Genomic DNA, 72,089 nt, shown 5'->3' on the forward strand with positions numbered 1-72,089 from the left:
TAAAACTCTAATAACGGTAGAAGTACCAGAACTTATATGCTGTAATGTTTTCGATATACTAACATATCAATTTCCAAGGCAGAAGAAACATCACTGTTGATTGCCCCCCTTGTCTCCCAAGATCAGTAAATACACTGTCACCACAACACCTCGTGCTTTCCACTTTCCATTACTTAGTCACTTAAATGATAATCTATTGCAATTTGAACAAACATAGTGCACATGTCCCCCAATAACATTTTTGTGCTAGCCTAGATTCCAGGCCCATGAAGGAAACTTTTGGCTACAACTCACAACATGGTTTGCGCTAGCCCGGATTATTTAAATCCATCCCTCTCTTATATATACTTTGAAGAAAGACATAAACTGCAAAATTAATTCAAATAGAAAACAACTTCAATTATACACATTGACTTATGGAAAAAGTGTGTATTATTTTGAATGACACAAAATTGTGTCATTTTAAATAACAGAAAGAGATAAATGATGTGAGAGAGAATGGGTGAGAAAATTTTTAAATGTGTGAGCCTCACCTACCTTTTTGTGAAAGTAAAAGGATATAAAGTATGTCATTTAAAATGACACATCTTTTTCCCTTGAATTAAATATGATTGAGAATATGGCATTGTTGATTCATTAAAAGGGTAAGGAGGGGAGCATATACCAGCAATGTCCTGTGTCCTATGTTTGTGTACTACCACGAATTTCTAAAACATCAACGTAGCCCATCTTACCGCCAAGGGATTAATTAAATCACTATAGTTACACAATTGTTGGCCTAAAATGTTAGACAGCAATCGGAAAGATAGGGAGACCCACATTGTCATCACATGCAAATATAATACCCAAATATTTGGGTTGCACACTTATAATTCCAAGTTTAGGTTCTCCTTTACCATGTTCCCCATAAATAGATTGAAGGCAAACTAATTGCTGATCAAGCATCTTTGTGTTTGGTGCACCTTTCTAGGTTAACAAAAAAGAAAAGATGGAAGCCATTTCTCTCTTTCCAAGCACTCATCAACCAATAAGGTCCATTAGCTTGCCCACTAGAGTGCACCCCTCTTCTCTAAGAATTGAAGCACTGTTGAACCATCTTAAACTTCATTACCCCCGGTCTGTTTCCAGCACCGTTTGTTTAGAAGCAGAGAATATTCAAAGTGATTCGGTTGTGCTTGCAGAGTTGTACAATTGCATGGAGGAACTCTTCCATTCTCCACAGACCCAACAAGCTCTTTTGCACTACCAGAATGGGAATCTAGTGGAAGAGGCACTATGTGGCTCAGTCACATTGCTAGATGCATGTGGGACCGCAAGGGATTTATTGTTTGCTTTCAAGGAACATGTGCAAACATTTAAGTCAGCCATACGTAGAAGAAGAGGAGATTCAAGCATTGAAAGTAGCATTTCTGAATATGATAGCTTTAGGAAGAAGGCCAAGAAGGAAATCTGCAAGCTACTTGTGGCATTGAAGCGAATGGAGAACAAAGTTAATGGTTTTTCTGTCATGGGTCAAGATCAGTATATAATATTCTTGGCTAGAGTTCTAAGAGAAGCAAGCACCATCACCATCTCTATATTTCGTTCTGTTTTGCTATTCCTGTCCATATCACGACTCAGAACAAAAGGGTCCTCCTTGATCTCAAAGCTAAAGCACACGAGATTATTTTCTTCAGAGAAAGAACAAAAGAACAATAATGTTGTAGACCTCCATGTTGTGTACTCCCTCCTTGGAAGAGGAAAATACGATGATGTCAAGCCTGAAGTTCAAGATGCACTAAGAGTGTTAGAGACACTAAATACTAGTATTGATGGTCTAGAGGGTAGCTTGGATTGCATTTCCAGACGTTTAGTCCAAAATAGAGTGTCACTTCTTAATATTCTTGCTCATTACCAAAATTATGAGTGAAGCATCAATCATTCCCTTGTAAATGTGAATGAGAGTGATCATGTAGTCCGCATTTTAAAGGATTTGCTCTCCACAAATCAATACATGTTTGAATGAGAGTATCGACATGATTCAGAATTACATTATGTCTTCTCAAATTTTCTAGACTCTAGTTCATTTTTATTTCTTTCTTTTTACATTCTCAATTTCTTTTGGACTTGAAAAGTAAAAGCCCTTCCCTCAACTTATTAACGCACATTTGACGGATACTTAAAGTCTATGTAACTTTAACTCAATATTACTACATTTTAATTTGTTAAAAATAATAAAAAAAACATTTAATTAATAAACTGCTAACAAATAATTTCACTAATTATATAAGTATTTATTAGTTGACTTAATTATTTCTGCTCTTTATTAACAACTTATTTTATTTTTTTTATAAATTTATCTAAAATATTTCGTTTGTTAGAAGGTACAAGTGCCATTAAATGCTTCCATATTAATATCATAGGGAAGTACAAATACTTCTGTAATCATATCAGGTGGGAAGTACAAATGTTCCGTAATAATATCATATGAGAAGTACAAATGCCCCTGCAGTTGGGTTGCTCTCAGTTTACAATTTAATTAGCTCGTTGCCTTTCTTACTGTAGTGAGCTGCTTCAGCGAGAGAGGAGTAGCTCGCTGACTCTCACTCGTTTTATCGAACTGTTCAGCGAGCTGCTGTAGGTTTTTAGTTTTAAATTAAATACCATGTACGCTTAGGGAGCTACTTGGTACATGATATTAAGCATTTATAAATTAATTCCAGAATAATTACATGTTACAATTACATATATGGAATATGTATGTCAAGATCAAAGAAAGCTTTAAAAAAGGAATTTTAAACGAAAATTTTTACTCAGTGATTTTATTGAATTATGTGATTGTAATTGCGCTTATTATTTTAATTGGTGATAATAAATCGATTTTAGAGCGGGGTGTTATAAATTATCTCTATGTAGAAATGCATCTCCATCCTTAATCCTAATTCACTCACATTTAAATCAGTCATAGTAGTTATTAAAGGCAAGTGAAATCATTTTTCAACTTTTCACACTTATCATTTCAGATAATAAGAAGAGTAAAATAAATAGATAATTTTATGATTCTTTTATGTTTTGTTTTTCCAATTTTGAAATTTAACTTCTCTAAGTTTTAAACTTTATTTATTTATAACAAAAGTTTATCATATTAATATATATTTGGTACATTGTTATTTGTAGCAAATAATTATTTTTCTAAATAATTATTTTTATTAATTTATTTTATTATACATATATGTGTGTGTGCGAATAAAACAGTAACATATTTTGTGAATTTTATTTTTTTTACAGTATTTGAGGTTTCATTCATTTTATCTTATTGCTTTTAGTTTTTATTTTTATTTTATTTTTTTTAGCCTACCAAATTGACTCATATTGTTCGAGAAATACTATGTATTTTTTTTATAGAGTTGAGCAGATTCAAAAAACCAACCTGTGTAACTTGCTCGTTTTATGTGAGGAACATCTACAGGGTTCAAATTAAATGGGTAACTGCTTTATCTATTTCAGATTTTTTAATTCTATGCATTTTTTCTTTTTATGCAATGAAAAGTGTGGCCATTATATTCAAAGCCTGAAGTTTACGAAAGCAGCACTTTGGTCGGTAAACATTTCCAACGAAATTAGAAATTGGAAAACAAAAAGAATAACAACAATTTTCCTTAACAAAAGATTTTGAGTTCGAGTAATAAGAATGAAGAAAAGAGTCTTAATATAGACATCCATTTAGGGAAGTATAACTTTTAGGGAAGGCTCTATTTGTACTATGTATCCTCAATTCTCTACGTTGTTTTAATTTGGCTAGCAACCATTTTTTATAGGACTCACGCTTAATGAGGGGAAGGATGATATAATTAATTCATTTTTAATTTTTTCTTTTATTTTAATTAGTTTAAAATATTTAAATAAATTAATGCATTTAAAATTGACTTAAATCATGCTTGAATGTTTTGTGTTGCGTACTCTAAGGCTGGCTTAGAATAATCCGTTAATAACTTAATACATGCGTGCACATGTGTTCCATGTATAAAAACTGTATAAAACTTTATTTATCGTTTGTTAATTTTTTTTTTATAATTTTAATAATTGAAATTGAAACAAATATTTTTCTTTATCAATTTCACTTCTTCTGATTAATCAATTCTCCGTGCATTCAATGTTATAAATATCAACTCACATTTTTAAAATTTTAGTTTTTACAAATCTTTTTTTAAATATTTATTTATCTCAAAATTAAAAGAACAAAATTTGCCAAAATTGAGTGCTATATTTTTGGCAAGCACCAATGGTTATTTTTTTCCTATATAAGATCGATTATCCTTTTAAATTTATTATATTTAGTTTTATATCATTCATTTCATAACATTATTTTAACTTTATTTCTTTATTCCATTCTCTTCCGGATAATGAATCATGTGATTATATATATCTTGAATTCTTGATAAAGCAATAAACTTCTTATTTGTTGTTTGTGAAAATCAACTATTTTATAATTAAGAGTAAACTCCGGATTACCAAAAAAAGAGAGACTAAACTCCTTCTTTTACAAAAAAAAAAAACCGGGCGCGGTAAACTCCTTCAATTCAATATTGATAAGATTTTAAAACATTAGTTTGATTCTTATAAGATTAATGACATTAAATTGATCTTCAAAAGATAATTTTGCAAGAAAAAAATTAAGGGTGCATATTTTCTTATGTTGTAGGATAGTAGGAAAGAAAAAAAGTAGAGATAAGTTAAATGTGGGTCCCACATTTTAAATTAAAAAAGAGAAGAAAAATTAATTGGCACGGAAAACGAATTTGTGTAGGAAAAAGTTCTTATCTCATGTAGATGGAGATAATGATTTCCCAAAAATTAATCACTGCAAACATAATCTTTAAGAACCGTATTGAGATTTCTAAAAATTTACTCAAAACAAAATGAGCTTCACTAGACTTCCAATATTTTTTCAAAAAAAATTAAGTTTAATTTATAACTTATACTACGCTGATATACTGGCTTTATTTATATTTAATAGTTGATTTATTTTTTTACAAATTTTATTTATTGATTTTATACTAGCCATGTAAAAAATATAAGACAACATAGCAGATTAGCAGCTGTGAACTTCCAAATCTTTCTACACCATCCATTAATGGATTATTATTATTATTTCATCATTTATAATTTTTTGCTTCAAAGGTTAATTTTTTTATTGACATATTGCAGATCCTTTTGTCCCAACCTAATTTATTAATGAGTCAAGTGATGACAATTGACAATTTATGATTGTTCTATAATAAAGAAAGATGTCGAATTAACATCAACTCATTTTTTTATTTAAACTTTATAAAAAAAATAATCATCAAATTAATTAAAGAATAAATTTTATAATATTAAAATTCCATATGACCCGTGAAAATTTGTTATCTTTCTCTCTCCGTAAATTTTGATTGAACTTCATTTATTTAATTCAAATGAAAAAAAAATACAAAATTTCCACATCACCAAGTGTTGTGATATTTTATCATAATACATTAATACTATAGTAAAAGTGTTTATCCTTTTAAATAAAGTGTTTATCCTTTTAAATGACACAAGTTATATCATTTCACTCTCACAAAGAGGTGCGATCCACACCTTTATTTTTTTGTCAACTCTCTCTTCTTCTTTATCTATCTCTTTCTCTCTCTTAAAATGACACAACTCTACATCATTCAAAACGACACACATTTTTCCCTAAAACTATTTATTCCTAATTAATTACTATTGACTCAATAATTTAATATTGATTTATAATATAATTAATATGAACATCGAATCACGCTCGTCTTTAGAGGTGGCAAAACGGGTCGGCTCACCCCGTCCCACCGCCAAAAACGGGTTGTCCTGCCCCGCCAAAAACGGGTTGGCCCGCCCCGCCCCGTATTTTGATATGGGTTGAAAATTCCAACCCATCCCGTTTTAAGGTGCGTTAGCGGGTCAACCCGCTTAAAAAATAAAAAATAATTAAAAATTTAAAATATATTATATTTTATTAATTTTATATTATTTATTATTTTCATTTCACAGTCCTTTTGGTTTTTTTTCAATCTCAATCCTAAATGTATAATAATATTCAGTCAAATATTTTGTAGGAACTTATTTTTGCCTCAATATATGGATAATCTTTGTAATAAAAAAAATCTTTATATTTTCTAAGGGAGTACTAAAATAAAAAAAATTTCATATCACAAAAGCTTAGTGACAAATAAAATATTACCAATTAGTAAAAAAAAAAATTTGACCCGCGGCCAACCCTCCCCGACCCACCGCCAACTCGTTTTAACCCACAACTAAGCTGGACGTGTTGAGGTGGGTTGGTGGATTGAAAAGTATAACCCTACCCGCACCGTTTTAACGGATTGACGGATCGAGTTCAATTCAAATTGCCACCTCTACTCGTCCTGAGCATATACTTCATTATTTTCCTAAATAATATATGATTACATATATCACTACTGCAAGAAATAATTTGTATAGCATCATTAAACCGCGGTTTTAGGAAGTTAAACCGCGGTTTTAGGAAGTTGGCCAAAATTTTGAAATTGCTAATTTTGGTACACGGTCGGGCGATAGTAACCCCTATCCCTTAAGGAGGGGGACTCCTTCAATTCAATATTGATAAAATTTTAAAACATTAGTTTGATTCTTATAAGATTAATGACATTAAATTGATCTTCAAAAGATGATTTTGCAAGAAAAAAATTAATCACTGCAAACATAATCTTTAAGAACCGTATTGAGATTTCTAAAAATTTACTCAAAACAAAATGAGCTTCACTAGACTTCCGATATTTTTTCAAAAAAAAAATAAGTTTAATAAAAAATGCTACTCATGTAAATCCGCAGCACTCGTGCCCAACAAAGCAACATAGTCTCTATCAAACAGAATGAAAGATGCAAAATCAGTGTGATCCACAACTCTCAACTGCACACAAAATCTGCAACACATGACCACCGATTGTGTTATTTATAAATAAAATGAACGATTTAATAATAACAACAACAAAAATAGATATAAAATCTTACTTTGGATAATAATCATCAAAATGTTTTTGGCAGTTTTTACAATACCATTTCTCGAAATCTTCATAAACAGAATATGGACATTTATTACAGGACTTGTACCACCATTTATATTTGCTCTCAATCGATTTTATGGTTCCATAAGTAATGCAAGTAGTAACCCCACTGCAATTCTTAACATCACTGATACACTTCCTTTCCGTCTCTTTCAGGAAATCATTCTCAAAAGAATATGAGGACTGACTTGATAACTGAGACAACGTGTAACCGCTATCAATGACATCAGACGAAAGCCTAAAAAACAAAAACATTATATATAATCAGCGATAAATAATAAAGAAAAGAGCAGAATAATGGAATAACAACAGCTCGCACCTTTTTTTGAAGTCGACAATCTCTGGTACACTGGGACCGATAATTATCCTCGTCTCGTCGCATACTTGAAATACATAACCAAACATATATCAGGTAATATTGGCTCAAAGCCTTTGAGGACAAAGAAAAGAACGAAATAGAGACGCTTCCAAATACCTATTTATACACGAATATGCACTATTCGATTTAAAAAATTAAAATTAGATTTTTAAAAGAAATTTTTTTCCCACCATCCATATTTATATTCAAAAATTTTAACCATTTCAAACTTCGAATTTTAGATCAGATGACGCATTTCAACATAAAAAGCAATTAAATCAGCTGATTTCTTTTTGGATACCAATGTGATGGGCAGTGGGACATTCAATGTCTTGTCTGCCACCACAAATGGTCATTTAATTATTCGATTTAAAGATTAAAATTCGATTTTTAAAAGAATTTCTTTTCCCACCATCCATATTTAAATTCAAAATTTTAAACCATTTCAAATTTCGAATTTCAGATCAGACGACCAATTCCAACATAAAAAGCAATTAAAACACTTGATTATCCAATTAAAATTTCAAATTTCGAAACCATATTTATTAATTAATTATTCTTTTGAGGTTAAAAAATTAAAAATTATAATGATAAAGACTATAATAACCTTGAAATAAATTAAATTTACAAAAACACCATGATTTTCGTCCCAAAACGACATCGTTTTGATGAACATTAGATGAAGTTATCTAAAGTAACTTTAGAAAAAACAAACCCATATATATATTAGAAACACGGTCACTGTTAGGACCTGTTTGGAAATTTTTCGGTAATATAAACATAGAGAAAAAAATCAATTTTTTTATCGTCCGTGGTGGTTGGTTAATCGCACTGCAAACCTTATACTTACAAAAAATTGTGTTGTTATTTTGATATATATTTTAGGTGAAAAAATTACAGCATTGACACAGAGCTTTGCAAATATCAACCACAAACAAAAATATGCTATTCAGAGAGATAATTAATTTTGCATACAACTACATCATAATACACCATAATACGTTATAATACATTATAATACACCATAATACACTAATCTTTGAGATAGATTTTCATTTATTGCAATCACATTTAAAAAATAATAATAAATAATTATTATTTGCAAGGATTTGTGTCGTTAGTATTTAGAATTTTACAAATTTGTATTTACAAAAATTAAAATTAGATTTAGGAATTTAAATATAAAAGAAGAATGATGAAATTTTAATTTAATTATAAAATTGTGTTTGTGGGTCGGCCCTCCGTGCCGAGTCCAGTTTGCCACCTCTAACTATCAGCATGTAAAAGGTTTTTATATTTTTCCACAAAAAAAGATTTTTATTGTTGTGTCTAGGTTTTTATATTTTATCTCAAAGATGAAGTTTCATTTACTACAATCAGATTTATAAAATAATATTAAATAATTATTTTTTTGGCAAGGATTTGTGTCGTTAATGTTTGGAATTTCACAAATTTATATTTACAAAATTTAAAATCAGATTTGGTAATTTAATTATAAAAGAAGAAGGATAAAATTTCAGTTGAATTATAAAAATATATTAGCGGGCGGGCCGAGCCCGGTTTTTCACCTCTAACTGTCAGCATTTTATATAAATAAGTTTTTTTTTTTTGCAAGGATTAGTGTCGTTAGTCTTTGGAATTTTACAAATTTGTATTTACAAAAATTGAAATCAGATTTAGTAATTTAATTATAGAAGAAAAAAGATAAAATTTCAATTGAATTATAAAAATATATTCGCGGGCCAGCCCTCCGGGCCGAGCCCAGTTTTCCACCTCACAGTGACGAAAACATGCTACGACAACAGAGACGAAGTGACAATAGATTATAAAGAACAAAGGAAGAACAACCAGCACTACCCGTTCATCCAACAGAACCATCTCAACATTGTCGTCAAAATCCTTACGTTGAAAATTAGGAATCTTCCAAGATCGAACCACCTTAACCTTAATCCTCCAGTCCTCCTTGGTAGGATTAAGATCCTTTATAAAATCATAGGTTGAAAACATATCGTAGGGGAGAATGAAAAAGGAAGAAAAGAAAGAACTGATTCCTCTAAAAGAAACAATCAGCAAAAATGAAATATCGGAGGGAAGAACAAAATTTCTATTCTCACGTTCCTTCTTATAGACCCAAGCAACAAAAGAAAAGCAGTCAGAGATTAAATGAGAGCTGTCTGCCACCTAAACACCTTAAAAATTTTTCCCACCATTACAATTTGAATTTCAAAAAGGAAATCGAAATCATATTTTGAAATTTAAAAGAGCTGATCATTCCAATGTAGAAATCATGATCAGTTAATTACAAAAAAGAAAAAAAAAAGAAATCATGATCAGTTTGAATTTCAAATTTTAAAAGAGCCTCTCAATTCCAATGTAGAAATCATCATTAAATGAAACAGCTGAGTGAGATATTGAATGAGGACTGAGACAATTGGAAATTGAATGAGGTGTCTGTCACCATAACTCAATTGAATCAAAACTCAATTTAACTTTTTTTTCGTATTTAAAATGTTTAAAATATTTAATAATTCGAATTTTCCAAAGGAGGAAAGTTTTTAAGTGGGTATGGTGTGAACAGAAATCTGAGATACAAAGAGGGAGTGACACATGGCAAAACTTTCTAACGTTGAACTCTCCTTTATATATATATATATATAGATACTACGCTGATATACTGGCTTTATTTATATTTAATAGTTGATTTATTTTATTACAAATTTTATTTATTGATTTTATGCTAGCCATGTGAAAAATATAAGACAACATAGCAGATTAGCAGCTGTGAACTTCCAAATCTTTCTACACCATCCATTAATGTATTATTATTATTTCATCATTTATAATTTTTTGCTTCAAAGGTTAATTTTTTTATTGACATATTGCAGATCCTTTTGTCCCAACCTAATTTATTAATGAGTCAAGTGATGACAATTGACAATTTATGATTGTTCTATAATAATGAAAGATGTCGAATTAACATCAACTCATTTTTTTTATTTAAATTTTATAAAAAAAATAATCATCAAATTAATTAAAGAATAAATTTTCTAATATTAAAATTCCATATGACCCGTGAAAATTTCTTATCTATCTCTCTCCATAAATTTTGATTGAACTTCATTTATTTAATTCAATTCAAAAAAAAAATACAAAATTTCCACCTCACCAAGTATTGTGATATTTTATCATAAAAGTATTTATTCTTAATTAATTATTATTGACTCAATAATTTAATATTGATTTATAATATAATTAATGTGAACATCGAATCACGCTCGTCTTGACCATATGCTTCATTATTTTTTTAAATAATATATGATTACATATAGAAATGTAAATGGTCCTGGACTAGATTTTGGCCTTGTCCCATTGACCGTGATTTAAATTTTAAAATTAGATTTAAATTTTAAAATTAGATTTAAATTTTAAAATTTCTAATTTTGGTACTCGGTCGGTGCATAGTAACCCCTATTCCTTAGGGATAATAACACCTATTACTTAGGCATAATCATACTTTGTTTTAGCAAACCCTTTGAATTTCTTTTCTCTCTCTCTTTCCTTTATTGTAACACCCGTTAGTAATTAAAAAAAATAATGAAAATCAAGAGTCTGTTCCATAATTTTAATAAGCTAGGGGGCGAAAAAAAAATTCTGGAAAGGCCACGAGTCAAGATAAAAATTAAAAAAAAAAAAAAAAGAAGTACGTTAACCACAATTTGATAGGGTAAAGTACACCTTAGCTCTGTGGGCGAAACTTTCTGAGCCATGATTTTTAAACTCCGGAGTTGCATGTAGAGGTTGCAAAACCTCTTACCTACATAGTCTTGGTCATACCATAACAGGGTACATCGTCACCAACTCCCCAGACACCAACGTAGGTGTCATTTTTTCCCTTATCATCAGAATGAAGATGTATTTCTAAACTAAACCATTTTCCATCAGCCTTAAAATAAACCCATTAGAACTCCTTACCCTATTTTCTTCAGTTTTGTTAAATAACGAGAAAAAAAAAAAAAAAAAAAGTAACATTTGAAATATTTCTGTGTGTATTGACTGATGAAGGCTGTACAATATATAAACAGACTAATGGGCTAAGCCCAAACGTAATGTAATCTGACCTAATACAAAATAAGAAAACCCTAATTACAAAATAAGGAAACCCTAATTAAAACCCTAATTACAATATATTTCTAACAAGTTTCATATCCGAAATAGGATTACAGTATATTTCTAAGAAGTTTCGTATCCGAAATAGGACTCTTTCTATTTCCAGAAAATATCTACAAATTCTGATAAGTAAGAGACAACTAGCTTCTCATCTAAGGGTGTTGTTCCTTCTATAAAAATGAGGGGAAATACCCAGACAAAAGGCAGTAACCGGTGTCTCGGGTTGAGCTCCTTGAAGGCTAGAGGAATTAATTTGTACTCTTACTTTGGTTGTGGAATTTTCTCTCGAAGGCAGAGAACAAAGGGAAGAGGAGTTGAGACTCTAACCTATTGGAACTCAAGTTGGAGACTCCAAGCCTGAGCTGTCAAGAAGGGTAAGTTATTAAGACTTGTTCCTTGCTTCTACTGTAAATTCGAGAAACATGTTTGATTCCTTGCATGTTTTGTTTTCTGATAATGTTAAACCGAAGCCGAGTAATCTGGTTCATGAGATTGAGAGCTATGTGGGTGGAGCTCCTTGTGGATGAATAATTACATGTAGGTATTAATTATATTGAGCCCCTTGGATCAAATGTGTCAGATTCTGTCTTGTGTGTTCGGTGTTTTTACTTTGAGCTTCTGAAATGCCTCTAAACATTGTAAAATACATATGAAACAAGAATTTTATGGGGTGGTAATTTTGAAAATCCTGATAATCCTCAAGATATATCCTATGGTGATCATTCTAACCCTCTGTCAATTGTCATATATATGATGTATGTATTCTATAACATGTAATTGAAATGCGTTGAGAAAAGGGCTAGAAGTTCTGATTGACTTTTTGAGATGAATCTCACCCCTTTATGGGGACTTGTTTATTTTAGGTACTAGGATCCCAAGGACGTACGGAATTTTTCAAAGGTAAGTAATCATGGCAAACTGGTCAGAGCTCCCAAAAGAACTGATCTATTCGATATCAGAATTCCTTGAAAGCCCACTTTACCTTGTTCGTTTCCGATCAGTGTGTTCATCTTGGCGAACGAATTCAACCCGAATGCTCAAGCATCACCATTTTCCGGACAAGTTCCCAATTGCCTCCACCAATGATATTATTAATGGCTATAACACCACTACGACCTATTTCCTCTCGAAGCACACCCTGTTGCTCATGACCCCACCCCCAGGATATAACACGTCATGGTTAATCAGAACCAGCCAAGACCCACTTGGCCGAACCCAGGTCTGGCACGGATTTAGCAAAGCCCAGCTGAAGCCCTCTGTATTGAAACCAAATCAACATGGTTATATTCCCAAAGGGTTGAACCCCTACAAGTTACCCATCTTGGATTTGGGACACCATTTCGTCCTCAGCAGTGTAGGTCCTAATCCCATCGTACTTGGCGTGGGAAATGTGGCTTTCATGTGGCTGGATTCTGAAAAACATGATTTTGTTTTGCTCACAGTTCATATGGGTACGGATCTCGCTCTGCTCAGGTCTGGTGATGAGGATTGGCGCATGGATTTTCAAGGGGACAAGGAGTACTATTTCAAACACGTCTGTGTTTTCAAGGGGAGACTTTACGCAGTTGACATGTTTGGTGAGCTCGTGGTGGTAGGGCTGGACTTGAGTTTGGATACGGTGGTTGGACGAGTACGGCGGCGTTGCTGCGGTGACGTGAAGTACTTGGTGGAGTGTGACGGTGAGTTGTTATTGGTGGACATGTACTTCGATCGTCCTCGCGATTGCCCCTATGAGTACGATCCATGTGTATAGACTTGAGGAGAACAAGTGGGTGAAGGTGAGGAGTTTGGGAAATTGGGTTTTGATCTTGGGGATTGATTTTACTTTTTCTATTTCTAATTCAGACTTGGGTCTTCCCAGGGGGAATTGTGTGATTTTCAGAGACGGTGGGACTGATATTGATGACTTGAGTGGGATGAAGGTTTTTTCCTTGGATGAAGGTAAAATTGATGATGTAAACTATTCCAATTTGCTCTGGCCCTGTCCAAGTTGGGTTGCTCGTTATATTGACTACAAGTGTGTTATATAGGCAATATGGTGGTTGTTGCTTGTTAGTAGACGACAACGCCATAATGCTCCTGGTAGAATAAAAAAAAAAAAAAAGTGTTATATAAGTGCTTATTTTATTTTATGGTGCTCACTTTTGATAGCACACTGCTATTTGACACTTTTTTTTTTTTTTATATAAGTTTAATATTTCGAAATGGAGCACCTTAATATATGTTTTTCAATCAAGTTTTATTATATATCTTTTTTTTTGTATTAATGTTGTTTCTTTAATTCAAATATTTAAGTGAAGTTTATTATTTTCTTTTTTTTCTTTTTTATATACAGAATTAAGCAGATTTGAAAAACCAACCTCTCGTGTAAAGAATTGGAAATAATCTGTGAGTAGTGGTGAAATAAATTTTATATTAATTAAAAATAGACCAAGTGAGAATCATGTATATAAGTGCAAAAGACTACCTACAGTATTAAGATTTTGAAACGTGTTGTTGATGCACTTATTATAAATTGTTTTTTGGCTCATTAATGAAAGAATCTTTATAAAGGGTTTTTAGCTCCCATATACCACTATACCATTCTTAACAGAAACATTTACAGGGTTCAAATTAAATGAGTAACTGCTGTATCTATTTCAGTTTTTTTATCCAATGCATTTTTTCTCTGTATGCAGTGAAAAGTGTGGCATTATATTCAAAGCCTGAAGTTTACGAAAGCAGCACTTTGGTCGGTAAACATTTCAAACGATATTAGAAATTAGAAAACAAAAAGAATAACAACAATTTTCCTTAACTAAAGATTTTGAGTTGTGAGTACTAAAAATGAAGAATGTCTTTAATAGAGACATCCTTTATAATGAGTTCGCTCAAATCAAATAAATCTTATAATCGATAAATTTACGAATATAAAAAAAAAAAGATAGGAAAATAATTGTGAAACCAAAAAATTCATTAAACAAAGGCCACGGAAGGGTAAACCCTAAAGTAGTGTTGAGATATATAAAATCATTAATATAGCCTTACCCAACAGCTTAAACTTTTGGATTGAATTGATTCTTTACCAGTAGAACCATGTTGATGATTTATGCAAGGCTGACCTAGGAACTACAATAACTGATGAGAGTCAATACAAGTTTAAAGGAAGGCTTTATTTGTACTATGTATCCTCAATTCTCTGCATTGTTTTTTTTTTATATATATATACCGATATTAATTACATCTTTAAGACGAGTCGGCCTCCGGATATCCCAGAGCTTCAACACTTTAAGTTAGTATAAGACTAATTTTGAATCGGGATTTAGTCACGGTTAAAACTCTTCGCCTCTCCCCAAAAATTTATTTGGTAGGAATCAAAACGAGTTCTCTCCCCACCTATTTAGCTTGTGTAATTCTCTAATAAGTTGTTTCAATTTGGCTAGCAACCACTGATTTGTTTTTAATTTTTTTTCTTTTATTTTAATTAGTTTAAAAATATTTAAATTAATTAATGCATTTAAAATTGACATAAATCATGCTTGAATGTATTGTGTTGCGAACTCTTGGATGGTCTTAGAATCAACCGTTAATATGTGGGGACAACGACCAAATTGTCACTCTTACCACAAATATTACCTGAATGCCACGGTTCCAAATTTTTTTTTTCAAAATGCTACGTCACCTAACTCGCTATAACACCTGGCGAGTTAGGTGTGCAAACGTAGCAACAAGTTCTTGACCACGTAAGTCTCTGCGTAGTACAACAAGATTACGTGGCAGACAGCTTCTGCCACGTGACCTAAAACTCTACGCAGCGTGGCGTTTTAGCTGGCCAAAATCACTGGACAGGGTAGCATGTTACATGGCAACCATACAGCCACGCAACGCATGTGTGACATATGTCACACCATGGCAAACCCGCTGCATTGCCTAGTATGTTACATGGTGATATGCGTCTAACATATGGTGATTTCTAAGTAAAAGAAGCAAGGAATTAATCATAAATGTGTGAAAATAAGCACATAAATGCAAGAAATATTGATTATTCCTTCTCAATCATTCTCTCACTCAATTTATGCATTTTGATAGCAGGAAACACCAAAAAGAAGTGAAAGAGAGAAGTTGAAATTGCATAGTCTCGCGCAAAACGCGTGAAAATAGTGCGATCCGCGTGATTTTGGCAAATTACTTTCTGTTTGTTCGCGCGGATTTAGCGCTGATCGCGCAGGCGTCATGAATGCAGTCCTTGATTTGTGGAGTCGCGAATTTGGCACTGATCGCGCGGTCGTCATGAATGCATTCCTTGATTTGTGGGGTTTGATGAAAATGGAAATTTAATTAAATTAATGAGAGGATTATGACCTGATTAATTGGTGGAATTATGAGAAAAATGGAAATTTAATCAAATTAATGAGAGGATTATGATCTGATTGATTGGTTGAATTATGAAGAAAATAGAAATTTAATCACAATTAATTCAAGGATTGACCTGATTGAGTTGCTGGCTATAATAAGGAAGCAGAAACTCTAAAAGAAAATGATCTTTTGGCAAGGAGAAATTGGAGAGGAAGCTCTCGGTGACTGAAGATTCAAGACTTCTTCTTCTTCTTCCGGTCTTACATTTTCATGAACTCTTTCTCATTATTTAAATTTTCAGACATGAATATGTCTGGCTAGTCTTTTATTATTGTGGTAAGGGTCACAACCCTTGATGTGAACCCCTTGTAGTTTGGTTAATTTTTATATTTAATTATTTCAATTGCATTTATTTTACCTTGTTCTTCATCTTCTAATTCTTCTAGAACTGATCACTCTATTAGGATTGCGAGGGTTAGGGTTTTCAATAGGAATATTGGGATTCTAATTCCTGACAAAGTGTAAAATAACAGTTCATGTATGCACTAGGGATAGGCTACATGAACTGCAAACGTGGAAAATTCACTAGGTTAAAGGATTAACTTGAAAAAAGATTTCTAAGGGATTAGGATTCTAATAAGGTTAATAAAGTTAAGATCACTAAGGGATTAGGGCTTAACTAATTAATTATTAGATGGTGAATTGTTTGATCAATTGGGTAATTAAATATAAACATTAATCAATATTACAAGGTGGAGATCGGAAAGGTGTTGGAGTCCTTTACTGCAATAGCTTTTAACAATATTTTTCTCAAAAACCTTTTATTTTAAATTCGTCAAATTTCTCTCTGATATTCGACCATTACTTTCAAACCAACTCTTGTTCATCCATTCTTAAAAGGAACAATTAATTGATATTCGACCCAATCCCTGTGGAGGCGTTACTTTACTTACTATTATATTACTTGTGCTATCGGTACACTTGCCGATTTTTTGCAACACATGGCAACCGTACATCCACGCAATACATGTGTGCCACGTGTCGCCACCGTGGCAAACCCGATGCACTGTTCAGCGATTTTAGTGATCCCCACGTCTATAAAACCAGTCCCCCCTCCCTTTCTCCTATTCTCTCTGGTCCCCCCTTGTGAAAATCGTTTCGTTCCCTCTTCCTTTTTTTTGTCTCCTTGTCCTCCCTCCCCCTTCCCCTTTGTCGTCCAGTTTAGGTTCACACAGGTAAGTTTAAAATTTTTTTTACTACAATTTTATTTATGGTTTTTATTTTAATTTGTGTTATTTTGTTTGATAGATCCCTTGTATTCCAATTGGTTCCCATTGTCTCTCACAGGTTAATTAAAAAAAATTTAGCATAATCTTATTTATTGTTTTAAATTTAAATAATGTTATTTCATATAATAGATGAGATGATATTTGTTACTAGTATAGGAGTTAAATCCTAGGGTAGATGATGTATTTAGATATTTATTAATTTGTTAGTGTAGAAATTAAACCTAGGATTGATAACATTATTTATATATTTGTTAAATGAGTTAATATAAATAAATTATAGGATAAATGTAATTATTGAATTTTGTATTGCGAAATAAAGTGATTTAAAGAAAAATAATATTGGTTTGAATATTTTAGGTTAAAATAAATTATGTTAAAATAATTTAATTTTGGATTGTTAATTTAATTTAATTTATGTGTGTTAATTAATTTAAATCAATATAGGAGTGTTAATTAGTTTAATTTAATTAGTTTATGTAAGTTAAATTATTTATAAATTTTAAGGTATTTAATATAAGGGAAATATTACTCTCCTTTTATACGAGGTAACTTATCTCATTTTCTCTCACTTCGATTTTCGCACCCCGCTTTTTTTTTTTTCTTGTAATGGTGGGACCCACCTATTTTCTCTCTACCACATAAGATAACTATCTTATGTGGAAGGAGATTAATAAAACCCTTAATATAATTTAGGAGTGTTAATGAATCAAATTAAAATTATGTTTGTTAATTAATTTAATTTAATATAGTCTAAATTAATTTAAATTATTTTAGAAATGTTAATTACTCATTTTTAGGAGTGTTAATTAATTTAACTTAATTGAATTTATGCTAAGTTAAATTATTTGTAACCGTTAAGAAATTTAATATAATTTAGTAGTGTTAATGAATTAAACTAAATTTAGGTTTGTTAATTATTTTAGTTTAGTTCAGCGTATATTAATTTAAAATAATTTAGAATCATTAATTAATTATTTTTAGGAGTGTTAACTAAATTCATTTAATTTAGTTTATGTTATGTTAAAAATATTTGAAATTTTAAGTTAGTTAATTTAATTTAGGAGTGTCAATGAATCAAATGTAATTTATGTTTGTTAATTCATTCAGTTTAATTTAGTCTATATTGATTTAAATTATTTTATAACTATTAATTACTTATTTTATAACTGTTTATTACAAATTGAGATTTCACAATTTTTACTGAAAACAAAATGAGCTTTACTCAACTTCCAATATTTGCATAAATTTTATTTTAATTTATAGCTTATACTATGTTGATATACTAGCTTTATTTTATTTAACGCTTGATTTGTTTTGTTATAAATTTTAATTAATGATTTTATATTAGCCATTTAAAAATATACAAGACATCATAGTAGCTGTGAACATCCAATTCTTTTTCGCCATTAATTAATGGACTAATATTTTTTTAAAGCTATAAATAAAGCATTACTATATCAAATAACTCATCATTTATAATATTCGCTTCAAATTTTTTTTTGATTGACATATGTCATATGAAGAAGCTTCACGATTGGCCTATAATAATGAATCATATCGAATAAATATCAAATATTTTTATTTGAATTTTAAAAAAAAGAAAAAGAAATAGAAAAATTAATCATCAAAATAATTAGAGAACTATTTCTCTAAATATAACTTGTGAAAATTTATGTGTATTTTTCTTTGTAAATTTTAATTAGACTCTATCTATTTAATGTAATTAAAAAATAAATATAAAATTTTCACATGACTTAACTAATTGTGATATTTTAACATGAGAAGATCTACTCTTAATTAATTATTATTTGACTCATTAAATTTAATATTAATTTTTAAAATGATAATATTGTTTTATGATTTTAATTATGAAATATTGATTGTTATTTATGATATAATTAATATAAACATCCACTCCAGCTAGCCTTGAGCATGTTAAAAAATATATGATCACACATGACACAATCACACCAAAACACCTAGGACTCACGAGATTTCGTTGCACAAGAGTGATTCCCGAGCAGGGAAGGAAGGTTTGGTTTTTTTCTCAGTTGATTCTCTGCGCCCAGTTTATTTATTTTATATTGATTCGGGTTTTTTTCTAAAATAATGGAAAATCCTTAGGGGGCGTTTGGTTGAGGAGAAATTTTTTGAATACTAGGGAAATGGTTGGAAAGTGAGTTTGGTAGGAAAATGTAAAAAAAGTTGTTTAATTGACCGAAATATTATCAGAGAAATTTATTTAAATTTGCAAAATCTATGTTCGGGAGAAACTTCGCACCTGTTTTTTCACTTCCCCAATTATCTCAAAATACCACATCTCAAGTGGTATTCTGTAACAGTGAATTTTATCCAAAAATCAACACAAGTAATTTCTCCATCTATCCTATTTGCCTAGTATTTTTTTTAAAAACCTAAACTAAACGTGGTATTTTCCAATATCTACTTATACTTTCTCATCAATCCCAAAATAAATCTTCTACCAAACACTACCTAAAATGAATCCAGACAAGAATACCAGCAAAGCTCTGCCATCTCGCCATTTATGTCCCTTATTCTTTCATTGTAAACATCCATTGTTCTTTTCTCTCTTCTTTCTTACGGAAAAATTTAAAGTGGACCGGGAGCATTTATTTTGGATGGTCCTTTTTCTAAAATTAGAAAATTTTTGGAGATATAGATGGAATATAAATGAAAATAAAGAAGTAAAGTGAATTTTTTTCTTCTAAATTTGGGCAAGGAACATGTGATCCGGACCTCCCAAATTTTTCTCCTTACTTACTGCGTTGTTTATATTTCCCTAGAACGTTTTTTTTTTGTTTTGAGAATGGGTTTAGAAGTTGGTAGAGGGATGAGATTTTTGAGCCATTTATCTTCTTAGCTATTGAAAAATCATGTGCCATGGTTTGGTTAGAGGTTTTCTACTTTTATGCTTAGTGTATGTTTGGATTTTTTTAAGCTAGAAGTACTTATAAGTATAAGCTAGGCCAAATAGGTTTTGGAAAAAGCTCTTATAATGAAAAGCTCTTTTTTTATAATGAAGAAAAAAGTTAAAAATTAAAAGTTCGTAGGAGAAGTTTTTTTTAAGCTCTTATCTATTTTCTTTGGATTGTGTGCTTTTTTTTTTAAATAAAAAGTTATAAAGAAAGAGAAAGATAAATTTCTTGAAATATGTGCTTTTAATTAATTTTTAAGCTAAAACTTTTATGTGATTACCAAACAGCTTTTAGCTTCTTTTTTTAAGTTCTTTTTTTTTAGCTTTAGCTTATAAGTAGCTTCTAGCTTAAAAAGAAGAGGATCCAAACAGGCTCTTAGTACTACTAAATAACCCCCAAAAGGTTAATTTAACTAGAAAAGATTTACTTCTCATTCATTACTTTGACTTGGGTCTTTGCAAATATTTTACTCTTTTTCTCTTTCTAGAAAAAAAATATTCAATCTTATTCTTAGGGAAGTCTTTCTTTTTCTTTTGTTTGACTACCGTCAACGTAAATGTATTTTATTATTTATTTAAATATTTACATGACAAGATTTATTTATTTTTAACTTCTTATTTTATAATTATAAATTTTAGTTACTGAGAAGGGGAAGTTTTATTATACTGCGAAATTAGGGGAAGTTTTTTTGTTCTTGAAATCTTTTTTATGGCAAGCTCAAAGTTGAAATAAGTTTGTTGGCGATAGAGTTCTTCGTGAACAAGCGCATTGATTTTCTTATAAAATTGGTTTTGATCTAAAATGATAGATTTAATATCTGATTTTATCTACTACATATATAAAGTGTGTGAGACTTATATTTATATATTTTTTACATGGCTTCATATGAATCTTATATATTTTTATGTATGTATAAGAAATAATCTTATCTCTTACAATATAAGAAACATCAAATCCAAAATAAATTATAAATTAACAAAATCGATTTAAAAGAATAAAATTGATTAAATTTTAAAAATCAATTGTATCTTTTATTAAAGTAGGAAGAAAATAATACAATTTTATGGTTAACGCCCGTCCAATTCCCATTTATGCACACCAATTAGGACTTAGTTCAGAGTTTTTTTTTTTGTAAACGACTTAGTTCAGAGTTAGTTTTAGAAGGAAAAAAAAAGAAATTTTTTTTATTAATCCTTTTTTATTTATTTATGAGTTTAAAAAAATAAGAAAAGAATTTAAATTTTTTCATAAAATTCTTTAAAATCTTTCGTATTCTTAAAATTTTTTATTTATAAAATTAAAATTTCACCAATTTAATATGTTTTAACTCCAAAAAAAAAAAAAAAAAGATCTTCATTTCGATTCCCTTTGACTCTTCCCTTGATTTCTTTTCTTCCCTTAATAGCTACAAACTCAAAAAACAAAACCGTACGGATTAGTTTTAGTTCTTCCTGTCTTCTCTGTCCCGCCTTGAAACCAATTAAAGTAGCCTGTAAGGGTTGATCAGTAAAATAACTTTCGTTCCTCCGAGTTGCGCATGATGAAAATAAATGGAGACGTTAACTGAAGAGGCTTGCTAATGTTTTTCTTCCTCTTTTCTCTGTGCTCCCTCTTCTTCCTTTTCTCATTTTTCTACTACGTTACTTCTTATTCTTTGCAATGTATTTTAATTTTTACTTTTCAGTTCCTTAGTTTCTTGTTTCAATTCGTCATTTGATTGTTATGTTCTCTCTTATGTCAGCTTCTACTTTACTTTGAAGAATTTTGCAGCTGCACTGCATTTGCTACCACAATGAGGTATTTATTCTCTTACTGTTCAAATGATGAATTCTATTGATATTATAGTTTTGCAACACTTTCCTTAAATACTCATACTTTTGTTTTCTTTTTTGTATTTTTTCTTTTTAAGCAGCCCAATGGAAGAAGATGCAAGTTCTTCTATTCTTTCCAAGTCACGCTCCATCAAAGAACCATATCCGTCCAAGAAGATGCGCCACAATGATTCCTATGCCAAGAGAAGTAGAAATGGCAGAATTTTTGTGGTGTGTCTCAAACCCTAACCTTCTTTTCACTTTTTTTTTTTTTTTTTAAATAATAATTTTTGTTTGTCTATATTTCGGAGCAGCAAAGGAAGGAGCATTACCTTAGAGATGATATATATTGCGGTGCTCCATTTTGCACCATTTGCGATTCTTCTGTTGCTTGCCTCAATGCTTCTGCTTCAACTCTTCTGGTTGTCGACAGCAATGTCATTCTCAACCAGGTTTGTTTTAGTTATTTTTTTAGGTTAATCTTACCTTGAAATGTTTGTTATGCTGCGACGAAGTGTTTTTGTGAATTGGAATATGTCTTGTCATGACAGATTGATTTGCTGGAGAATCCCGCCATCACTAACGTGGTTTTGTTGTCCGTTGTGCTGGAGGAGGTTAAGAACAAGAATATGGCTGCTTACAATCGGATAAGAGCTATATGTAGCAATTCAATGAAGAATTTCTTTGTTTTTTTAAATGAACATCACATGTAGGTTTATTTTTTTGCTTTACTTTTTTTATGATTTACTACCTTGTAGTTAGCATATAATTAGATTACAATAACAAGATACAAGGAAAACAAGGATTTCCTTATTACAAAGGAGAACAAGTAAGAACTAAGAATGCAGCAAGGTTGCTCAATCTCTTTGTTGCATATCCAAAAAACAATTCTATCCATAAAGAAGTTTGAGAATAAAAAAAGAGAGGGAGGGGAAACGAGCCAAAGAGAAGGGATAGTTGGCATCATACATGGAGAGTTTACTCCCAGTAGGCATGGATGTGGAAATATCCTTTGATTTTAGCATAGTGGTCTGTTTGAGGAAATCCTTGATATATTTGGATTGAGACAAAAGGATAGCACCGCTAGGCAAGTGCTTCACCTCAATTCGAATGAAATAGTCAAGAGTGCCTAGCCGTTTGAGGGCAAACATGGAGTTCAGATTCATGATAAGCTGCTTGATTAAGGAAGAGTCACTGCAGTAATTATCATATCATCAAAATACGCCAAGATAAAAATGCACCTAGTGGCAGGAAAGGATAAGGTAACCAATGGAATGGAAGCACTTGGAAATTGGGTACGAGAAAATGTGATGGATTCTGATTTAAAGAGCAAGGAAATGAGTTAGGACACAATGTGTTCTTCAAAGAGCGAGTGATATGGACAATGAGTTTCATTAAATAACTTATCTCTTGAGATAAAGAGCTTCTCTCAAGACTTAGGCATTTGAATACCTCATGGCTAGAAGAATGCCTATAAAAAAGATACTCCCTAGATTTGAAATCTAATTTATAATTGTTATAGGGTCTCAAGAAGGGATAGCACGCACATCCAAATACCCTTATTAATTCGTAATCAGGAGAATGATGATATAGTTTGGTGTGTGGAACTTCAAAGTTCAGTGCAAGAGTAAGTAGACGAATTATGAGATATACTGCAAAAAGAAGGCATGATCCCAATGCTTAGTGGTAAAATAGCATGTGGTAACAAGGTTAGATCCATTTCAATGACTTTTAGTTGTTTCCTTTCAACCATGCCATTTTGGTGATGGGTATGGGGACATATTACCTTGTGTATAATCCCAAATTCATTCATCTCCCCAATCACTTTGGACAGCCTTAATATGGGTATGAAATTGAGGAAGGCCATGGTGTGGAATCACTTGAACAGGGAGTGCTTTTGGTTTAAGTTTTAAGGGATAGATCCATGTAAATCTTGAGTAAGCATCATCTAAAGTAATGTAGTTAGAGAAGCCTAAGGAAGTATAAGGGTTCAGAGATAAAGAGATTAAAAAATGAGAGAAAGGGAGACAAAATGTGGTCGAGAGAACATTGTTATGTTATTGTGAATCTGACCTACGAATCAACGTTACAGAAAGAGTGCATAGCTATGTCAGCAGTTGACAGGAATATAATTACTTATAACAAACACCCATAATAAAATGGGTAGAAATCTAATACAGTCATGCTCATAATAAATGCAGTAGGTACACGATACACAGAAAGCAAAAAAACTTTGCTACTATTTGCTCTAATACGCACTCAAACTTGTGAGGTTTGGGGAAGCAAAGCTGAATCCTAAACTATGAGTTTGGTTTTTAATCCAGCAAACTGAGAAGGAGAGAACCTTGATGAGAGTATCAATAATTTGAGTTGATGTAGGCACATGAGAAACAACTAATTATCAAAAAGGACCAAGGGAGTAGATAGAGGAACTTGGAGCTCACATAATAGAGATTGAATCCACAAGAATTTTGCAAATGTGAGAGAGAGCTAAAATCTTGTATTCAACTTCACTGCTAGATCTAGCAACCAATTGCTGTTTCTTTGACCACCAAGAAACTAGATTGAGCCTGGACTATAAGCAGGCACCTGATGTGGAATGCCTATTATCTGGATCACTCGCCCAAACCGCATTACAATAGGCTGTGAGAGTGAGAGAATGAGTAGAACTAGTAGATTGCATCGTAAGATAGAAGGTAGATGTACCTCTAAGATGCCTAAGGAACCATTTATTGGCAACTTTGTTGACTACACAATTTATTTCAGGTCTTGTAATAATAGCATGTTGAAGGGCTTCTACAATTGACCTGTAATGATGAAGATCTTCATAAAAGTTGGAGCATGTTTTGATTGCTTGCAACTGGATAGCATAGGAGTGGCTATGCTTTTGGCTTGATGCATATTGGCCTTGGTCAAGAGATCCCTGATATATTTGGATGGAGATACAGTACACCAGAGGCTGGTCTTTTTACTCCAACACCATGAAAATAGTCTAGATCCCATAGATCCTTGAGAGCAATGGTTGATTGAAGCTGTGAGACCAGTTGTTGAATAAAGTTGTAGTTATTCCAGTTATAATGATGTCATATACATAGACATGTATGTGGATACACTTACTGCTTGCTCAAAGAATGAATACAGAAGGATCACAACAGCTAGATGGGAACTCGAGGAGTGATAAGGTTGTCCAACCACATGGTGATGGTGGTCCAAGAAACAACCCTTGATAGCTAAGTCCAGCACAAAGGCTCAATACAGGAGGCTTGCTAATAGTGCATGTGAATTATTGTGGGTGCAGAACTTGTTTCTTGAGCTTAAAGTCCCTGTTCAGACACCAGTCATATACTATGACAACCTTAGCACAGTGTCCTTGTCACACAATCCAGTACTGCACTCCAGGACAAAATACGTGGAGCTAAATTTGTTCTTTGTCAGGGAGAAGGTCCTTGCCAAGTCTCTGTGGTGAGACACATCCCATCTCAACTCCAGGTTGCAGAAACTTTCACCAAGCCTTTCTTTGCTCCTAGGTTATGTGGGCTTAGGGATAAACTTGAGGTTCTTGACTATTTGTAGCTGGCCAGACCTCCTTGAGTTTAAAGGGGGGTGTAATTGTTGAGATATATAGTCCCACATTGATTGTGTGGGCAACTAATGTGGCCTTGGGCACTCCCACCCTTTGAGCTAGCTTTTGGGGTGGTGACCTCAAGGTTCTTAACATGGTATCAGAGCTTGAGTGACTACAAAGTCACAAGTTCGATCCTCACCGCCTCCCACTTTCAAGTGGAATTAAAATGAAAAGCACAAAAAGGTAAACCAAAAATTGGGCCTGTGCAATTCCACGCTTCTCGCCCAAAGGGCTCTTGCGTGAGGGGGCGTGTTGAGATATATAGTCCCACATTGATTGTGTGGGCAACTAATGTAGCCTTTATAAGGCCTTGGGCACTCCCACCCTTTGAGCTAGCTTTTGGGGTGGTGACCTCAAGGTTCTTAACATTGATTGTTAAGAACCTTGTGTATGTAACAGCATCTGTACAATAAGATATACTTACTTAGTCTGATATGTTGATAGGAGTCAGTTTCATTTTGTTAAAGGCTTAGTCAGATTCTAGTAGACTTGTTACTTGTTGTAACTTACTGTAGTTTGTTAGTTCTAGAAGCTTCCTAGTTAAGCTTCACTCTGTTTCTCTTGGAACTGATCAAGATTACAATTAGATTCTTATTTCATTTGGAAATGGAAAAATATCTCTCATTTTCTCTCTCTTCGAGTAAGTAGTGGAGTAATTGTGTACTCTTGAAATTTGCTATTTGGCTCATGGTTAATGGCGTGTGGGCTACTTAAATTTGATTTAATACTTTGTGTCTCTTTGTTGTTGGCAGGGATACTTATGTTAAGCAAATGAGTGGGGAAACTAAAAATGATAGGAATGACAGAGGTTTGCTTTTTGGATGAGCTTTGATTTTATTCTATCTTTATTATAGGCTTTCTGGTTCACTTTAATGTTTTTATTCATGAATTGCCAATAGAGATAAAACTGTTTTGAAGTTTAACTTTAAAAAGTGATAATTCAGCTATCCGAGTGGCTACTCAATGGTATCAGAATCATCTGGGTGGTGCAATAAAGGTTTTACTTATAACTAATGATAAAGAGAACAAAAGGAAGGCTAGTGAAGAAGGCATCCATGCAGAAACAGGTACTGAGTTATCTTTTTTGGTAGTTGAACTGCATGTTAACTAGCCAGGCTACCGATATACTGCAGGCAACTGTGTCTATGAGGAATATCAGTACTAACACTTTTGTTGAATGAATTCATCTCAAAGTTATTAATCAATTTGTTTTTTGTTTTAGTTGAGTCATATGTCAAGTCTTTGGACCGACCTGATTTACTTGACTTGTTAGTGCGACCTGCATTGGAAGATGTGGCCATTGAAGAGGTTGAAGATCTTAGACCATCCAAGAGGAAAGTAGTCTATCCAGAGGTATTCAGTTAATTTCATTTACATCTAGTGATTTGTTTATGTAGTTTTGGTTATACCCATATGATGGAGTATTCATATTCTGTTACTTTTTAGCATAAGCAAATGCCAGAAATTAATTCTGGTTTGGATCGTGGAATATATCATCAAGGGCGACTTCATGTAAATTGTTACAAGCTATTCAAAGCATATGTTAGGAGCAAGAGCTTTAGTGATGAAATAATTATTGATGGGCGCTTAAACATGAATCGTGCTTTTGATGGTGATATTGTGGTGGTTGAAATTCTGCCTCAGGACCGGTGGCTACAAGTGAAGTGTCTATCTATAGCTGGTGAAGGTATGTTGATTGTTAGGTTATATATACAACTATACTCTACCATAAGGCAGACTTACAACTTGTCAGAATATATTCTTTGCAAATTATCTTATTACTTAAATTTACTTAGAAAGCAAAACCTTTAAACATAAGTTAGGTCACCAAGGCCATAGTTTTTAATATTCATTCATATATCTGGACAATGGATTTCACTATTACATACTAGAAAACTTGGCCAATTTTATTGAAATGGCTACCCTAAATATTTATCCATCATGTTCAAAAATTTAAATTTGAGAGAGATATATGGGAAAGGTAGTGCTAAATCTTCAATGTTATATTTCGACAGAAGTTAAAGGGTCTGAAGGATAAAAGAGATCTACCTCTACCTGCTTGTAGTTTTTCTCCATTTCGTCTTATGACACATTGTCCGCCAATTTATATCCCACTCCATTAAGTCTTGTTTAACTACCTTTCCTCAGGTAAGTTTCGGTCTACCTCTACCTCTCTTTGTATCGAGCTCTTGGTAACAAACTTTTGTTCTTATAGGAGCATCTAGGGGCTATCTCATTATGTGCTCAAACCACCTCAATCTATGTTCCCTTATCTTTTCAGTAACTGGGACTACTTCTACCTTTCGTCGAATATCTTTATTTCTTATCTTATCTATCCTCGTATAATCACACATCCACCTTAACATCCTCATTTCTGCTACTCTCATTTTATGCTCGTGTTGCCTATGCGCTGGTCAACATTCAGCTCCATATAACATTGCAGACCTTAATGCTGTCCTATTAATTTTTCTTTTAGCTTAAGGGGAATTTTGCGGTCACAAAAAAACCCATATGCACTCCGCCATTTCATCAATCTCACCACCTTTTTGCAAAATTTATCCCAGGTATCTAAAAACATCTTTCTTGGGTACCTCTTCACCAAGTAGATGCATAGCGTCTTGATCTCCATCTCTTACCAGAGAAACTCACACTTCATATACTCAGTTTTGCTCTGGCTTAACGTGAAACCTTTAAACTCCAAAGTGCTTATCCACAATTCAAGTTTCCTATTAACACCGTCTTTGGTCTCATCAATAAGCACAAAATCATCTGCAAAAAGCATACACCATGACACTTCCTCTTGAATGTCTTTTGTTAGTTCATCCATCACTAAGGCAAAGAGATAAGGACTCAGAGCTGAACCTTGGTGTACACCTACTGTAATAGGAAAATAATTTGATGTTCCATTACAAGCTTTCACATATGTAGTAGTCCCATCATACATATCCTTGATTGCATTTACATACTTTGATAGTACTTTTTTCTGCTCAAGAACCCACCATAAAACTTTTCTTGGGACCCTATCGTATGTTTTCTCAAGATCTATGAACACCATATGTAAATCCTTCTTTTTTTTCTCGATATCTTTCCATCAATTGACGCATCAAGAAAATAGCTTCTGTGGTACATTTTTCTGGCATAAATCCAAATTGATTTACAGAGGTCTCTCTCCTCAAATGATGTTCAATAACTCTCTTCCATAATTAGTTAAAATTCAAACTGCCACTTAAGTGAAATTGTCAAAATCAAAGAACTTAAGGAACTAATCATAATTGAAATCATGAACATCCAAGTCTTCATCTTCACTTTCACTTGTATCTAAGTTGTAAATCTCTTCCTTCTATGACGAGAACACTTTTGCAAAAACTACTATCGCGGCGCAATAGTGCCGTGATTCAGCCGCAATAGCGGCTGCTACATCTGCTACACTTCGCCTGACCGCACCGCAACGCAACTCCGCTATAGCGCACTAAAGTGGGGTTATTCACAAGTATGACTAGAGATAATCTAATATTTACAATATTCCCCCTAAAGCTGAGGGATAGAGTTTTATCATTCCCATCTTGTTAGTAAGTTCTTGAAACCTATCAGTAGGAAGTTCCTTAGTCAAGACATCAGTCAGTTGACGACCAGAAGGAATATATGGAGTAGTGATCAGTCCACTGTCTAATTTCTCTTTGATGAAGTGACGATCAATCTCAATATATTTTGGTTTGATCGTGTTGGACTGGATTGTGGGCTATACAGATTGCTAACTTATTATCACATAGTAATTTCATAGATCCCTTACATATCACCTTTAGATCATCAAGAATGATTTTCAGCCATAATAATTCACAGATACCTTAAGCCGTGGCTTGGAATTCTACCTCTGCACTTGACTTAGCCAACACATTTTGCTTTTTACTTCTTCATGTTACTAGATTTCCATAGAGAAACATACAATAGACTGAGGTAGTCTGTCGGTCAGTCAAGGATCCATCATAATCGTCGTCTATATAAACTTGTAAGGATAGGCTTTCTCCTCTCAGGAATAGTAGTCCTTTGCCTGATGTGCCTTTTAGATATTGGAGAATCTTGTCCACTGCTTTAAGGCGTTTTTCCCTCGGATCATGCATGAATTGGCTAACAATACTAACTGCTTAAGCTAGATCAAGTCTAGTATGAGCCAAATATATCAATCTTCCCCCCATTCGTTGATCTTGTTCTTTGTCAACTGGCTCTCATTTTCACTTCCTCGCTTATGATTCTATCATAGTAGTTAAAAGCATCGCTACTCGCGCCGTTCGCGGGTTGCGGTTGACCACTGCGAGAAACCGCGCAACATTGCACCAGAAAGCGATTGCGTCTGAAGCGGTCGAAATAGCGGATGAATGCGTCTGTATCGATGAAAATAGCGGCTGGAAAGCAAGTGAAAGTGAAGTAGTGTTTTGCCATTATAAAACAAAAAAAATTAGGACTTTTTGTCATTTTTTATATTTATTATTAAAAGGACATTGAGTCTGTTTTCACTTTTCACATTTTAGTCCTTTCGCTTCTAAGTCCACACTCCATCGAAGGACATTGGGTCTCCTCTCTATTGTGTAGTCAGCAGCTTCTCTCCTGTCTCTTGGCTTGTTGGCAACTTGTCCAATCCTATCTATTGACTCAGCATCTTTTAAGGACCCTCTCTTTACTTAGGTAAGGTTTCTGAATTTATTTTTTTTCTCTTTTTTTCTCTACCCTCCTATTTTTTTTCCTTGATTTTATTTTTGGTTTTTTTCCTGACTTCTTCCCTTATTTTTTCTGGCCTCTATTTTTTTTTTCTTGGTTTTTTTTTTTTGGTTTATTGAAGTTTTGGATGCAAATGTCTAATTTGTCTAAGTCAGTACTACAAGAGGAGGCAAATATTGAAGTTCTGGTTCGTCCTTTTGCGCGTTGGTCATGTTATTGTACTGTTAAATAAGTATATATAGGTCGATCAAATGTGATTCACACTCTGCTGGCTTTTGTGTTGGAGGTTGGGGTGTTTAAAAAAAAAAATGAGTGTACCCACTACTTTCAATTTACTTTATTTAAAAATTATGTATTTTTTTACTTATTTTACAAACTGTAAATTATTAAACACACTTAATAATGTTTAGAAGTTAATATTTTTTTGTTTGTAAAATAAATAAAAAAATGCATAATTTTTACTTTAAATAATTTTAAAATTTGTATTCAAATACAAAATAATATTTTTTGAAAAAATTTGTAATTTACTTATTATTGATTGTTTTTATTTTTTAGCATATATATGTGTAGTATATCTAGGTTTTATTAATCTATTTCGCTATTTTCGCAATCGTAACTCGCTATAGCGCTATAGTGTTTTTTAGGCTTGAACGCAATCCATTTTTAACTGATATGGATTCTGCTCAATCGAAGTTCTGGAAGGTTTGCACCCAAATTTTCGATCAAGAACATACTTTTATTGACAAATAAAGATCCCTTGCTTTGAATGGGCAACCTCTATCCCAGGAAAATATGTCAGTTTTTCAAGGTCTTTCTTTAACTTCTAATTCAGCAGTCAGTCTTTGTTGCAGAGCACATTTCTCACTTATATCATCCCCTGTTATAATAATGTCATCAACGTAAACTAGAAGGATAATGAGCTTACCTTCTTGAGAATGTTTAAAGAAAAGTGTATGATCTCTTTTACTTTGCTTGAATCCCAATGAAACCATAAGCTGGGTAAATCTTCCAAATCAAGCACGTGAGGATTGCTTCAAGCCATACGATGCCTTTTTTAATATGCAAACTTTATTATCTCTATTTGTAGAGTCAAATCTTGGTGGGATCTCCATGTAAACCTCCTTTTTTAATTCGCCATTGAGGAAGGTTTTTTAATATCGAATTGTTTCAAATCCCAATTAAAGTGAGCTGCAAGGGACAATAGAACTCTTACAATGTTCATTTTGGCCACTGGAGCAAATGTTTCTTCGTAATCAATGCCATAGGTCTGTGTAAATCTCTTGGCTACTAATCGAGCCTTATACCTCTCAAGAGTCCCGTCAGAATTATATTTCAGAGTGTACACCCATTTGCACCTTGTTGCCTGTTTTTTGTTTGGCCTGTCAACGACTTCCCATGTCTTATTCTTCTTCAAAGCATTCATCTCGTCATGCATGGCTTGAACCTAATTACTCATCCTTTAATGCTTCATGCACTGATGTTGGGATCGAAATTGAGTCAAGTGCTGTAATAAACTTCTATGCTACATAGAAAGATTCTTAGAGGAGATAAAATTAGAGATAAAGTGTTGGGTTTAGGATTTTTCCCTTTCCTTACAACAATAGGTAAGTCATCAGAATTAATATCAGGCTCAGGAATAGAAGAAGCAGTGCATTCAGTAGTTACCAGTAGTTCAGGCAATTGCAGTTGCTGGTGGGGCAATGTGGGTTGTTTCTTCCTTTGGTATAATAGCTTGGGTGTCTCAGCTTTTCCTACTTTCTGTCGATCGATAGGAGGCATGTCCTATGGAGAAATATTCACTTTGTCAAAGGATGAATGTATGAATGAATATTCTTGAGAAAACTCTTCAATTGATGCACAAGAAAGAATCCTAATCTTGAAAATTTAATTCTCTTTTTTCTTTCTTGTATATTCTTCTCTCTTCTCTCTCTTGTATTTTCTCCACTTTGAAATAATATGCAATGAGCCCTATTTGTAATAATAACATCTCAATCTATTATGCAATGCAATCCTAATCAAATCTTTGGCAAACAATATTTTATTTCTCTTACATGAAATCTAAAAAGATAAAATCTATCCTAATCTTTAATTGATTCCATGCTTTTTTATCTCTTCATGATATCTTCTCCAATCTTCATGCAATCTTCAATTATTTTGAATATTGATCCTATGATATCTTCCATATCTTCTCCAATCTTCATGCAATCTTTAATTATCTTGAATACTATTTCAAATCAGAATAAATATTATTATGAAATCTCAAACAATCAGCTCATTAGTAATTTCAAGACAATAAAATATTATCAATGAAATTAACATTAAATTGATTGTAATCATCAAAACATATTTTAAATCAATTAAAACAATTGGGGTATAACAAATATCCAACAGGTAGAAAGTTGGGGAACATGAAGAGCATTCTTAAGATTCAAGGAGGGTTAAATTTGAATGTTATCAGAACCCGCAATTGATGTGTGTGATCCATCAGCTACAGCTATAGTACGGATACCAAGAGTAAGATTAACTAAAATATAAAATAATATGTTGTGTATTAAGCTAATACAAAGAGTTACAATATATAGAGACCCTAATGGGCTTAAGTGAGAAGCCCAGACCTAATACAAAACTAAATAGGAAAAGAATATTTACAAATAGGAAGGTAATCTAACCAAATCTATATATCTAATATTTCCTATTCTAACCCTCCCCCTCAAGCTGTTGCGTATATATTGTGAGCACCAAGCTTGTTACAAATGTATTCAACCCGAGGACCTCTAAGAGCTTTAGTGAAGACATCCGCTAGTTGATCATTAGAGTTGACCAAAGTTGTTTTGATTTCTCCTGACTGAATCCTTTCTCGAATGAAGTGACAATCAATCTCTATATGTTTGGTTCTTTCATGAAATACAGGATTGGAGGATATATGTACTGCAGCTTGATTATCACAAATGAGTGTCATGGGTTGTTTCTGTTTACAAAGATGAAGCTCTTGAATGAACTGCTTTAACCAGATTAACTCACAGGTAGCAATTGCCATTGCCCGATACTCAGCTTTTACGCTAGATCGAGCAACAACAGGTTGTTTCTTGCTCTTCTAAGAAATTAAGTTTCCTCCTAAGAAGACACAATAGCCAAAAGTAGAGCGCCTGTCTGAGGGTGATCCTACCCAATCAGCATTTGAATAACCACAACTTTCTGTATTTTCCTGATCCGAATACAACAAACCTTTTTCTGGTGCTCCTTTGATGTATCGGAGGATCCTCACAACAGCATCCTAATGAGTTGGTATATAAACTATTGATGGGCCTTCACTTAACAATTTAAATTTTTGGGTGAAGGTCTTTTTAATGATTTATTCTCTAACAGCCAACTTGAAAGAAAGAGCGAATATTATTGCTAGTGTGTAGAATATAAACAAAAGGTTACAATATAGAAGCCTAACAGGCTTAAAGGAATAAACCCAAATATTTAAGGAATGAAATCCTAAGAAGAAAAGGAAACAAATAATTACAATATCAACTAGTTCTAATATTTACAACAATTATTATTATTAATAATAATATTTTGGATAAAAGAAGAAATACAAAGGAAAGAGAGGATGAGTGCATACACCTCAATAAATGAGTATTGAAGTTGCCTTAATATCCAGCTGGATAAGCATGGAAATATGCTTCTTTGTTTTCGTCTCTTGTATACTGCATTTGACCTGTGCATACTTCTTATTGTACTTGAAATAGCTCAGTCTTATTTGTTTATGCGCATGTCTGTGAACTTGCTTTTCTATTTAAATTTCCCATCAGCTAATTTTATTTTCTTGCAGAGGATGAGGATGATGAAGATGTTCATTTAGCTCCAAAAAGTGCTGAAGATGCACCTAGAACTATTCCTCAGCAAGGTTCTACTGCAGAAATGAATGTTGTATCCAGTCGCCCTTCTGGTTGTGTTGTTGGCATTATAAAGAGAAACTGGCATTCGATAAGGTTTATTTTTTTTATTTTTTATTTTTTAATAATTATAACATTTGTGTGTTACATAACAAATTGGCATTCAATTGATTGAAAACTAATATCACTTTTATCTCCTCTAATTAAGCCATGTTCTGCTAGATTCTTTGTTGGTATCGTTCGGTGTTAATTAGTAAGAAGTGTTAGAAAAATTGAGAGCTAATTAATTTTATTTTGTTCTTTAAATGTTAAAAAAAAAAAAACTTGCTAACAAATCAGTATTTTTTGTTTGTTAAAATGTTGATTGATAAGTATGGGCCTGTGCATATCATTTTCTAAATGTAAGTATTTTGCTGTTTCATGATTGATATATTTATTTTGTCTTTGTAGGTACTGTGGATCTTTGGAGCCAATGCCTATGCCTGCTGGGAGTGGTGCTGTTGCCCGTGCATTTTTTGTCTCCAAAGATAGTAGAATTCCCAAGATTCAAATCCAAACCCGCCAGTTGGAGAACCTTTTGGACAAGAGGATTATTGTGAATGTTTATTCTTGGGATCGTAATTCTCAATATCCATCAGGCCATTATGTACGAACTATAGGAGAGATAGGTGGCAAAGAAATTGAAAGAAAGGTAATATAATAAAACAATTAGTCTGCCTTTCTCTAACCGTTTAAGCTTTTGGGGGAGTTGGGGTGATATGGCATCACAGCTTCTATGACTAACTGGTTTAAATTTTGATCTTTGTTGTCCTCATTCTTCTAATAAACAAAATTAATTTTTAGCATAAGGTCACAAGATAAAATTGGTCCATGCATTATCCATGCTTCAAAGACCAAAAATGATTCTTACATGCACAGCATGTTAAAGATATAAAATCATTCATGTGCCTTTCACCATCAGCCTAAACTTTTGGGAGAGTTGGTTTGTGATAGGAATATTGGATTTGCTGGCTTATCTTTCTTTGTTTGGAAATTGGGAAGGCAATGACTGTGTGGCATTTGAAGCTTGAATGCTATAGTGTTTTTTATGAAACTGATGCAAATAATATTTTATTGGAAGAGATTTCTTTTTCCTCCTATATATCATTATGACTTTATAAAAATGCTAGATTTTAAAAGTAAGATTTATGAAAACTAATATAATTGTAGTCACTTGAACAACCATTAGGCACTTGGATATATGCTCATGATCTCTGATTATTGCTTCACTTGTTCACATTTTGTTGATGACTTAGATTGCTAGAAGGGAAATATAATTGAAAATCTCCTTCCATAAACACACGAAGCATGATTACTTTAAAATATTTGCCATAGTGATGTATGATAGTTCTTATTGATACATATTCCGACACCATTAGATTCTACTATCCTGCAGACACCATCCTATGTTGTTATTAAAGGGTTGTTGTACCTGAATTCTGACTTTTTAGTACATGTCATATCCGCGTGTCTTGCAGCACATATGCAACTATTTGTTACGTTTTTAAACCAACTAAACCATATTAATGACTTGACATTTCTTTTCCTTTTGTACATTGTAGGTGGTTTTGATAGAAAATGATATAAATTCGGAGGCATTCTCTCCCCAAGTGGAGGCATGCTTGCCACCGTTGCCATGGTCAGTCTCTTCTGAAGATTTGGCTAATCCAATTAGGCAGGATTTGCGTCATATGCGTGTCTTTAGTGTGGATCCTCAAGGTATGAGTTTTATTTATTTTTCCACTTCTAATTTTTCTAAGTAAGTGAAGAAATCGTAATATTTGATCTTATTAACTAAATTTAAATCTTACAGTTTTCTATACTCATAAAATTGTTGATGAGAAGTTCAGTTATTAATTATTCATTACGACTTGTCCTAAGCATTAATATGATAAAATGATTTGATATATATATATATATATATATATATATATATATATATATATATATTTTTGAATGGAAAACAATTATGATTTTTTTTTTTAATATTTACAATTTTAGCATGCTCTTACGGGATGAAACCTTTACGTACAATTGAGACTTGTTGCATGACTAGACCTTCGAATAGGAAGCCTTCCGCTCCCCTTATTTTAAAAGATTATGAAAAGTTAAGCTCGACAATATGTTAGTGGGGATGATGTTAGAATATATATGTATAGGATATTTGTATTATTGTACCGCACCGTGTAAATAGGATTCAAGCCCATGTAACTCATTATTATAAATAAAATCCTTGTGTGGTATGATCAATGACACAATTCCTCAATTTCAAGTTGATATTAGAGCTCTTAATCTAGGAGACTCTACTTTCATGAAAACCTAATCCTTATCTCGTTGTGCTCACTACATGACACGTCGTACGACTGCCATTTCAGGCCAGATCACCACAAAACATCTCGTTCGACTTTGTTGCTCAAGGGGAGTTTGGTTTGGTATGTAAACTCTGCAAATCGTTATATGGTTTGAAACAGTCACCTTGGGCTTAGTTTAGTTGCTTTAGTTCAATTGTTTAGTGGTTGTACTCATAGTGAAGCCGATCATTCTGCTTTTATTGATGGTTTAGTTGGGCAATGGAGAAGAAGACAAGACTACCAAATTAAACGAGGAAAGACTATGGCTACGCTAGATGTGTACCACTAAATTTCTACACCTCACACTGGACGTCCTATCGGGATGTTATAATGGCTGGAAAATAGGAAAAGGGCGGGACAAGCACCGACTAAGAACAAGTGCAAGAGGAAAATAATAGATCTTGGGGAGAGAAGGAAATGAGTACCGCGCTGGTGGTTGTGGCCGAATAGTTGCGGTCATATCGTGTTACTCGTGATGTAGAGTCTGTAAGAGAAGATGACTTGCAACACAAAGAGTTGTTGCGTTTGGGCATGCTTGTGGTTTGTCGGATAACAGTAGTTCCACTTGGTGTGCATTGAATTAGAGGAGCCGCTCCAGAACAAGTGCTCACCGGCCAAAAAGGATGTTGGAATTTTTTTCCCGTGGCTTGAAAAGTTGTGGATGGTGGGTAGAAAATGCCATGTTGAAACTATAGAGATTTAGGCAAGGAGGGAAAAAAGCAAATACTTAGAATAAAAGTATATTAATATTGTTGTTTGTAATGTGTTGTCTGTAACAACCCGTGTGCACCAGGTGTATTAAACATATAAATGGTAATAAGCGCAGCTCAATAAATACGGAAGTTAAAATTTTCCAATTGTGAAACTTATCATATTAACCAAGTGGATTTACTTATTCTTTTTTTCAAAAAGCGCCTGTATGTAAATTGCATTAGATAACTACACTGAATAACCTCATAGTATAAACAAGTATCAAGTCACGGAACTACAACACGTAAACCGGACAATATCCTAATACAATAGTACAACTCAAGTCTGAAATAGACATAGCTTATACCAATGTGGCATGGACAACCCTCATGCTCACCAAATAAAACAACATAGTCAACTCATGTCTCAAATACAATAGTCATATAATAATAGCAAGGCAGAGTCATATCCAAATACTATAATAAAGAAGCATGCATAAAATCAGCTCAACTCCGGCCTCCTGCCACTAGAGGTCTCAACCTCAGAGGTACCTGTACCTGAAAATGTGCTCCACACGGGGTGAGATTTTTAACAAGAAAATCTCAGTAAGGCAAGGGGTCCTCAAAAATCTCTCTACCCCAAGCTCACTTACATGTGCAATATAAGTTCAAAAAGAAAATAACAGTATAATGGCAAATATCCATGCAATGCAGCATTTGTCTATGTCATGTGTGTATGCATCCCACTGGCCAGAGAATAAAAATAGGGATTATGCACTTCTGCAACCCACAGTACAAGGCTCCTCTCTTGTACCTCACCCACAGAGTTACCATTTTGTATGTGCCTCACATACTCAGGGATTACCGTCTAGGGTGGAACACCCCACATACATAACATATGGCATTTGCACTCATAAAACAGCTCAACAACATATCAAATATTCTTCACATAATTTCAGAAAACACATCATGCATATAAATCAACCCTCCATGAGGTATGGTGGAACCATCAATGGCTAAAACCGAGAACACGAAAGCTTACCCGTAGCTAATAATACCAACTAGAAGTCCACACAAGGTCCACGGTCACCAAACAACACAATCACAGTCTGTTTTTACCAGAAATATCATCAATATTCATAGTCTAGAAGTTCATTGCATTAGAACAATATTTCCTTTTCCGTTTAATGACCGTTAAGATATATCAATGATAATTTGTTGAAAATAATAGTAATAAAACTATTGAAAATAATAATATTTATCCTTATGTGTATCATAATATTAAATGCATTGAATTATGTTGAGTCAACCCTGAGTCAGCAATATCCAATTTAGTCAGCTATGAGTCAGTCACGAGTCAGCGATAGATATAGATGAGCCAAACCCATATCATGAGCCTAAGGAAAATTTCAGCTATACATAGGGGTTTGGCCTAACCATACCAAATCACTTCGAATTCCCTTTCTGTTCTCCTTATTTTTCTTATTCCCAACCCTCTTTAATTTCTATTATTATTTTCTCTTGGCTACCAACTTTGCTTTCCCTCACGAATAGCTCCTCTTCCAAGGGAAAACTTTCAAATACGAAGATCAGGTAATCCTAATCCCTAGGTGATCATAGGTTAGTTTTGTATGAAAATTTTTATATGGAATTTATTGGGTGTGTACTAATCCTTTAGGAATAATAGATTAATTTTAAATGAAAATTTGTTTAATGTAATCTAGACCTTTAGGGAATAATATATTAGTTTTATATACATTTTGTTTGACCTAATACAAATCTTTAGGTAACTATAAATTAGCTTAATAAAAACTTGTTATAATCCTGATCTATAGGGAGTAATAAAATAGTTTTATTAATTTGAATTCTATTACATGTAATCTTAGTCCCTAGATATAGGTTAATTTTATATGAGGGAATAGGGAAACCCAATCCTCCTAAGAGATCCTTTAGCATATTCTAAACTATTTTAAGATATTATACCATATTTTCTAGAATTTTTACCTTTTTCTGTTGAGTATTGGTATACTCTAGTCGTTCATAATCAAAATGAAGTGCTTATGTGCCTACTGCTTTCTGGAAAAGGACCCATACTGAAATAACTCTTTCTATGCTGTTTGTTTTTTTAATTTTTTCCGTGCATGTGCCATAATATTTACATTTCCAAAGAACCTTATTATTGTGTTTAGCCATTCTATTATTAGTGGTTTCATTCTATTATATTGATTTAGAAGAGAACATGGTGTAAGGATTTTGTTATATTTATGTTGCTTCTTGTACGCAGGCTGCAAGGATATTGATGATGCACTACACTGTTATGCTCTTCCAAATGGAAACTTTGAAGTTGGAGTTCGTATCCTTTATCCAAGGATATTTATTTTATTGATGATGCCATGTATCAATAGGCTATATGTATTCCAATTAGCATATGTGGATTACTACATTCGGATGGATGTTATTATTTTGTCGACAATCAATTCATCCCAAAATTTAAGCTGTTAGGTGAAGGCATGGTTTCTATATTTCTAACAAGTCCCCTCATGTAAGAATCTTTTGGGCTTCAAAGATGGACAATATATAGGTCCACCTATCATTTGTTAAGAAATTTCGCAATATTTATAAAAAATTGGAGGTGACAAGGATTGAACCCTGGACAAGTCAGTCATGGAGGCTCTCATGCCATATAAACAATCAATTCAACTCAAAAAACTTAAAAGAGTTTTTTTTTTTTTTTGAATAGAATCTCCATGCCCTAAGTAAGAAGTCATCTGATATATGCCTTAGAGCTTGCAAGTCTGAACAATACATTAATATCCATCCTCTTCAACAGCCAGGCTTCATTAGTTTTTCTATCCTTTTCCTTGGTCTCCCCTATCTTCCCTAGTTTATGCTATTTAATCCCTCTCAGTTGTTCATCTTTAACAAGTTTCTCAGATATTGCTGACGTGACAAATTTTGTGCATCCTGACACTCCACTTGATGAAGAGGCTACAGAAAGGGGTACGTCTGTCTACCTTGTTGAGCGGCGGATAGACATGCTTCCAAAACCTCTTACAGAGGGTAAAATCATTTGACCTTCTTTTTACCCATTAGGTGTCGTATGCTGAAAAAAGGTACATTGCTTTGGTTATAGCTATTTTTCTGCCATCATTGATAAACCTTAATCTGGCAGACGTATGTTCTCTTCGATCTGATGTGGAAAGGCTTGCATTCTCTGTCATCTGGGTATGTACAATCTCATATTTTGACCATGATTATACTTGTTGCAATTTACATATTCTTTACGTGTATGTGCATTAATATTGGATGGAATTTATTATATGGTTGAAAACTTTTAAACATTTAACAAACAATCATCAAAGTCAATGAAACCTTTCAATTGCGTTTCTTTTGCTAAAAGTTTTAGCACTTGTCATTGTAATTCTACTATGATCTCTATGACCTCATTGTTGCAACATTACTGCCCCTTTCACTGATGTCCACCATCAAGCTCATCTACAAGCTTGCAATGGCCACATGGCTGGTTCAATGTCTAGTTGAACACATTAACATTTAGATCCACAAATGCTTCAAAGTCTTATTGTAAATAACCAATTCAACCCAAAAGCTTAAGCTGTTGGGTGAGGCTAAATTCCACTAAAAAGAAAGTGGGGGGCGGCGGTGAGGATCGAACCCGGTACACCGAGGCTGTGTTACCATGTCAACCAATTCAACCCAAAAGCTTAAGCTGTTGGGTGAGGCTACATTAATAGTTTTTATATATCTCAACACTTATCTTTCAAATAAGAGTGTTTCATTTTGCTTGATTAGGAGCTGTTCATGTGTCATTAGCTCCACTCTCAAATCTGTAACTGAATAAGGTCGCTCACGGCCATGAACTAGCATAACGAAGGTATTATATTCAAGTGGTAGACCTTCCAGAATTAATTGTGTGTTCTTCCACTAAAATTGGGTTTCCACTGGCTTTGAGTGAATCGTGTAACATCTTGATTTGTGTTGGATATTCTTTCGCTGATTTCGTGCCTTTCTTCATCGATCTGAGTTGGCGAGCCCTTGACTTCGTCAAACCATGAAACATCTTGTGCACATTGTCTTATGCTTCAAAGGAGTGCTTCACTAGTAGGATTCATTCACAATCTATTTGGTGATGGTGGATAGAAGCCACGTCTGGTCTTGAGTGAGCCCCTCCACATATGCTGAACTTGGCATAGTGTTCTCACGATCTTCATTAGAGTCGGATTTCAGCAGAATTTTAGGGTTAACAATAAAGTAATGTAAATGGTGAGAGGTAATCACAGACTCGATGATCTGGTTCCAAAAGAGATAGTTATCTTTTATGAGTTTTCCAAAAATTTGAAGATTGAAGAGAGAGGAAGGGGCTTTAGCTTCCTTGGGAGTTGATCCATTTGATAGCGAGGGATTGGAGTTAGAATTAGAAGCAGAAGACAATGATGAAATTGAATTGGCTCAGGCCCTCGGAAAGAGGGCTCTGATGCTGTATTAGAAACCTAAGAGAAAGTATGAGAAAATGAAAGAAAGTTTGAGAGACAGGGAAAGAGAAGATTCTGGAATGAAGTCGTTGCACTACTGTAATCTGGAAAGGTTACAAGGGTATCTGATACAAGCTCTATTTATAGAGCCAAGGATGACTCTGCAATAACTCATGTAACTAACACAATCAGAACTAAAATAAAAATACACCAAATGTTCGACATGCATGCTGATATTTAGTTGACCAATTAGTAGCATTCAACAGTTTGGAGAAAAAAGTGTTACTACTGCCTTGGACCACAAGTACCATCCCTAGGGTGTTGATTCGCCGATCTTCTGAGTATGCATAATGAAGAAATTGCATATGCATTTATGTTGATTATTTATTAGTCGTCTAGGCTCATCATATCCATGCTGTATTTAATAATATGAACAAAATGTTAATATGTTTACAGCATAGTTTAAATGTTCCCAAAGAAGGATGTCAACTGAAGCAATTTATATTTGAGTAAACTTTATTGTATTTGCGGAATCACATTTAAACTATTTACAAATGTTCAGGAAATGACACCTGAAGCGGACATTAGATGTAGCAGATTCACAAAAAGTGTCATTAAATCTTCTGCAGCATTGTCTTATGATGAAGCACAAGTGAGGATGGATGACAGGTATGCTTATGTTTCTCCTTATATCCTTTGTGATGATATGGATTGACATGTTTTTAATTTAGCACCATTAATTATAATTAGGACTGAATCAAAAAAGTAGATAGCATAATGAATGTTTGTCTTCTGGGATTGTGTTATTGCGATGTATGTCTGGCTATCATTGCTTATGAAATAGTTGTACTGATTTAAGTGAATAAACAAAAGCGCTTGCTAAATGGCTGGGTTCATTTTCATGCGAACAATTCAAGCTTTTTTCATTTTTATACTATCGCATGAATACCTGATTATTGATCTATGCTTTCTTCAATATTTTTATATGCTAACAAAACCATTTCTTTTGTTTCCCTTTGGGGAGGCATCTTGTTGTGGATCGCTAATCATTTTTCTAGCGTTTTATGTTATTGTGTGATTTTAGCTTTATGTAGTTATGTAGCTGTATTTTGTTTTGTCTTTGTACAGTCGATTGATGGATCCGCTAACTACAGATTTGAGGAATATGAATAGTTTAGCTAAGGTATAGACTTATGGATGCAGTGTTATTGTTTTACTCACATAATTATAAGTATTATTGTCTTTGCATGCTCTGCTATGAAATTGTCTGAAAAATATACATATTTTTATGATTTATCAGAAAATGAGACAAAGGCGAATTGAGAGAGGAGCTTTAACTCTTGCGTCTGCTGAAGTCAAATTTCAAATTGACACAGAGACTCATGATCCCCTTGATATTGGTATGGTTTTCTTACCTCTTAATGTCATTTAGTAATTCTTTTTGAGGTTGTGGAAGGTGGTTAATTGTGTGTAGAAGTTCTACTGGTGCAATTAGATGATTCATTCTAGGAGGAACACTGAATGGACCTGTCATCTATTGATACTCTATCACATTTTCCAAATGCGTGTCCTAAAACGTCATTTATTTCTCTTACGTTCTGTTTATATTTTACACAAACTCATTGTGGAAGTATATACTAGCTAGTTGATATCATTAAGCCTTAAAGATCGGTCCATGAGTATGTCTGCCTTCTTTTAGATTACTTGAATATGTTGTGTATTAAGCTAATACAAAGAGTTACAATATATAGAGACCCTAATGGGCTTAAGTGAAAAGCCCAGATCTAATCCAAAAAGAATATTTACAGATAGGAAAGTAATCTATAAGAATCTAATCTATACAAATCTATATATCTAATATTTCCTATTCTAACACTCCCCCTCAAGCTGGTGCGTATATATAGTGAGCACCAAGCTTGCTACAAATGTATTCAATCCGAGGACCTCTAAGAGCTTTAGTGAAGACATCCACTAGTTGATCATTAGAGTTGACAAAAGCTGTTTTGATTTCTCCTGTGGAGTGTTGAACTTGTGGACCTTGTAGGGCATCCTGCTGATTAATTAGGTTGCAGAGAGGACAAGATCTCCCAGAATTGAGATGGTACATTAGTAATCATCATGCTGGCACTTATCTTGACTGTATCAAGTATATTTGAAGAGGTTGTGCTGACATGATTCTCCCTTCCACAGTAGAATTTGCGTCTGCTATTTTCCCATGAATGAATCAGCATATATCTTTTGTGTGGCCGGCCTGTTTTCCTACAGTGTTACAACAAGTCTTCTATTTGAAAGGTTGGTGTAATATAAAGGATGAGAAAGTGAGGGAAACGAGAGAAAGGAGAAAGCGGTTCTGTAAATTATCTTGTATATTCAACTCAAATGATTTCTGGGTACAAGAGATATACATAGATGATGCTGGCTTGTCCAGCAAGCTATGAGCCCATGATAGCTCAGCACAACTAATTAATAGACCGAGAACTAGAACTAATCTGTAACTGACTGACCTTAACAGATCTCAAACTTATACATTGCATAGTGAGCAAATACAGTGCAAGTGCTACTGCATAACATTGTAGAGATGTGTTGCTAAAGGAATGTAGAGATACATATATATTCTATTACTGCAGTAATTCTATCGTTCTACTATAGTAGTTTTTGATAAGAATCTTGGGATATACCACCCCAAAAGCTAGCTCAAAAGGTGGAAGTACCCAAGGCCTTATAGACCCCACATTAGTTGCCATATAACCAATGTAGGACTTGAAGTCTCGTACCTTGCAAATGGGATCGTAACATTCCACCACGCTCCGCCGACGTCCACACGATCTGACTTTGCGCTAGTCTTTTACTAGCCCCGGGTGAACACTGCAATGCCGGTGTCACCACCCGCACCGCTCGATTGCAACCGGAGACATAGTGGAAGGCTCTAATAACATTTGATAAGGATTTTAGGATGCACCACCCCAAAAGCTAGCTCAAAGAATGAGTGCCCAATTCCTTATAAACCCCACATTAGTTGTCCATACAACCAATGTGGGGCTTCAAGTCCCATACCTTGCAAATGGGATCGTAACATTCCACAATTTTTTTTTTCAATCCAAAAGCTTAAGAAATTCCACACTATGTAATTATTTATTAACTGAATGGGGGTGGTGAGGATCGAACCTGTGACACCGAGGCTCTGATAACATGTAACATATCAGGACCCGAGAGAATTGTGAATAATCCGTGTGTTTGAACTACACAACGGAGGTTCTATTATATAACTGAAAGGAAAGGAAATACAATGAGATATACATGATGTGGGATTTCTAAACGACTATTATAACACTATTCTTAACACTCCCCCTCAAGCTGGAGCATATATATATATGCTACAAGCTTGAACAAGGAAGACTAAGAAACATAACATCAAAATAAATCTCCTCCTAAATGAGGAACCAAAATCAACAGTGTGCTAAAATGGCGTCAGAATGGACATCACGAAATGAAGCAGTGTTGGGATGGACATCGGAAACTGAGAAAGGCGAGCTTGCTGCAATGAACGAAGAATGAGGCTGTCCGACGAGGAAGATCCGACGAACAGGAACAGTGGAAGAAAATTCCTCTCAAGGAGGATGATATCTCTCTACAACCATATTACAAGTATGGAAATGAGAAAAAAGGAAAGGCGGATTTGGATTTCTCTCGTTAGGCTCTAGATACCATGTTAAATATCAGGACCCGAGAAAGTTGTGAGTAATCCGTGTGTCTAAACTACACAACGGAGGTTCTGTTATATAGCTGAAAGGAAAGGAAATACAATAAGATATACATGATGTGGTATTTCTAAACCACTATTCTAACACTATTCTTAACAATAGTTATTCTTATATAATTAGCTATGTTAGTAGTGCAGTACTTGAACTACCGAACCCAGAAGAGTTCGGGTATACCCTTGTAACAGTTCTATTTTGCCAACATGACATTAGTTTAATTAAATTATATTTGGTTATTACATGAAGCTTGCTTTAGTAAGCTTAATTGCTGCTCTCTATATATATCTGTTCTGAGATTCAGTACAGTAACTCCATCAATCAAGAAACTCTCATTCTCCTTTTTCTCTCTCTTTTCCTTGTTTTTCTCTCCTGTTAGAGAATAATATAAACCATTAAAAAGCCCTCACCCACCAGCTTAAGCTTTTGGGTTGAATTGGTTCTTTACATGGTATCAAAACCTCGTGTCCTGAGTTCGATCCTCACTGCCCCCCACTTTTTCTTGTGGAATTTTCTTAGCACAGGTAGGTGGGCCAGTATATTGTCCACCCTTCAACCCAGTGGGCTCTCGTGTGAGGAGGCGTGTTAGAGAATAGTATAAACCATTAAAAGCCCTCACCCACCAGCTTAAGCTTTTGGGTTGAATTGGTTCTTTACATCTCCCTCTCTTTTATGGTATCAAAGCTCCAAATTTGGGACTGATTCATTCTTAATTCATGGCATCACCTTCCCATAACACCATTGGTATTGCATCCTCCACATCAAGGAAGCAAAGATTACCTCTGATTTTCTCTTACCAGCTTTTGGTGGAGTTCAGTAATAAAAACTTTCTCCTATGGAAGCAAATCATAGAGCCTCCAATCAAAGTAAACTTCAGCTCTTCAAGAATTCCTCTTTGTTTGAAATCCGAAGAAGAGCGTGCCAATGGAAGGTTAAATGCAAAACGTATGCAGACTGGGAGGAAAATGATCCAATGCTTCTCACATTGTTGCTTTCTTTGCTCCTGGAAGAAATCCTAACTATAATTCTTTGCTATACCGCACGATAGTGCTGCTATTTACACCTATGATCTTGGTGAGAATTTTCTCAGAAAGTGAAGAGAGAATCCAGGAGTGACATTTGGTCTTCCATCCCCCAATTTGCTTAGGCGATGCTGACTCTACCATTGATTCAATAATCTTCTGTGGCATAGTGAAGAGGAACTTGAGGATTTACCCAGAGTCTTTGCAGCTGATGAGCCTTAATTGCAAATTCAATCAATTGCATCCATAACAAGTTTTCATGCTGGCCCATTGGATGAAGTTCTGTTGTTCAGTTTGTGGCCAGTGATAGGAAGAGCAGGGCCTTCGATCGGGTTGGTATGGATATGGATGAAGCAACGATGGAGTTGTAGTCTACTGTGGCTGTGATCATGCTCTGATACCATGAGGAAAACATTGTATTTTTCCTTATTTTGTTTTATACAATATGGCTGCGTAATACAGATGGGAAATCCCAAAAACATATGAACCAATGACTACATTTAGCTCTACATTAAAGAAAAAGAATCAGATTAATCTTCCTGTTCCCAATAATCAGGCTAGAAATCAGGAACTTATCACTAACAACAACCATTAGCCACTTAGTTGTAAGCCTGAGTAGTAAGTATTACCAATTTAGTTGTGTTTTTGCCCATTAATTGAAATGAAATGGCCCCCCTTCCTAAATAAATTTTGGATGGTTCTTAATAATTTGAACTTTTAGCCATCCTTGAAATTAAATATCCCTAATTATGAATTTGTGATTTTTATATATCTGCTGAAGGATAATCACTTCAAATATATGGTTCCTCGTTGCTTCTTGGTAAGACTTCCACTTTAAACCTGTTTTTCTAGATCCTTGCTTTGGAAGAATGGTTTCTGAGTAAGTTCATATATTAGTGAGACCTCATGAGTATAAGTTTTTGAAATTTTGATATCTTCAGAAACTTTAATGAGTTGAAATTGCAATCGTTATAATATATGGTGATCTATGTTAAATAGTATTATTCAGTTTAGGTTATATTCAGTTAGTATGTTGTGAGTGTTACGGAGCCAGACTTGTACTACCACACTTGTATTCAGCCTAGATTATAAGTGAATAGGCTGTGGTTCTTTATTACATATGACAACTATTTCATTATTGAATTATATTTCTCGTTTTCTGTTTCCATCTAATCCCCAAAATTTCAACAGTAATTTAATTGCTTTCTTTTAAGGATGCTTAGTTGTATCTATAGTTAAATTCGATATTTTGTAGGACAGCTATTGAGGTTGATGGTTTTCTATTTTACTTTAAGTTCAGCTACTCCTTCATAAAAGGAGACGAAAACAAAAGCAGCAGGGTTTTGTTTTTCTCCTTTCCTTATTGTTTAAATTAATTGTATTGTTTGATTATATTTGCAGGCATGTACCAGTTCCGGGAAGCCAACCAAATGGTGGAGGAGTTTATGATTGCTGCTAATGTTTCCGTTGCACAACAAATTGTTAAAAGTTTTCCTTTGTGCTCCTTATTAAGGTTTTTTTTTTTTATCTGAATTTTTCACATTTAGTTTTGAAATGGCTGTTTTTCTTGGGAGGGACTGCCTTTATACTGTCTACTAATGGTTCTACGGTATATCTGAATGGTACTCTTACCTCCTTTTACTTTGCGTGTCTCTCTTTCTTTCATTTTTTTTTTCTGTTCTTCCATGTCAATTAAAAAACTTAATAGGTGAATTGAGGATTATAAATCAAATTGAATATGCATTTGGTACATTTAAGTAATTTATTATTTCATGGGCTAGTGCATAAGATTTCTATTAGAGAAGTATATAAACCATTGATGGGCCCTCACCTAATAGCTTAAGCTTTTGGGTTGAATTGGTTCTTTACATGGTAGCAGAGTCTCTGTGTCACGGGTTTAATCTTCACCAACTCCCATTTTCTCTTGCGGAATTTCTTAACACAGGTAGGTGAGCTTGTGCATTATCCACCCTTCATGCCGAGTGGGCTCTCGTGTGAAGGGGCGTATTAGGGCATGTTTGGTGCATAGTATAATATAAGGCCTGATAGTATAAGACCTGATAGTATAAGACCTGATTAAATTTTAATACTATCCAGCGTTTGGTATGATATTGTATAAGATAATATCCTCCAATATTTTAAAAATTAATATATTAAACAAATTTATTTTAATATATAAATGTTGAAATGATATATTAGTTCTTGGGAATTGTACTTGTAAGCAATATTAATGCATCAACCCCTTATTAGGCCTAATCCACCACTCCTAGGCCGGATTAAGTTATACATCATTTTGATGTATAGAGGGGTCCTGCTGTATAAGCTTATACTATACGATTGTCACACCAAACAACTGAAAATGTCATAACGTATAGTATAAGCTTATACTATCAGGCCTTATACATCACACCAAACAGGTCCTTAGAGAAGTATATAGATGGGCCCTAACCTAATAGCTTAAGCTTTTGGGTTGAATTGGTTCTTTACAATTTTCATGGGCAAAAATAGAATGAAAATCACAAAGCATAACTGATGTACCACCCACGAGAGTCTAGGATGCACCTTAGTCTTTGATTGAATTCCCCCCCCCCCCTCCCTCCCTCTCTCTCCCACGTTTCACTCCCCCTTTTTATATCCATACTGGTCGAACTTTCCCCTCCTAATTCCACTTGATGGTCTCACTGGCAATCCGTTGCAGTAACCATTCCCTCCCTGAAATCTCAACTCCCCTTGATTTCCTTTCTTGCTATCCGTTACATTAACTATTCCCTCCTTGAGAGACCCGGATCCTCTCTGCTTCTCCCTAATATATACCTTAGCAATAGGTGGTTTTCTAACAGATACCAGTAAAAAAAATCGAAATGGGATAATTATAACTTTTACAGTATAGTGAAGTGTAATCCTCATCAAATCCAAAAACTAGATCATATTCATACACGCAAACCAAATCCTAATCAAAATAAAATTAAAATAGAATTAGCTCATCCTAAGATAAATGAAATCCCTAAATTATCACAACTTAAATAAGGTCATTTTAGTTCTGCATCAATAACCTTAGTGACTTGTATAATCTTCTAAATTTAAACAATACCTACTAGTGGATGAGAGTTGGATATTTGCTAAATTAAATTGGAAGGGATTTTAGTTGTAATGTTAATGGACCATGCTTTTTTGTAAAATGAGTTCTTCCTCCTCTAAATGAAATGTGATTATTGAGAATTATATCCTTCCCAAGCATGTGAAACCATTGATTAGAAGCATTTAATGCTTCTGCATGATAAAAACTTCTAAAACATTTACATTGGACAAGATGATGTAATTGCTATTCTTGTTTTTGTGTAGGCGACATCCAGCTCCAACTAAAGAGATGCTTGAACCCTTGCAACGTACTGCTGCTGCAGTTGGTCTGCACTTAGATGTATCATCATCAAAAGCATTGGCTGATTCTCTTGATCATGCCGTGGTAAATATTTCATTTTCTATTTATATTTTTTTCATTATTCTTGTGTTTTATTGTTTTCCATTTTCAATATATAATATATCAGACATTGCTAGCTGAGGCATTTAATTTTCAAGGATCTTATTTTGTCTCAAATGCTTTATCCCTCTTTTACCATATACCTTTTCAGGGTGATGATCCATACTTCAATAAGCTAATCCGCATAATGGCAACTAGATGCATGAGTCAGGTAAATTGAATTTGAATTAGAGAACTCAGATTTGGAATTTGTGGGAGAAAATAGATTTTCCTTTTGTTTTGTAGGCAGTTTATTTCTGCAGTGGGGATCTTAGCCCTCCAGAATATCATCATTATGGGCTTGCAGCTCCTCTATATACCCATTTCACATCACCTATAAGAAGATATGCAGGTATGCATCCCTTATATGTATAATATGTTTACTTGGTCAATTTGCACAATAATAAGAGATGAAACATTTTTCCTAGCAGATGTTGTCGTGCACCGGCTTCTTGCTGCTTCTTTAGGAATATCCAAGTTACCATCCAAATTTCAAGACAGGAAGCTCACTAGTATTGCAGACAGTATGTCTTTCATGATATAATTAGAACTTGATTATTTTATGTTTATGTCTTTATAATGGAAGCGTTATCTAGGATAACTATATGCATTACGAATCTAATGGTTTTGTTCTTTTGTTGTGACACATGTATTTAATCTTAATAGTTCTTTTTACCTATATTGTGTTTTAGATTTAAATAAAAGGCACAGGAATGCTCAGATGGCAGAGCGGGCCGATAAGGAACTGCATGCTCTCGATAAATTCAGGTAGTACGTGACGTAGCTTCCCCTCCCTTACTGTTACTGTTTTCTATTTGCACTCACAGCTTATGATTGAGTTTTCTATATTTTGTCGTGCAGTCCAACAGATGAGGAGGCTAGGATAGTGAAAATAAGATCTAATGGATTTTTTGTGTTTGTTCCCAGGTAATGTATCTTGTCTCTTTCCTTTTCTATTTTCCTTTTTCATATAATATAACCTACGAAAGAGTGAATAAGGAGGACAAAATTATGGAAAGAGAATGTTTTCATTATCTAACTGAAGGCTATTTTAGTAACATTAAGCACTGAATCAAGTATTTGTAGTTTGGATGTGACATATTTTCTTCTACAGATATGGCATAACTGGACCTGTATATTTGACACCAAGAGCGGAAAAGGGAGGTGGAGAATGGTATGTAGATGAGCAACAGCAGAAGATTAAAAAGATTGATGGTAGTCTTTCATACAGCATGTTGCAGAAAGTCAAAATTCACATGGAGGTTGTTAAGTGTCAGCTTAACTGGCCAAAACTTCAGCTTTCTCTCATCTAGATGTATATGAGCATTGAAAATTTGAAAGAGCTAAATTGGTCAAAATTTTTCCAATTTAGACTATTTATGGTTTTTCATTTATAATACTCACTTTGAAATTATTCTTTTCCATTATTTATTTTAAATTTTTTTCTTTATTTCATTCTCTTTAAAGAATAATTTTTGTTAGTGGCTTGATAAAGCTATATAACCCTCGTTTGCTGTTTCTTAAAGTCATTCAACAAGTAGCTACAGTTATTCTAAATTTAAGAGTAAAACTCCCGCAATTTAGTCTTCATAATGTTTTCAAAATTGATTTGATTCTCAAAAAGATTGGTGATGTTAAATTAGTTTTCAAATGAATGATTTTGCATGAAAATAATTTAGTCATATATGTTCTTGAGAAAGCCCGCAGTGTTGGTCTGCACTCTGCAGTGGTCTGCATTGCGATAATTTTATTAACATAATATTATTAATACTAATATTTATTTATATAAAATATTAACTTACACAATTATTCGAAGGGCAGCAACATTCATATTTTTTTTGGACAAAAACCTATTTTTGAAAGTTTTAAATTATAGACAATTATGTCATTTTATTCTAAGGGAAAAATATTTCTGCAGTTACTGTAGATAAGTTATCTGCATTTATTTTTAAAACGACATCGTTTTGGTATTGAAATCTTAAAAAATTATGAATATAAAGACTATTACAATCTCATTTGGGCTTACTAATGTCCCGGCAGTGTTCATGAGTTATATGAACCGGATCTTCAAAGCACATCTAGATCAGTTTGTAGTGGTATTTATTGATGATATTATGATCTATTCCAAGAACAAAGAAGAGCACGCAGAGCATTTGAAGATAGTCTTGCAAATTTTGAGGGAGCATCTGTTATATGCTAAACCATCCAAGTGTGAGTTTTGGTTGCATGAGATCCAGTTTCTTGGTCACGTCATTTCATCTGCAGGAGTGGCTGTCGATCCAAGCAAAATAGAAGTGGTGTTGGATTGGGAGAGACCCAAGAATTTTACTAAAGTCTGGAGTTTTATGGGTTTAGCAGGATATTACAGGCGGTTTATCAATGGATTCTCAAGGATTGCTTTGCCATTGACGAGATTAACCCGAAAAGGGGTGCCATTTGCATGGACCCTTGGATGTGAAGTGAGCTTTCAAGAATTGAAGGACAGGTTGACTACCGCACCAGTTTTGATTCTTCCTGACCCGAAAGAGAGATTTGAGATCTATTGTAATGCATTCAAGTATGGATTAGAGTGCGTATTGATGCAAGAACGAAAGGTAGTGGCCTATGCATCGAGACAGTTGAGACCACATGAAGAGAACTACCCTACTCATGATCTTAAGTTGGCAGCAATAGTATTTTCTTTGAAGATATGGCGTCATTTCTTGTACAGTGCTAACTTTACGGTTTTCAGTGATCATAAAAGCCTTAAGAGTTTATTTAGTCAGAAGGAGCTTAATATGAGGCAAAGAAGATGGATGGAATTCCTGAAGGATTATGAGTTTGATCTTCAGTATCACCCTAGAAAGGCGAATGTAGTGGCTGATGCCTTGAGCAGAAAGACCATAGGTGTGGCTAGCATAATGATTGCAGAGTATGATTTGATTGAGGAGTTCAGGGATTTGAGAATTTTTGTGACACCACTTGAGACTTCATATTTCATGATTATGGTTGAAGTCTGAAATTCATTAATGGAGAGAGTTAAAGTGGCCCAAGTGCTTGATGAAGGGATTAAAATGATGAAACGGCAAGATTTTGTGTTTACTGATGCTTCTAATGTGAAATACTACAAAGATCGGTTGATTGTTGTGAGAACCCGCATCGTTAATTAAGGAAGTTAATTAATTAATTGTGTGAAATTACGAAATAATTCTATAATTGAACCTAATAATTATTTTGAGGCTTAAATAATTATGGTAAGTGAGTAATAATGCTGAAAGTCGCTTTTCTGACGAAAAGTGCAGATACCGGTTCTGCTACTCGGTATAAATGCGTACCGATGAAGTATCCTAGAAAATTATGAAAAGTGCATATATGTCACTAGAATAATATATAGGACTTATAAAACAAGTTTCAAGTTAAAATAATGAGAACTGGTGCCAGAACTGATACTGGCTATGGGAAAGCGCTTACCGAAAAGGTGCTGCGAAAAATAAGATAAAAATAAAATAAATCTTAGAAAAATGAGTAGGTTCAAAATCCTAAGTTTGGGATTAAAATGCTAAGCGTAGCTATTAGTGCTAATACAATGCGTTTAAAACTTAAGTGGCCTGTATATGGCCTTGGCATATGATCCTAGGGCAATCCCTTGTGCCTTATGCGTGAGTTTCTGACTTCTCCAGCAGCTGAGTGTCTCTCCTCTTGTCACCTTCACCTTCCCTCACTCCCTTGAGCCAAATGGCCATTTTTACTCTTGGTTTCTCTACCAAAACACCATTGCCTTGTGTGAGTTGGTCTTGTGAGGTTGTGGGTGGCTTCTTTGCTGAGTTTGGGTCTCTGTTTTATTGAGCTTTGGGGCTGAGTTCATAAACTTGGTTTAGAGAGCCTTTGTCTTGCCTTGTTGATGCTCCAAGAAGCAACCTTTGTGAAGAAAGGAGCCATCTTGAAGCTCATTTTCGTGCACTTGGTAGTCAGCCTTTTGGGAGCTGCATAGTGAGCTCCAAGAGCCTTCCTTGTTCTGTTTTGAGAGCCTTGGGTAAGTTCATCAACTTTGATAATGAGTTTTAATGGGTAAAAGCGGAGTTTTGCCATGTTTAATGAGTTAAACAAGTAACCATCACGTACATGAACCTTTAGATGCTTAAAAATGGGTTCTTGGACGTTTAAAAGTGTTAAAAATACAACCTTTAATGCATATATTGCGAAATGCAGAATCTGCATTCTGTAGCGAAATATCCAGATATGATATTCGGATATGGGGTCTCGTGAAATCCGGATATGTGATATCCGGATATGGGATATCCGGATATGTCCCCGATATATATCCGGATATTCTGGGCTTGCGTGAACAGTAACGGTACTGTTCATACAGAACTGTGTTTGGGGTTTGTGGACCCTAGATTGATGAAGTTGAACTTCTGTAATAATTAAACTAAGTCAGAATCAAGTGATTAAGGGCTTGTGGCTTTGTGAGAAGCCTTAAGACTTGGAACGCAAAGGAAAACGTTGTCTTTATATCGTATGCTTGTAGAGTATAAATATTGATGTTGTTATTGGTCCTAACAAATTGTGATTGTGCTGTGTGTGGACCTTGAGCTTATGTGGACTCTTGGCTTGGATAGCTAGCTTGCAAGGTAAGCTTTCTTGTCCTCGGTTTAGCCATTGTATGTTCCACCATGTCCCATCGGGGGATGGTTTATATGCATTATGTGTTTTCATGTATTGTTTTATTGAAATGCTATGGAGCTGTTAAGTGCAAAATGCTTATGATATGTATGTGGTGTTTCGCCTAGCCAAGAGGCCTTGGGGTGGTCCTGGAGGCGGGTGCAACATTGGCGTGTACTGTGTGGGTAATAGACGTATTCCTGCACTTCTCTGATCAGTAGAATAGCTATAACACACATGACATGTTATCTGCTGCATTGCACTGATTTTAGAACTGATATTGAATTACTGCTTTTGGAACTTATATTGCACATGTAAGTGAGCTTGTGGTGGAAGATCCTTGAGGACCCCTTGTCTTACTGAGATTTCTGTTTAGAGATCTCACCCCACGTTTGGGGCACATATTTCAGGTTCAGGTAATGCGGGGGTTGAGGCCTCTAGCGGCAAGAGGCCGGAGCTTAGCTGATTGCATGCTATTATGATGATTTTGCTGGATGTTGACATTGCTTTATCTTTACTGTCATGTTATTTGATTTGAGACTGCTGTTGGGCGTTGTTGCCTTATTTGGTGAGCATGGGGGTTGTCCATGCCACATTGACTTGACCTTATATTTTTAGTTGTTTCAAGTTGTGTAATTGTATCAGGATTATGCCCGGGCTACGTGTTGTAGATCCGTGACTTAGATACTCACTTATTTATTTATGAGGTATTTCAGTTAGCTGTCTATTTGCAATTTACATACATGCAATGTTTTGAAAATGATTTTGATAATCCAACTTGGTAATGATAATGACGTCATAATTGAACAGAAAAAGATATTTCACAAATTTTAATTAAGCGTGGCTTAATACGATGACATGTTAACAAACCGGGTTAACACGGGGTGTTACAATTGTTTCGAAGAAGCCAATGGTGGAAGAAGTGTTAACAGATGGCCATATGAGTAAGTACACCATCCACCCAAGTGCAACTAAGATGTACCAAGATTTGAAACAGAATTTTTGGTGGTCTGAGATGAAGAAAGACATAGCTCAGTTTGTGAAGAAGTGCCTTATTTTTCAGAAGGTGAAAATTGAGCATCAGAAGCCTTCTGGTTTGTTATAGCCATTAGATATTCCGGAGTGGAAGTGGACGAGTATGTCCATGGACTTTGTTGTCGGATTATCGAGAAGTCAGGCTGGATTTGATTCTATATGGGTTGTGGTTGATAGGTTGACTAAATTCGCCCATTTCATTCCAGTCAAGACAACCTTCTCCACAGAGCAGCTAGCCAGACTATATGTCAGAGAGATTGTGAAACTTCATGGCATTCCCGAAAGTATAATCAGTGATAAGGATCCGAAGTTTACTTCACGCTTCTGGGAAGCATTGCATGAGGCCTTTGGTACTTAATTGAGATTGAGTACGGCATACCACCCGCAGGCGGATGGTCAGACAGAGAGAACCATTCAGAATTGGAGGACATGTTGAGAGCATGTGTTTTAGAGCAGGGAAATGCTGGGGACAAGTACCTGCCATTGATTGAGTTCTCCTACAATAACGGTTATCACGCCAGCTTGGGCATGGCTCCTTATGAGGCCTTGTATGGCCGTAGGTGTAGGACACCTACCTGTTGGACGAAGATTGGAGAAAGGAAATTACAAGGACCAGAATTGGTCCAAGAGACTACAGAACAAATTGAGATGATTAGAGATCGGCTGAAGAAAGCACAAAGCCTTCAGAAGAGTTATTATGATGCAAAGCACAGACCCCTTGAGTTCTCTGAAGGAGATCATGTATTCATCCGATTATCACCCACTACAGGTGTTGGGCATGCTTTGGGAGTGAGAAAGTTGAGTCCACGGTTCATTGAGCCCTACCAAATAATAAAGAGGGTCGGATCGGTTGCGTATCAACTTGCTCTACCTCCCAACTTGGCGAATCTACATAACATCTTCCATGTGAGTCAGCTCTGCAGATATATATCTGATGATTCACACATTGTACAACCTGATGACATAGAGGTTAAGAAGGATTTGAAGTTCGCTGTGAGACCTTCTAAGGTTCTTGCTCAAGATGAGAAATAGTTTCGAAATAGAGTCATTCTCATGATTAAGATTCAATGGGAATGATTGACACTTGAGGACGCCACATGGGAGCGGGAGGATGCTATTCTCCGGCGATATCTCGATTTTGATATCAGGTATGATCCAATTTTGAGGACAAAATCTTTTTAAAAGGTGTGGTGAATATAATAACCATAATTACATGATTTTTAAATTAGAGGGTTTTGATGAGGACCTTACGGTCATAAATAGAATGAGAATGAAATTTTAAGAATTTGGATACCCATATTGAGTGTATTCCAGTCAGGTGAATTTCCATCTGCTGTTTTTGACTGCTGATGCAGTAATAGACTATAGAATAGCTCCAGTACAGTGAATTTAAGTTAGAGATATATCCTAATGATATGAATATCATAAATGATGTCATATCCGGATGGCCAATGGCCACAAATACTGGCTAATTGAATTAATGAGTAGATGTATGTTTTAGATATACGCTTCTGTAGTATCTCACGTAAACGTTTTTAGAAATATTTTAATAAAATGTTTTTGGAAAATGTTTACTCGTATTTTTATAAAACACTTTATTTCTTTATCAAGTAAAGTCTTCCGCTGTGTATACTAAATATCGTGATGTTAACAACTGGAGTACTACGGGGTGTTACAATGTGTGTGTGTGTGTGGGGGGGGGGGGGGAGGGGGGGTAATCGTATGTCTAGTCACTTGACATAAGGATTTTCCGACGTGTGTGTGTGTGTGTTGGGGGGGGGGGGGGTTAATCGGATGTCTAGTCACTTGACATAAGGATTTGTCTATTCGAAAATCATAACCATACAAGGGAAATAAAGAGAAATATAATATTTGTTTCCAATCAATTAAATAACAAAAATATATATCTAAAACAATGTAGTTTTGGGTGACAAAATAGTCAAGTGACATGATAAATAATTATATACATATATGTGTGTGGGGGGTTAATCGATGTCTAGTCACTTGACATAAGGATTTGTCTAGTCGAAAAATCATAACCATACAAGGGTAAGAAAGAGAAATATAATATTGGTTCCCAATCAATTAAATAACAAAAATAAATATCTAAAACGATGTAGTTTTGTGTGACAAAACAGTCAAGTGACTTGATAAATAATATATATATATATATATATATATATATATATATATATATATATATATATATATATATATATATATTATATAAGCAGAATGGAGGGTTAGACCTATTGTTATCCCTAAGTTTCAGATGATTCCTTTTTAGTCCTTCTCTTCTTAATCCCTCTCCTTTTTTTCTCCGTGTATCTTATTTCCCCTTCCCCATCTTCTTCTTTCTTCTTTTTGTATCTATCATTGCACACGATCTATAAGTTTCATACGATACACCTACAGTATATAATAGCTAATTATAGTTTAAAAATAATAATAATAATAGCTAATTATAAAAGCTAATTCTGCCTTATTTAGATTGTATAATTATATGGGAGTGCATCAATTTACATCCATATAAAAATAATAAGTCTTACACTCAAGTTTAGCTGTTAATTTCCGTACATCAAACGATTTTAATTAATTGGGATGCTCTTATTAATTAATCATTAATTTTTAATAAATTATAAGTGTTAAATATACAAAAACCAATTGTTAAAATTGAGTATAAGATTTGTTTTTCTTACACTGATATAAAAAGATCATGCCCCTAATTATATTTCATGTTCAATACCTATAAAATTTTTTATAAAGGGGTTAACATGCCTCAGTCACTTCTCAAAACTTGTCTCCTGACGTGAAATGATAGAAAAAATGAACTTTAATATTATAACTATGTACTACCCGTAGTACATAGTTAAAATGTGTAGCTTGAGATAAGCTTATCTCAAGTGGTCAGAGAAATATTTTTCCCTTTTATAAAACTAGTGTATTACCCATGCATTGCGCGGAGAAAAGAAATTAGTTTGTTTGTCTCGTAAAAATTAACGCAAATCGTAAAATTATATCGCTCCATTTTAGCTTGTCCTATAGTCATTCAAAAATTACAAAGATTGACTCGGCTTCTTTTAGTATTCTCAGATATAGACTTTCATTTATCACAATCAGATTTACAAAATAAGAATAAATATTTATTATTTTGCAAGGATTTGTGTCATTAGTATTTGGAATTTTACAAAGTTGTATTTACAAAAATTGAAATCAGAATTAAGAATTTAATTATAAAATAAGAATGGTGGAATTTTAATTTAATTATAAAAATTTGTTGGTAGGCGTGGAGGGCGGGCCCTTCGGGTCGAGCTCAGTTTTTCACCTCTAATTGTCAGCATTTTATATCAGCATGTAATAGGCTTTTATATTTATTCACACAAAAAAGGTTCTTATAGTTACATCTAAATTACTATCTATCTATTTTTTTTCTATAGTTGCCCTTAAATTGACTTTTTGAGGTGTGTGTATTTGTGACATATATATTAGATGAAGAGTTGGCAAATATTGAAGTTAGTACGTTTAATATTCTTACAAACATTTCATAGTTGAAGTTGGATGTGGTAATATCAAAAGACCATTCATTAGCTTAATTGCATAAGTATAAGTAATTATTCACAAAATTAACACACACACACACACACACACACACACACACACACACATATATATATATATATATATATATTATATACATTGGACAAGTGGCCTCAGACTCAAGAGGGGGTGAATTGAGTTTTAAAAATATTTTCGCAAAGTGTCTCACTTTCTTTCTTGAAAATGAATTTCTTGATTTTATATGATTTGACACAAGTAAAGTCTAATGAATAGAAATTAACACAAGCAAATAATGTGCAAAATATGAATTTAAATATGCTCAAGTATTCTAACAATGCTTATGTAAGTAGTTAGAGAGATTGCAAACAAGATATATCCTGGTTCGGTCACCACCATCGTGACCTACGTCCAGATTGAAGCCGCTCAATCAACTTTCCACTATTTGTCAAGCTTCAAGGGTGCTTGACAAATCACTACAACCTTCAAGAATTTTGATTCTTGAAACCTTTACACTTCCACTCACTTTCTTAGGCTATGAGCAATATAACTCCTCGTATTTCTAAAACATATAACTATATATGAAAATGTGAGCAATATAACTCCTCATGATTCTTTTTACGGCACTTAAATGTGATTCTTTAGGATTAGCTTGAAATCTAGCACACACGCATACACTAAACATAATATCCGGCCTACTGGCGGTTAAGTAAAGAAGTGAGCTAATCATACCTCTATATTTTGTGATCTGAACGGGTTTACCTCCTTCATCCTTGTCCAATGTACACGAGGTGCTCATAGGAGTATCAATTAATTTTGAATTCTCTATTCTAAACTTCTTGAGCAACTCCTTGCAATATTTTCCTTAGTGAGAAAACATGCATTAACAACAAGAATCTAAAGATTGCATAATTGCCCTATGTCTATCCCTAAATAACAAAAAGTATGATGAATTTATCAAATCAGGGTTCATGCACCAACATCCTTATTGTCATACAATTCCATTAAATCAATCTACAAAGAACAAACTTATAAAAAGCATTAAACATAGATAAATTCATTCAATTATAAAAAGAAAAATTACAGAGACAATTTAATCTATCTACATACGAATTCAATTGGGTTCCATCTATCCTTAACTACATAAAAATCTAGCCTAACATAGCAAAATAAAAAACAAAAGAAGGTAAATAAAATCTCCCAAACTCCATTGGTATAATGGTAGTTAAATCTTCAATTCTTATAGTGCCTTTGTGAGTTTCACCCACTCCTAATGCTCCAAAGCATGAAGAACGTGTTTCTCTCTTCTCAATTTAGAATTCTCTCTCATAATTGTTCAAAAAGCTCCCTCATTTCTGAATGAGCCTCTTATCTATTGTGATGAAATCATATCTTTTAATTTCCCATAAGATCTTCTATGGAATCTTCACTGAAATCTCCAATCACATTTTTTATTAGATGATTTTATAAGCTGGACTTTAATTGTATCGCAGGAGGGCATTCAAATGTTGTTTAGCTCGTTCAAACGCGCTTAAGTGCAATTTTCCACTGTTGGCTGGGGTTAGGGATGGGCACAGGTCGACCCGAACCGGTTTTTTTGAAGAACCGAACCGAACCGATTTAAAGCGGTTCGGTTCGGTTTAGTTTAAAACTAGTTCGAACTGGTTTTAAACCGGTTCGACCCGAACCGCTTGTGAACTGGTTTCAAACCGGTTTCGAACTAGAACCATTTCTGAATCGGTTTTGAACTATTTTTCGAACCGGTTTAGAACCATTTTTCGAACCGGTTTTGTGGAAGATTTTTTTTTTTTTTAATTCTTGGCAATGTTACTTTCATCATAGTCATAGACCAATATAAAAGGACGTGACAGGATTCAAGGTTCAGTATATATCCTTTGTGGATCTAACCTTTATCTAATTTGCTGTAATTTTTCAATACCTTGTAATTCCTTCCATCGGTTTCTTACTAGAACCAGTTCTGAGCAACACAAATTCAGCGTTTAATTTTCCATTTAACTCTATCTGTATAATTGGAACCTAACAACATGCTTCCATTGAGCTTATTGCTGGATAAATCCATGTAGAGTAGGTTTTGAAAATTTCCAAAACCGCTAGGTATTTTCGTATAGGAGAAAAAAAGAATAACATTATTTGTGTATTAGTTTATAATAATTTGTACATTGCAGAAAACATCAGCCTTTTCTATATCATCTGATTTGTCCATATGGAATGCATTAGTTTTTGAAATTGTCATAACATTTAAAATATAAAAAATAACCCTTTTTTATATCATCAGCCTTTTCTTACTTGATATCAGTTCTACAGATAGCAGAAAAATCTATGACTATCCTATATTCTATGAAACATATACACATGGGCATATTTTTCAGCCTCTATGGAAGCCATTTCTTTATTGTTGAACCAAGCAATCTCTAGGTAGTTGTTAGGCTGCTTGAGGAGTAGTTGGTTCTTAATTCTGAACAAATTCTTCCTTGATCATGTGATTCTCTTCTATATCTATTTCATGCAACCTTGCAGCATCCAGAATATAACCCTTGACCTCTTGGAACCTCTCTTCTGACAATGAAACCTCAGCAAGAAGTTTCCATGCGTATGCTTCTGATGCTTCATCATAATCCACCCTTCTCTTTAGCACTATGTGTCCACTAATCTCCCACACTGCTGGATTCACTTTAGCTTTAAGGATCTCTTGGCTTACTTCTCCAAGTGCTTGTCTCTCCGAAAAGCACTAAACAAAGAAAGCAACCAAATTAATTTTTTTGCTGAGAAAAGTAAGAAAATAAAGCTTTAAGGGACTGTCATATTATTTTGTTTGGTTAAGTACAATCAAAGCACCCTTTTCTGTGTATTAAAGAAGGGAAAATGTAGCAAGAAAGCATATACAACAAATTCCTAGACACCCCATGTAAAATTAACTCAAATTTTGCATATATGAGAGTTGTTATTCGCAAATTATAATTAATCTGAGTTGCATATATGTGACTATTCGAGTGTAAGCTCTCTCTTTGTTTCCATCTCAGCAAGTTTCATATAAATTAATAACCTTTCGCAATTCAATGGAGGATTCTGAACTCAACAATATGTCAGAAGGCAAAGGATGACCAGCAATCACTTTAACTTCTGGCCCTACAAGAATCGTTGAAGCATGAAAACAACTGCAAAAAATATTTCAACATCATTTCTTGGGTGTAAGCTCTTGCAAACTCCACACTCTCACCTAGAAAGAGAAGCTGACAGCAATTGGACTTCATTTTTAGTTTCTGTACAGATATGAATTATAAATATGCCAGAATCAAACATACTAAACAAGCTAGTTACCCGGCCAAGCAATAGTTCTCCAAGTACAAAATCAGCTATGTCATTGGGCACTCAGTGGCACCAAATATAAGCTTATGAACCCCATCTTACATGTAACACATGTAAGATATGTTTGGTTCACCGTAGACCTGTCAAATATATGCAAAATTTAGTGATGATAAATCATCGGATAAACAATGAAAATAGACAAGGTTTGGGGTTAACAGCCTTTACGGAAAAAAAGACACAATTTTTTTTTAAAAAAAGCTGAAAGAAAAAACAAACAAAATAAATAATCAAAGATAGTATGATTTAAGATAATGGACATAAATTAAAAACGACAAGCAAAATAAATTAATTTGGAATTAATATGAAAGAACGAAAACTTTATTGCTTGTTCTAGAGTAACTAAATTGCAACATTTGAAATTACCTTAAATCAAAATATTCCCATTTCTTCCTTGTGTGATTGGGCACTCATTTTTCTGGAAGGGGATATTACAGGGACAAATATTTGCATCCAGCTCAAGTATATATTTTTATTACACTGATTTAAAAATAGTACATAACAAAGGGAAGAAAAAAGAGATAAAATTTCCTATAATATTTTTATTGATCTGGGCAAGCAATAATGAGTAAACTTATTCTAGTAGTAGCAATTAGAAAAACAAGTTAAAGGAAGAGCGAATGAAGAAAAATATACAGTAGTAGTAATAGCAGTAGTTTAACATATAAACGGCGCAAAAGAATTAACAAAGATGCTCTCACATGCTTCATGCTTCAAGCTTTAACCTACAAATGGATGATTGAATGAGAAGCACTTCATCTCAACTTCTTCAATGAGTGTCTTTTTCAATTCATTTATCTCCTCTTTATAACTTCTCTTTTGATCTATAGTATAGCAATATCATATCAAATTCCCAAGGTTTACACACACACTTTCCCTCTATCTTATTTTTTATTCTATATTGTTATGGCAGAGTCTTACAAGCTTCTCTTATTATCTGCAGCCTTATGTTGTTTATATGGGAAATTCTTCACCCAACAACATAGATAAATGCCCCCATAAATCAGTGCATAAGATTTGAGCTTTAATCTTATGCAAAGATAAATATACCAAAAAGACAGAGCTATATGTCTGTATTATATAGCAAGTTCGATGTAGTACACAAACTGTTGTTAATTTTCATATCTAGCAAGTGTAAATCATCCCCCTGCCAGATAACACATACAAAAAAGAAAAGAAAATTAATAAATAGGAATGAAAACCATATAGCCCCTTTGTTTTTCAATGTACGTAAGAAAGAAAAACTACTTGGGGTACCTTTTCTCAAGGAGTGTCAATTATGGGAGCACTCAAAAATATGATTGTCCCTCATCTCTTATCTATATGGGCAAGGCCATGATGTTATTATTTAGAAAAATCTGTGGAAATAAGTATTATTTTTTTTTAGTGTTCAAAATATTATTGCTCCTTCCAACTATCTTTCTCAGCCTAACCATAGTACATAATGCATTTTATCAATCCTTATATCACACAAGCAGAGACAGTCCTCAATAACTAAATGGGGAACGAAAAACCATAAATCCCTAATATCACCAAAGACCTTACAAATAAAAAATTGAATTGCCAATATACAAAGGTGAAGGTAGTTCTCACCTTTGTTCGACGCTTCAATGTGCGCATATCCCAAATCACTAAGCAAAACAGGCTGGAATCTCACAGTGATTGGATGAGAGTATTTGGGGAATGAAGGTAGAATCACTTGTCGAGTACAATCTCTTGATAGGATAGCCAAGCAAATTCTAATCGAAGAAGACTGGGGCTCAATCATACCGAGTTCAGTTTCTTCCTGTAAAGAACCTTGGGATACACCACCCCAAAAGCTAGCTCAAAGGGTGGGAGTGCCCAAGGCCTTATAAAGGCCACATTAGTTTCCCACACAATCAATGTGAGACTATATATCTCAACACTTCCTATGAGACAAATACCGAATAAATAACGAATCAAAACTATGAACGAAATTAGGGTTTTAGAGTGGAAGAAGATTAGAGTTGGATAATTCTTGACATGGAAACTTAGGGTTCATGAGTGGAAAACGATTACTGAATTAGGGTTCGAAGAATTCTTTAAGTGAGTGACAGAGTGAGTGAAATGTAAATTGTAAATGAAAGATAGTAAACATGAGATCAGTTGAGATAAGTCGTCGACAAGTGAGCGCAATGCGTAATAGGTTCGGTTCGGTTCGACTTGGTAACAAACCAGTTTTAAATTGGGTCAAACTGAATTGCTTTAAAAAAATTAAAAACGGTTCAAGGTCGAGAACTGCTTTAAAAAACTGGTTTTTTTGGTTCAATTTGGTGAGGTTCTTAAAACAATTCAATTCTCTTGGATATTTTGCACACCCCTAGCTGGGGTTTTAATGTTGGAAAACACTTTTCAACACACTTCTCGAGGAAAATTTCCTTCCTGCTATCGTGTTTGAATGCTAACTAGAGCATTTAAATGTTGGAGGGTGTTTAAATGTTGTTTAGAGCATTTGAATGTTCTTAGCCCAGGGAAATATGCTTATGACAGAGCATTTGAATGCTCTGAATCGCGTTTGAACGGGCTTAACCCGAAGCTTTTTCTTCATGTTTTGCATGTAATTAGCGCATTTTAACGCGCTTGAGCACATTCAGACGTGCTCCTTCAATGTTAAGGTAGCTTCTTAGATGCATTCAGGACTCCTATGGTCTTTTATTTTCATCTCCAAGTCCTTTAGTCCATTCTAGTTCAAATTCGTATCAATTTACCTTCAAAACGAATAAGAACAAGATAGGTTAGATCAAAATTCAACTTTCATGTTTTTTCATTATAAATCCTAATTAATCATGCTTTTGACTATGTAATCCATGTAATATTATCCCTAAAAAATGATAAACTAGAGGTTTATTATTGATTTCACCCATCATTGAGATCTCAAATTCACTTTTCATGAGGTTGGCAAACTCTTCACATAATTTAATGTTAGTAGCACCAAATATAATATCATCAACATATATTTTAACAAGTAAAATAAGATTATTTTTCCTTTTTATAAAAAATGTTGTATCAACCTTTCTTCTTTCAAAACTTTGTTCTAAAAGAAACTCGTTTAACCTTTCATACCATGCTATTGGAGCTTGCTTTAAACCATATAAAGCCTTCTTAAGTTTAAAAACATGGTTAGGCAAGTCATGATTTTCAAAAATGGGTAGTTGATAAAGATAAACTTCATTTTGAATATATTCATTTAGGAAGGCACTTTTAACATCCATTTGAAATAGTTTGAAGTCCATCATACATGCAAATGCAAGCAATAGTCCAATTGCTTCTAATCTTGCCACGGGAGCATATGTTTCATCAAAATCAATTCTTTCTTCTTGATTATATCCTTTAGCAACAAGTATAACTTTATTTCTAGTTATTATTCCATTTTCATCAAGCTTGTTCCTAAAGATCCATTTAGTGCCAATTATTGGATAATCATTAGGTCTTAACACAAGTTCCCAAACTTGGTTCCTTTCAAATTGATTTAATTCTTCTTGCATTGCCAAGAGTCAATGTTCATCAATAATTGCCTCATCAATGACCCTAGGTTTAATTTGTGAAACAAATGTTAAATGATTGCAAATATTTCTAATTACGTTTCTAGTAGTTTCCCCTTTGGAGATATCTTCTATTACCACATCAATGAGGTGTCCTTTTGCCATTCTCCAATCTTTTGGAAGACCATGTTCTTACTTGTTGGCTTGAGAGGTTCCTTCATTTTGAACTTGCTCTTTTTCTTTTTGCTTTTCCTCTTGCCTTTTGTCATTCAAGTTCATGTTGCTCAAATTTTCTACAATATCATCCTCACAAATATTTTTTCTAGGCAAAGAAGAGTTAATCTCATCAAATATTACATGAATTGACTTTTCAATTACCATAGTTCTTTTGTTATAGATTCTAAATGCTTTACTTGTAAGTGAATATCCTAAAAATATACGTTCAACAGATTTTGAATCAAACTTGGCAAGATTATCTTTCTATTGTTTAAAACAAAACATTTGCAACCAAAATTGTGAAAATGAGAAATATTTAGTTTTCTTCCTTTGTAAAGCTCATAGGGAGTTTTCTTTAGAATAAGCCTTATCAAGGCACGGTCGTAACATAGCAAGTGGTGCTTACGACATCCGCCCAAAAATATTTGGAAAGATTATTTTCATTTATCATTGTCCTTGCAAGTTCTTGCAAGACACTATTTTTCCTTTCTACAACTCCTTTTTGTTGTGGAGTCCTAAGAGTGGGAAAATTATGTTCAATGCCATTTTCATCACAAAAATTTCAAAATCTTGATTTTCAAATTCTCCCTCATGATCACTTCTAATAGAAACAATGTTCAAAGATTTATCATTTTGAATAAACTTGTCTAGTTTTCTAAATGCTTGAAAAACTTCACTTTTATGAGCAAGAAATAATGACCATGTAAAACGGGAAAAATCATCCACAATGACACATGCATAGTAATTAGCACCAAAACTCATAGTTTGTGTAGGTTCAAAGAAATCAATGTGTAAAAGTTGTAAAGTCCTAGTAGTTGAAACAATATCTTTGGATTTAAAGGAAGCCTTTACTTGCTTTGCCATTACACATGCATCACATAGTTTGTCATTTTGAAATTTAAGCTTTGGAAGACCAATTACTAAATCTTTAGAGAACAATTTATTCAAGTGACTCATACCAATGTATGCAATTCTTTTATGCCATAACCATGAAACATTTTTCTTACTAACCAAGCAACTATCGTCATTTGAAGGCATACCATCTAGATCAATCATATAGATATTATCCACTCTATAGCCTATAAACTTAACTTTCTCATCATTTAAAATTTCAATTTTGCAATATTTAGAATCAAAAACAACTTTAAAATCTGTCACATAATTGACTAATACTAAGAAAGTTATGTCTAAGACCATCAACAAGTAAAACATTTTCTATACAAGTAGATGAGAGTTACCGACTTTTCCAATGCCAAGGATCTTTCCTTTGTTATTATCTCTATAAGATACATGTCTATGTTCCTTCCCGTTATATGCCTTTAGCAACCACTATCCAATACCCATTTGGATAATACACTCTTCAAGCATAACTACAAAACAAGTTTAATATTTAATCTTTGGTACCCAAATTTGTTTGGGTCCTTGTGTGTTAGTCATAGGCCTAGTTCCTTTAGGAACCCACACTTTCTTTTGACCATTAGTTCCACTCTTTCTAATCTTACATGTTGATGCACTATTTTTTTTCCACCACAATGATAGCATTTAAAGAAAGGACTATTAGTCATGTAAGATGGTGATATGAAAAAGTTCTTATAAGATTTTTTTTTTGTATGCTAGTGTTGAATCCTAATCCGAATTTGTTGAACATACATCTTTGTTTTTCAAGCAACACATTAAAGTTATCTCTACCATATTTGAATTTTCTTAACTCATTGTTTAAATCATCAATTTCACCCTTTAGCTTTTCATACGAGGTACATGAAGATGATGATGCATGATCATTTGATGATAAACAAGTAATGCAATTTGCACTAGCATCGATCAACTTAAGTGTTTCATTTTCATCCTTTAACTCTTTTACTTCTTTGTTTAAACATACAATTTGTTTTTCCAAAGATGCAATGGTCTTTCTTGGTTCTCTAAGATTTAACATGCTATAAAGATTCACTATGTAATTTTTGCAATTCATCATATGAAGAAGAAATAGTTGAGCAAGTAGAGTTTACCTTCGATTCTGATTCATTGTCGTCTTCCATAGTCATGAAGCATATATGTTGCATTCCTTTGCTTATCTCATTTGAGGCTTTAGAATCTTGTAAGAAACATACATTTGCCTCTTAATTGCTTAAATCATAGGAGGAACTTGAATCTTCATCCCAAGCCGCATAGGCCTTGTTTTTAAAATTCTTCCTTTCCTTTAATTGGTTATTGTCATTTCTTTCTTTCTTTTGAAGCTTAGAGAAATCGGCTTTAAAGTTTTCGGATTTTCCACATTCATAGCATGTATGAGAAGGTTGAGAAGCTCCTTCATCCTTGAATATTCTCCTTGGATGAATTGGAGGTCTTATTTGAAAGTTCTTTTTTTTTGAAGAATTTTCCGTACTTTTTCACAAAGAGACTCATTTCGTCTTCATCCAATTCATCATCAGAGAGCTCATTTTCCTTCTCCTCCTCCACTTGAGATTTTGAGCTAGTGGCTTGTAAAGCTAATCCTTTACTTTTCTTCTTCGTTTGCTCCTTCAAAGTTAGTCTTGCCAGCTCTAACTCATGTTCTTGAAGCTTCCCAAAGAGTGTAGCAATGGAGATAGTCTTCAAGTCTTTTGATTCTCAAATGGCCTTCACCTTAGATTGCATTCCCTATTCAAGCTTCTCAAGACTTTAGTCACCAATTGAAAGTTATTGTATGAAGCTCCTAATGCATCTAAATGAGTAATAATATGTGTAAATTTCTTTTGCATGCTTTGAATAGTTTCACCATCGTTCATCTCAAATAATTCAAATTCTCTAGTTAATCCAAAAATTTTAGAAACTTTAACTTCACTAGTTCCTTCATGTGTTACTTCAAGCACATCCCACATTTCTTTTGCGGTTTTGCAAGAATCTACACGAAAATATTCATCTCTACCAAATGCATTAGTAATTAAATTTCTAGGCTTAGCATTCCAATTTGCTTCGTTAATTTCTTCATCTAAAAGTTACTTTACTTTCTTTGAAACATAATTGTTGTTTTCATCCTTTTTGGTGGAAATTTGATATCCCTCATCAACAATGCTCCAAATTCTTAAATCAATGAACTCAAGAAATATTTGCATTCGACTTTTTCAATAAGCATGATCGGTGCCGTTAAAGAAAGGAGGTCTTGTGGTTGAAGTTCCCTCAAGGGGCATATAATTGTTCAAAGAGGTCATCCTTTCTCTTGAAATGGTTAAGCTCTCTATACAAGAGTCCAAGCTATAATACCACTTGTTAGACAAGTGGCCTCAGACTCAAGAAGGGGGGTGAATTGAGTTTTAAAAATAATTTTGCAAAATGCCCCACTTTGTTTCTTGAAAATGAGTTTCTTGAGTTTATATAATTTGACACAAGTAAAGTCTAATGAATAGAAATTAACACAAGCAAATAATGTCCAAAATATGAATTTAAATATGCTCAAGTATTCTAACAATGCTTATGTAAGGAGTTAGAGTACGTCCAGATTGAAGCCGCTCAATCAACTTTCCACTATTGGTCAAGCTTAAAGGGTACTTGACAAACCACTACAACCTTCAAGAATTTTGATTCTTGAAACCTTTACACTTTCACTCACTTTCTTAGGCTATGTGCAACCTTTCCACTAGGGTCTCACTACCCTTAACTCAAATAAAAAGAAGAAGAGTGTTTAGAAATGGATTTGTACTCTTAAAGTACAGATTATACAAGTTGAAGCTCATAGGTATTGATCAATGTCACAAGAATGAAGCTCAAAGAAGTTTTATGATGAATATGAGTAAGGATAAGTAATGAATGTGTTTGATTCAATAAGAATAGTCAAGAATGATTGTAAAATAAATGGAACAATGATTCTTGTTGTTCTGAAGCGCAATAAATGAGTTTATATAAGTATAGTTACGAAACTAGCCGTTTATAACCGATAGAATGCTTACTGTCCAGTAAGTGTTCGAATAGTTTTCGTGAAGGATCTGAATACTTCATCAAGTATTCAAATACTTTTGATAAGATATTCAAATACTTTGTTCCAGCACAAGTATCTGAATACTAGTCAAGAAAGTATTAGAATACTTTCTTGACAGTACTTAAGTGTTGCAGTTTTTGAGTTCCAAAATATTCTAACTTGCCTCCAATAACTTTTAGTAGAATTCCTTGACTAGACAAAAATGTTTTAAGATTATGAAATGTGTCAAAGGTCTTTTTCATGAGTTATTCAAAATCTTTCAAGTGATTAGTGTCATGGATAATGTAAGCACAAAATTAAGTATTCGTTAAGCTCATTCGTGCACCATTAATCAATTACCTTTACATTTAGGTCTAAGCCCCAGGGATGTTCTACTAGCTTGATTTTTTATCTTTCTTTGGACTTGATCATGTGTGCTGATGGTTTTGCTTCTGTTGTCTTGTTGGATTGCTTCCTTGGACTTTTTGATTGTTATGAGTTGTACTACTCTTGAATTTCCTTCCAAGATTGTTTAATATCATCAAAACTCTTGTATATTGAACTCTTCATTTTGAGTGCAGTGGTTCCACAATATATATATATATATATATATATATATATATATATATATATATATATACAAGCATATATTTAATGCATATTATTTAATCTCAATAATAATTCAAATCTACCAATAATAATTTGGTGAAGAACATGAAAAATCAACTTCTTACTGCGTTGAAAACAACTAATCATAAATAGCATTACTATAATAATATACTTCAAAACATTAAATGTCATTCCTTTTAATTGAGTAATTAATTCAAATAAATAATTATTTTTGTAAGGATTTGTATCGTTAGTATTTGGAATTTTAAAAATTGTATTTACAAAAATTAAAATAAGATTTAGGAATTTAATTATAAAAGAAGAAGGGTAAATTTTTAATTTAATTATAAATACGTGTTGACGAACAACACGTCAGTAAAGTTTCCAAAGAATGATTCTCAATTAGAACAGAATAGATAGATATTCAATGTAAGATATTTTATTTTTATATCAGTAGAATAAAGATTTTCTAAATCACCTTCTCATTCCTCTTATTTTTTTTAGTAATTATTTTCATCCCTCCTTTTAATATATTATATTATGTGTTACCATTAAAATCATTATTCATATATGAAATGAATATTACGTGTCGTCAAGCTAAATAGCATTAAACTAATAATATACTACAAAATATTGACAGATCATTTTTTTTAATTGAGTAATTAATAAGAATAAAAAATATTTTTTTTTTGCAAGTATTTATGGCCTTAGTATTTGAATTTTATAAATTAGTATTTACAAAATTTAAATCTGATTTAGGAATTTAATAATAAAAGAAGAAGGATAAAATTTTAATTTAATTATAAACATATGTTGGCGGGCTAACTCACCGTCTGGCCGGCCGAACCCATTTTGTCACATCTTACTATCAGCATTTTTTATTAGTATATAATAGATTTTTATATTTATCCACCAAAAAAACAATGATATAATGCAAAATAATGATAAGCATTAATGCATTAAAATATAAAAAAAATTGAATGATCATTCCTTTAAATTGAGTAATTAAAAAAAAATATTTTTTTTTTGCAAAGAGGAGTTTTGAACTTATTTTTTTGTATTAAAACTTATTTTTAAATCTTATAAAAAAATAACCGTTGATTTGTTTGTAGACCCAAAAAATTAATTAATCCTAATAGTTATAATAAAAAA

At 33.5% G+C, this 72,089-nt stretch overlaps 2 protein-coding genes and 1 pseudogene across 4 annotated transcripts; all 3 read left to right on the plus strand.

The window, feature by feature from the left end:
* The first annotated feature begins 988 nt into the window (after nt 1-988).
* Nucleotides 989-1,909, plus strand: LOC133303955 (uncharacterized). Its single transcript, XM_061503928.1, has one exon. The coding sequence runs from the start codon at nt 989-991 to the stop codon at nt 1,907-1,909; it is 921 nt and encodes a 306-aa protein (XP_061359912.1).
* Nucleotides 1,910-11,906: 9,997 nt separating this feature from the next.
* Nucleotides 11,907-13,637, plus strand: LOC133303956 (F-box protein SKIP23-like; annotated as a pseudogene).
* Nucleotides 13,638-21,731: 8,094 nt separating this feature from the next.
* On the plus strand, nt 21,732-51,441 carry LOC133303958 (exosome complex exonuclease RRP44 homolog A-like). 3 transcript variants are annotated; one of them, XM_061503930.1, is made up of 26 exons: nt 21,732-21,769; nt 21,909-21,964; nt 22,080-22,209; nt 22,293-22,430; nt 22,530-22,687; nt 26,356-26,411; nt 26,548-26,670; nt 26,826-26,956; nt 27,050-27,290; nt 34,137-34,296; nt 34,651-34,891; nt 35,802-35,958; nt 39,564-39,632; nt 40,214-40,339; nt 40,452-40,504; nt 42,332-42,438; nt 42,898-42,952; nt 43,070-43,169; nt 47,948-48,059; nt 49,889-50,009; nt 50,176-50,235; nt 50,310-50,415; nt 50,495-50,587; nt 50,756-50,834; nt 50,925-50,990; nt 51,178-51,441. In XM_061503930.1, exons 2-26 carry the CDS (start codon nt 21,960-21,962, stop codon nt 51,374-51,376), a joined length of 2,886 nt encoding a protein of 961 aa, XP_061359914.1. In that variant the 5' UTR covers nt 21,732-21,769; nt 21,909-21,959; the 3' UTR covers nt 51,377-51,441. The 3 variants fall into 3 exon arrangements, 2 of the variants coding, with proteins under 2 accessions (XP_061359914.1, XP_061359915.1); XM_061503931.1 differs by having other exon boundaries at nt 50,756-50,831; XR_009750537.1 differs by lacking the exons at nt 50,925-50,990; nt 51,178-51,441 and having other exon boundaries at nt 50,290-50,415; nt 50,756-50,789.
* Nucleotides 51,442-72,089: the final 20,648 nt, after the last annotated feature.

This window comes from Gastrolobium bilobum, unplaced genomic scaffold, assembly GCF_033153095.1.
Source record: "Gastrolobium bilobum isolate Gb01-03AN ecotype WA unplaced genomic scaffold, APGP_CSIRO_Gbil_v1 utg19567, whole genome shotgun sequence".
NCBI classification, from domain to species: Eukaryota; Viridiplantae; Streptophyta; class Magnoliopsida; order Fabales; family Fabaceae; genus Gastrolobium; species Gastrolobium bilobum.

What these genes read in the sequence shown, in the direction of transcription:
- LOC133303955 (XM_061503928.1), top strand. Translation starts at nt 989, where the DNA reads ATGGAAGCCATTTCTCTCTTTCCAAGCACTCATCAACCAATAAGGTCC.
- LOC133303958 (XM_061503930.1), top strand. An exon ending in GAAATGGCAGAATTTTTGTG is followed by an intron (nt 22,210 to 22,292) that starts GTGTGTCTCAAA and finishes ATTTCGGAGCAG; the next exon opens with CAAAGGAAGGAGCATTACCT. An exon ending in ATATGAATAGTTTAGCTAAG is followed by an intron (nt 42,953 to 43,069) that starts GTATAGACTTAT and finishes ATGATTTATCAG; the next exon opens with AAAATGAGACAAAGGCGAAT.